This window comes from Sminthopsis crassicaudata, chromosome 3, assembly GCF_048593235.1.
Source record: "Sminthopsis crassicaudata isolate SCR6 chromosome 3, ASM4859323v1, whole genome shotgun sequence".
Taxonomy (NCBI): Eukaryota; Metazoa; Chordata; class Mammalia; order Dasyuromorphia; family Dasyuridae; genus Sminthopsis; species Sminthopsis crassicaudata.
The window spans coordinates 434,543,617-434,615,705 of NC_133619.1; the positions used below are offsets into that span (position 1 = coordinate 434,543,617).

Sequence of the window (72,089 nt, forward strand, 5' to 3'; positions counted from 1 at the left end):
GAGAGAGAAAAAATTATAGTCATTCTAGCCTTTTCTGGATTATCTACTTGTCCTTAAATGAATCCTTGATTTTAGTCTTTTCTGTTAACTGTTAGCATGCTTTAAATTAAACAAAAAGCTTAGTCCGTTAGTAATGAACATTGGTAAACACTTAATTTTATACTAATGAAAGGTACAGAGAGATACTGATATAAAAATTGACCTGGGCTTGAGGTCCAATTCTGCCATTTAATAATAGTGATATGTTCTTCTTCTCATGTATCTTAATTGCCAAATCTAATGACCTTTTCCTTAGTGACCTCTGTGTAGTATTTGATACAGTTGAATAACTTGTTCTCCTGGAGTCTCTCTCCTCTCTAGCTTTTTACACCTCTCCTCTCTCCTACACAGCATAATGAACAGAGACCTGGATAGAATCAGGAAGACCTGAGTTCAGATCTAGCCTTAGATATTTACTTAACCTTTGTGACTCTGGTCAAGTAACTTCCATCTCTCTCAGTTTCCTCAACTGAATAATGGGGATGATAATAGTACCTCCTTTAAAGAGCCCTTGTGAAGATCAAATATTTGTAAAGAAGCTACAGAAATAAGTAGCTAGGTAGTATAGTGGATGGAGCACCTGCCGGCAAGTCAAGGAGACTTCTATTCAAATCTGATTTCAAGTACTTACTAGCAGTGTGACCCTGGACAAGTGACATAACCCTAACCACCTCCCCAAAACACCAATCAAAAAAGAAGCTAAGTAAATGCTTATATCCTTCCCTGCCCTTCCACTTTTACTACTTCCCTTCTCTCTGATCTATGCTTCTAATTAGTTTCTTTTGCTAGTTCTTCATTTATACCATATTCACTTACCCTAATTGTTTCCCAAAGCTCTATTTTTGGCCTGCTTCTTTTTTTCTATTTTCTCTCACTTGACAAACTTATCAGTTCCCATGAATTTAAATAGTATTTGTAGAAAGATGATTCCCAGATCTATATATCCTGTCCTAGTCTCTCTCTTGAGCTATAGTCTCACATTACATCCTTTTATACATCTCAAACTTAATATGTCCAACACAGAACTCATTATCTTTTCTCTCAAACCCTCCCCTCTTTTTAACTCTTTTACTGACAGTAGTCCTACCATTTTCCCCATTATGGAAGCTTGAAATCTTGATTTCATCCTTTCCTGTTCATTCTTACTCACTCATATATTCAATCCATTACCAAACTGTCATTCCTACCTTCATAACATCTCTTATATCTCTCTCTCCATATGAGAGAGATAAATAAATAATATAGATTAAATATATAGGAATATTATCTTTATTTCATCCTCACAAAAAAACTTAAGGTTGGTATTATTATCTACATATATGTGTATATTGTATAAGTATATATAATATACATATATATATATATATCACCTCTCCTTACTTTATACCATCCTTCACTCAGCTGCAAAAGTGATTTTCCTTTTATTTATTTATTTTTTTTACAGTTTGAAATATACTTTATTTTTTACTTTATTATTCTTGGTTTCTTTGTCTTTTGCAACATAGCTGATGTTTTGCATTACTGCACATGTATAAATCTATTTCAAACTGCTTTCTTTTTCTTTTTTAATTTTATTTATATATGCATAAGTAATTTTTTAAATAACATTATCCCTTGTATTCATTTTTCCAAATTATCCCCTCCCTCTCTCTACTCCCAACCCTAGATGACAGGCAATCCCATACATTTTACATGTGTTACAATATAACCTAGATACAATATATGTGTGTAAATACCATTTTCTTGTTGCACATTAAGTATTAGATTCTGAAGGTATAAGTAACCTGGGTAGATAGACAGTAGTGCTAACAATTTACATTCACTTCCCAGTGTTCCTTCTCTGGGTGTAGTTGTTTCTGTCCATCATTGATCAACTGGAAGTGAGTTGGATCTTCTTTATGTTGAAGATATCCAAAAGTGATTTTCCTAAAGCCTGTATCTGACCATATCTCAATTACCCTATGTTCCATAAATGCCCATGGTTTCCTTACACACACACACAAACACACAAATATACACACATGCTCTCTTTGGCATGTATAATTTTTCGTAATCTCTTTTTCACCTATCCTTTCTTTTACACCACTCCTTTCCAATCATGCTATAATTAGCCATACAGACTGTCTTGCTTTTGATACATGACACTCTATCTCTATCTCCCCACCTTTAGATTGACTGTCCTTCAAGCCTGGGATGTTCCCTGTCCCCACATCCATCTCTTAACCTCCTCAGTTTCATTTAAGACACAGCTCAAACTGACCTGCTATAGAAGGCCTTTTTCATTCCCTCCTAGCTGCTAGTACCCTCCCCTCTGAGACCTTCTCTATTTTGTACTGAGTAGTCAATTACACATTGTCTTCCCCCTCAGAATTTGAGGTCTTTAAGAGCAGGAGGTTTTTTTTGTTTTTTCCCCCTTTTTTGTATTTTAGTTCTTAGGCTTAGCCCACAATGACCTCTTAATAAATGCTTGTTGACTGATGGACTGACTAAATGGATCCCATCCATTTAATAGAGTTATTGTAGTATGTGGTAATCATATTTCTATAGGCTTTGAAAATTATAAAATATCATAAAATATATATATCTTTTGTTGGAATGCCAAAGTTCATAATCCAGGGAGGAGAAGTATTTTGCAGTTTTTTTAAGAGTTAATCGTTGCTTCAAACATTTGCTCCATCTCTTACCTCTCATTCCCTGGATTTAATTAGTTGCCAATTCCTATTATAATACTGAATCTATCCCTCTTTTCCATTCTCACTGCCACTGCCTTCATTTAGTCTCATTATCTCACAATTCATTAATGAAACTTTTTAAAATGTGCTTCCTCTTTTAGGTTCTCACCTCTCCATTTCATCATGCATGTTACTATCAGCTTAATCTTCCTGATTCAGAGAGCTAAACATATCTCCTTCCTTAGTTAAAAATTAAAAAAAAATACTATCAAGTATGAGGTTAGTGAGTCACATGAATTAAGGAGATTTCTAAATTGTAGTATGTCCAAAATTGGTATCAATTTAGTAAACCACAGTCACTACATTGCTTAAAGAAGGGGCAAACTGACTCAGGTTGGGAATAGGAAAGGCTGAAGCTTTTATACCTATCAGCATCAGTGTTGGGCTCAGGTAAGGTTGCTGAACTTCCAGCCTTAGAAAAATTAGGAAATACAATCACACACACACAAAAAAAGAAGAAACAAAACAATAAAAGATGATAAATCTTCCACAATTCTCCATCACCTGTCAAAAAAAAAATACTAGTTTTTAGTTTGAGATTCAAATAAAGCCTTCCAAAATTGAGGTCCAACCGGACTTTCATAGAATCACACTTTCAGAGCTGGAAAGCCAGATTTCAGAAAGGTCATTTAGTCAGACTTCCTCATTTTCTACCCTTCCTGTCTTACCCAGACACTATACTGTTGTAAAACTGGATTACTCAAAACTTCTTAAGTATCTCACTTTTACTAGAAGAATCAGGTCTAGTTTCCAAATCTCACCTTTCATGACCCTAGGCAAATAATTTAATATCTAACCTCAGTTTCTTAATCTCTAAAGACGAAGGATTTATCATTTCTAAGGTCTGTCTATGAATCCCATGTCCCATGCTTTCCTATTTCTATCTCTTTTCTAGTCCTTTTTGTTTCTTTTTAAACATCTGAAATAGCCTTACCTTGATCTAATCTGTTGAAATGCTTCCATTTTTTCCAAGGCCTGGATCAAATAACAATATCCTTTCCATGAAGCCTTTCATTTTCCTGATGGTAGAAATCATTTTCTCCTCTTCTGCATCATCATAATAGTAGCTCTGTCATTCCCTTCTTATGATCACTTTTTATTTTGCATTATAGTCACTGGCATATTGGGCCAAAATCAGTGCCACCTAGGAGCCAGCTGGTATTAGCAATGAGAGGCAAATGTTAAATTTTCAGTGTGAACATTTATACTTTGGAAATTGGCAAACACTACAAATCAGAGCTTGTGTTTTATTGATTTTCTAGACAAGAAAATTATGAAGAAAATGTTAATAATGTAGATTAAATATACATTCTGTTGTGGGCATATATTTTAATAGTATTTCATTTTTTCTAATCATATGTAATGAATGTATTTTTTTTTCAGTCACTTGTTAAACAATTATTAGAATGCCTGTACAAAATTCTTTACTAACAGTAGTTTATAAGCCCTCAGTAATGTTTTACTTTTTAACCAATCTGCCACAGTAATTAGTAATAAAAGTATTTAATTCAATGATAGTATAAATAAATTTAATCATGTGACAATCTGATTCTGAAGGTTATTTGGAATTTATTAAGGGAAGAGATGGGGCAGGAGGAGGGAAAGGGAGGGAGATAGAGTCAAACCTGTCCTTTAGGGAGATCATATTGATAGCTGGTATTTAAAGAAAGCCAGAGAAGCCAGGAGACAAAAATGAGGCAGGATACACATTCCAGATACAGCAGAGATAATTACTGAAAATGCCCTGAGTTGGGAGATGGAAAATCTTGTTAGAGTAATAGCAGAGGCCAGTATCATGGATCATAGAATTATAAGGGGTGGGGGTGGTATAAAATGTAAGAAAATTAGAGACATGGGAGTAGCAGGTTTATGAAGGGCTTTGAATGATAAACAAAGCATTTTATAATTGATCTTGGAGTTGACAATGAGCCACTGTCAAACCCAATAGCTATATGAAGGGATGTGCAGGTAGAAAATAGATGTAACTATGAAGGGATAACTAATGACTTTCACACTGAATAGCTGCTGATATCTCCAACTGATGTCATCAGGCTTCTTTGTCAGACCTGTTGCCTACTAGTTTTCCTTTGCTTGCTCAAAAGGCACTTTTCTCTGATCCAGGTAATGTCAACTGATTATTTTCAGGTTCACTTAATAATAGCTAGCATATCTATTGGTCTAACTATTTATCTATATAGTGCTTTATGGCTTGCAGAGCACTTAGTATATGTTATCTTATTTGATTCTCACTACAATCTGGGAGGTATGTGCTATTATCATCATGTAAAGGTAAGGAAACTGAGGTATAGTTTAAATGATTTCCCTGAGGTCATCTAGTGTCTCAGGTGGTATTTGAACTCAGGTTGTCCTGCCCCCAAGTCTAGCACTCTACTGTATCTTCTATCTGTGTACCATCTATTCTGTACACTATCTTTACGGGATGTTGTTATAGTTCTTTCATTGAATCTTTTAGTTCCCTTCACCATGGGAGGGTACCATGATTAATTAATAAACCCCTCTCCTGAAAAAGATATTTCCTATTCCTTCAATTTTATCTAGGAGCTTACTACTGTTTCAGCTTCCTTCTGTGCATAAATTGAGGCAGCTGGATCTGGAGTCAGGCAGTCCTTGGCTACTTATTATTTGTGTAAACTTGAGCAAGTCATTTAATCTGTTTACCTGTTTCCTCAGTTTCCTCAATTGTAATATAGGGAAAATAATTGCACCTATTCTTAGTGTTGTCATGAAGATCAAATGAGATAATATTTGTAAAGTGCCTGACACATTGTAGGTACCATATAAATGCTATTTTTATCTATCATTATTTCTAGGTACAGCATTCAGCTTAAGTGCTATCCTCAAATCTATATACATAGTTCAGGTCTTTATTTACTGAAAGGTGTTGAGATTAGAAATATTTTCCTTAGCAGAAAGGACTAAACCTCATTCTCCTAGTCAACCTCATTTGCCAATAGCTATGAAATTTGTTTTGCTTTTGTTTTCAGCTAGGATCTTCAGTGGATAGTTAGGATACTCTTCTTGTTACTCAAAGTGCCACATAAGAGGCAAGTGCCCAGGCTAATATGAAGTTTGCCTTCAAACTAAATGGTTTTTTTCTCTTCTCTGAACTTTAATTCTATCTTCTATAATCCAGCTTTCCTGGATCTTTCCATTCAATTGTCACCCAACTTGGTCAAAAACCCATTTCAGTTCTTAAGTTGAATCATATCTTCCCAGGGGTCTAGCTCTACAAAGAGACAAAGGAAACACTTTGGAAGAGAAAATACTTTACCCCACCAGCTCTTCTGTCCTATGTAAAGTAGAAATGGCTAGATTAGCTAGAGAAATCTAAGACTATTGACTTATCTCTTTTACCAGAAACACATCATAGCCTGTTCTCTTTCTCCAGCTTTTTTATACTTGTATGTAGAATTTTTCTCTCTCTTGCTAGATTATACTTTTATTTTTTATCTGCCATAGTACCTAGTACAGAAATTCATAGGTTCATAAAATCTTATATTTAGTCCATTGACTACTGACACTTTTTAGTATGGATATACTTACCAACATAAAAAAGTTTTTTTTTTTTTTTTTTTTTTTTCCTGGACCTATAAGTGATTGTTATACTGTTTAGTATCCAGTGAGAAATTACATGACAAAAAGGTATTATGAATTCAAAAGATAAACAAAGTAAACTTTTATTAATCCTATCTATATTTGAAAAATAGGAATACATCTGTGACAGAGTTCAATCTATAGAAAGTATTCTTATTTATTTTACTGAGGAGTCATTTAATGAGATGGATCCCAAGTAATAGCATTTCACAGGTTGGAAACTACCATATCAAGTCCACCTTTCACATAGGGCACCTTAAATGTTTGTCAGACATAAATAGAGCAAAGGATTCTTCATCTGTGTAGCAGTCTTTAAAATAAAAGCCAGAAGAATGTTTGTGGCAGCCCTCTTTGTAGTGGCCAGAAACTGGAAACTACATAGATGCCCATCAATTGGAGAATGGCTGAATAAATTATGGTATATGAATGTTATGGAATATTATTGTTCTGTAAGAAATGACCAACAGGATGATTTCAGAGAGGCCTAGAGAGACTTACATGAACTGATGCTGAGTGAAATGAGCAGGACCAGGAAATCGTTGTATACTTCAGCAACAACACTATATGATGATCAATTCTGATGGACGCGGGTCTCTTCAACAATGAGATGGACCAAATCAATTCCAATAGTAATGAACTAAACCAGCTACACCCAGCAAAAGAACTTTCGGAGATGTCTATGGACCATTACATAGAATTCTCAATCTCTCTAATTTTATCCACCTGCATTTTGGATTTCCTTCACAGGATAATTGTACACTATTTCAAAGTCTGATTCTTTTTGCACAGCAAAATAACTGTTTGGTCATGTATATATATATATATTGTATTTAATTTCTATTCTAAAATATTTAACATGTATTGGTCAACCTGCCATGGGAGGAGGAGGGGAGAAGGAGGGGAAAAGTTGGAACAAAAGGTTTGGCAATTGTCAATGTTGTAAAATTACCCATGCATATATCTGGTAAATAAAAACTATTAAAATATAAATAAAATAAAATAAAAGCCAGAAACCAAAAGATGAGCTTATCAAAGAGATCAAGGTTCTTAGATGCAGAGAGAAAGCTAGGGCACAAATTCTTTGGGCCTCATCTTTCTCACATTTAACCTCTAGTTTTTAAGGCCTTTGGGACCTATCCAGTTCTAGAAAATTACCTGATAGTCATGCACACAAAAATTCTCTTTCTCTTAAAAATATCCAATTTTCTTTAAATAGTATGTCCAGCCTCTCTTCCCCTCTGAGACTGTTGCCACTTTCAAGAAGTTAATTTTATTTTTAAGGATTATATATGCTACAACAGCTCGAGCTACATAATGAGACAGATGGGGAGAGAAGGCTTCATTTTTTGTAAAGCCTAAGATAAACAATATCTGCTTCATTCTTGAGGACTTTTTTTTTTTTTTTCCAAGAGGACTATTTTAATCGACCTTGGAGCTCTAGCCCTTGCAATGTTGCTAAAGAGCAAGAGAAAGTAAATAGGAGGGGATCAGGGGCAGAAGCAAACACAGGAGGGGGGGTGCATAATTCCAAAGTCCCAGAGTGGTTCCAGAACTTCCAGCCGCAATTACACTTTCACTGAATTAAGAGTTCACGGGGAGCAGAGGGTGGGAAAGTGAGGATAAGGTGTGGGTACCACCTGCCTGCGGCTTTTGTCCTGGTTCTCCTTTGCTGGCGCCTGACCTTGGGCTAGGTGCGGTAGGTCGAGATAAAATTGTGCACGGCCCTCCAACTTCTATCAGGGAGCCAGCCTCTCGTAGGGCACCTACTCTTTGCTAGATCGGTGAGATAGCGTGCAGTGTGCTTCCAAGTGCCCGGCTTTGAACACCAGGCAATCTCGTAGGGAGATAAGAAAGAAAAGGGGTTTCGTTTGAAAGGATACTCCCTCCTCTCCGTACTCATAAGGAGAAGCGGTTCTGTCTTAGAATATGCACACGCAGGAAGAAGTGGCTGTTTTAAACATGCACACAGCTAGGAGAGACGGGTTCCACTCCTGGTTTTGGCATCGGGTCCCAGAGTTCAAGTCCTTCCTCTGCACTTTACACCATGAGTGACCTTGGACAAATCACTTACATATCCTTAGGCCTCAGTTTCCTCCTCTATAAAATGATGAAGTTGAACGAGATAACCTCTAAATTAATTTCCAACTTTAAACCTACCGTTTTTATGGTCAGACCAGTACTTTAGGACGGGGAAAGAACCTCTCCGTCTCCCCCTCCCCCCAAACAGGAATGGAGAGGAGGGATAAAGATTCCCAACAAGCCATTTCCCACTCCCTTTTCCCCCAGTACTCACTCGCGTGGACACCCACGCAAACCTGGACCCATTCCATCCTCCCCCCCAAGTCAGCTAGGCGGGGGCGGGGGGTTTTAGGAGGAGGAGGAGCCTGGAGGAAGCGGCCAGCCTTAATGGGCGTAGTCTCTGGCTACCCCACCCTCTGGGCGGACGGGGGCGGGGCGTTACCGGGGCTGTGTCGGGGAGTCCCGGCCCTTGGGTGGAATAGAGTGAAGTACTAGAGAGATTCAAGGAGCAACTTCCACGCTCCCCCGCCACCATCGCTGCCACTGCGTTTTCCTTCTCCGCACCGTCTCGGAAGCAGAGAGAAAGGAGTCCGACCGGGGAGCCCCAGTGTAGGGGTCGGAAGCCCGACATGATGGACTTGGAACTACCCCCGTCGCAACAGGTGCTGCTGCCGGCACCTCCGGGACCGGCGAAGGGGGGGGAGGGACATAGACGTCACACACACCAGACCGAGGCTGGGGGGGGGGGGAGACGTCACGCCTTCGGGAGGTAGGGGGCACAGACGTCACGTCTACGGGAACTGGGACAGGGAGGGGGAGCGGAGAGAGACGACCCTTCTCTTTTCTCTGGACGGTCCACCGGAGAGAGGGGACAGCGGGTAGGGCCGGAGTCGGGGAGGAGTCTGACATTAAAGGAAAAATAACTCAACCCCCCCTCATTTTCAGGGGAGAATGGAGGGGGAGGGGTGAAGGATGGCGCCCTTGGGGGACGAAGATGGGAAGTCCCTGGGATTCAGGGGATGCAGAGTAGGAGAGGGGGGCAGCTCCCCCCGCCTCACTTTGTCACGCGCGTGTAACTAGCTCCGGCGCGCCAAGTCGTCTTTCCTTTGGGAGGAGGGAAGGAGACGTGTGGGAGGGGGCGGGGATTCCCAGCTCTGGGTGGGAGGGGGAGGCGCGAGAGGGGGGCAACAGCTGTTCCCGCCCCCGCGACCTCTTCCGGGTGCCCCTCCTTCCCCCAGGTCGCCGCACTGCGGCTGCGCGGGTGCGGGTGTGGGGTGAGGAGGCGTCTCTGATCCTTTCCATCTGCCCCGAGGGAGGGGGTGGGATGAAGCCTGCGCCGTCCCGCCCCTACGCTGCTCCCCTGGGTCTGGTTGTCAAGGGAGGAGAAGCTCCCTGGGCGCCTGCCGGGCCTGCTCGGGCTTCTTTCGTCCCTTCACCCGTCCATTCCTGAGCAGCTCTCCCTGGCCTTGAAGCCTGCGTGCTCAGTCGCCAGGGGGAGGATGAGGTATGGGCTGGACTTGGACCCCTGGGGTCTGCGAGGAGTGGACGAGCCTCCGTGGTGCGGGGCGCTTGTCTGGGATGGAAGCCTAGGCTTCTCTGGAGAGTTATCTTCTGTAGCCCACTCCCCCAATTACTGCATCATGGGGGCCGGGCGGGGAAAGGGTTGTTTTTTCTCATGCTCCCCCCTCCCGCTAGCCATTTTTGGGTTACAGAGAAAAACAAATGCTTTAAAGACTCGTTAGCTGCGGGCTTCTAAAGTGACCTAAATCGCCCTCAGAGACTGTATGAAGCCGTCAAAAAACTTAATGATGTGTCCCTAGCTGACTGGTACCCCGGGCACGGACCGTGGTAGAAGAGAGCACGGCTCGGATTGTGCATCGGATGAAGTTCCCAAGAGCCATTTGCCGCCTGTCTCCGGGAAGAAAATTGAGAATTCTGAGTTCCGTTTACCTTGCCTCCTACTCCTCCCTCCCCCTCCTCCCTTTATTACAAAACTTGGGAATTTTGGAAATGTCTATTCTAAAAGTCACAGGCATCCGACAACCCAGACACCCCAGCTCCATTATTCCTAAATTTGTGCTTTTTTCTTGCCGTGGTGGAGCTGGTGTGAATGCATTTTTCTAGCTTCAGTGAAAGTTATATGTTGTTGCTCACAGCTGCCCTAGATTGGCCCCTTTATGCTTTATAGCGTGCCAGCCTTTAAAGTGCTGAAGGCCAGGGACAAGTTGGAGCTGTTGATCTGTTGCGCAATTGTTATTTTCCCCAGGGCTGCTTTGTCTTTGGATTTGGTTTTTCCGGATTGTAGCTCTAAAATGTGTAAGGCAGAATAGGTTCAGTTTGTGTGTGTGTGTGTGTGTGTGTGTGTGTGTGTGTGTGTGTGTGTGTGTGTGTGTGTGTGTTTGCAGCGGTGGGCAAGTGTAGAATAGAATTTGATGAGAGTTTTTGTTTTCTTTAAAATGAGGTTTGTTTATGCTCGAACATTAAACATTTTACTTAAAACGACTTTTCTAGGTTTTTTGTTGTTGTTTTTTTTTTTTTGCCTTGGGTGGATGGCTTTTCCCACAATCTCGCTTCCTTCCTTACCCAGTTATAACATTTCTCTATTTCTTTTCATGCTGCCTTTTTATGTAAGGACAGATGGTGGGATACTTGTTTCATAATGATCTTTTGCTAGTAAGTTCTATAGTCTGAGTTGGAAGGATTTGGAAGTAAGTTCTTTTTTTATTACAAATCATGGTACATTTTAAAAATCTGACAAAAGTAAATAGATTATTAAAATTTTTCTGTTTCATTTGAATTTTTTAAAAGATCGTTTCATGGAAATTTTTAATTTGATCTTGATCATCAGGTTTTGGAATGCCTTCTTTTTTGAAAGCTGTTATCAATACTTGGTATGACTAAAGAGTTCATTTTTTTCACCTTGTTTTTTGGATACCAAATCAGGGCATCATAGGACCCAATGAAATTGTATAATCTTGGACTATCCCTAAGAATGATTTTGATTTTGTGCTTTATTAGCTTACTTTATAAAGATAAATGTACTGTTGGATTCAAAACTGAGACTCTAGATGCTGCTTTGAAAATATACAACATACTATTCAAGATTCATTTTTGGAGATGGAAAATGTTTTGGAAAATAATATTCAAATGAATCCTAAAATTCATGCTTGAGAAAACAAAATATGGGGAATAGAATTATAACAAAATGGCAAAATTTTATCACTAAGGAATCAGTTTGAAAGTCAGTAAAAAAAAATACAAGGAGGCTTTAGAGCTGATAGTAAAAAAAAAATAAAGACAATGATGTTTTGTAATCTTTGCTAGATATCGTTAAAGGAATAAAAAGTAGGTTCTTGGCCTTCTGAAGCCTCTTCTTTAAAATCTGTTAATTTATTAAGATCCAGTGAGATAATATTTGTAAAAAGTGCTTAGCACAATACCTCACACATAAAAGATTATTATTCCCTTCTCATCTTATTCCTTTCCCTTCCCTGTTTCCCTTATGATACTGTACTGGAACATATTGTCGCCATCTTTACACAGGAGAAAAAGGAGAGCAGTTTAGTTTAACTTGAAGTTCTCCATACCCCTCAAAGAAACTTTACATTTATTTTCTTGTACACTGTGCTACAGATGAGAGATTCAGTTACTTTTAAACTGCAGTGATAAAAGTGTCAAGTATAAAGAGAATAGAGGAAAAATCAGACATCTCTTAATAGAGCAACTTGACATTTTAGTTATTTGAAGCTTGTTGAGATATTTTGAAAACACCATGTAAGAGGATGTATACAACATCCCTCTCCCCCTCAGGATTTTCACAGCAAAAAATAACTGCTTTTTGCCGGATAAATTTGAATTTTCTTTGACAATGAGGACAAGCTTTCATTCTCTGAATAACAAGGTTAAATCGAGATTAATTATAATATATTTTCCTTAATATTTTTCTATTTCTTTCAAGATAATTTATGAACAGACCTTCAGTATGCTTATAGAAGAGCAAAAGGCATTTCTTTAGCTAATGCCTGAATGAAATCCAATGAGATTTGGGGAAAATCTCAGGGTTTGTTTTTTTTTCCCCCTTTTTTTTCTTTGTTCTGAACTCTCTTAAAACATTACCATTATTCACACTTTTGGGTACCAAGAAAAGAGCTGCTTTTATACTAAAAATTTATTTTAAAGGGAAATGGCACATTTTCATAAAAAGTAGGTAAACTGAGGAAAACTGAAGAAGTTAATGGTTTTAGGATTTTTAATATTTACTATTTTCTAGTCTCTAATATATTTATACTGTAGTGTGTGTGTGTGTGTGTGTGTGTTGACTGAATTTGAGTTGAATATCAATCATGGGGGGAAATTCGATTAGCATAAATAAAACATAATTGCCTGTTTAGTACTTTTGAACTAAAGAAAACACAAAGTTTAAGAAGTCTTCAGATTAATTAAGTAGCTGAAGTTTTTATCTTTTTTTTTTTTCCCCCCTAAGCAATCTGGGGTTAAGTGATTTATCCAGGGTCACACATCTAGTAAGTGTAACTTGTCAGGGTCCTACTTGACTTCAGGGCTGTAGCTCTGTCTGCTGCACCTTCTAGCTGCCTCAAAGTTTACATTGTTTTTAGCAATGTCACATTCAAAATAAAATAACTATCTGCTTTTGTTTTCAATGAAAAATTGTTGTATTCTAAGTTGTTAATTCAATTGTTGGATTTCATAGTATAGTCAACTTAATCGAACTAAATGGATATGTCTAGTCAGAAGATTTCAAAAATTTGTGTTTAGTTCAAGCAGATTATGGAAATATTTAAACATCAAATATAAAAGAAAATGTTATAGATTTTATCAGATACTGAATAATTGAACTGATATGTTTTAAATTTTTTTAAAGCAGGGGGAAACAATGGAAGTGTTCTCAGAAATATAGCATTTGTATTTTAAAATTTACATGACTCTCAAGAGCAAAAAGCCAAAAAACCTATCATAAAAAACTTATTGAATTAATTCATCCTCATTTCAGTTAGTGCATTTTTCTGTTTAAGAGCCATAAATATACTTTAATATTAGAATTAAGTCTGAGAATGAAGTAACAAATTATCACAAAAGACATTTTTTACTCTTTGGCAGAACCTAGATGTATGAAGAGAAATACTAACTTTTGAATGTAGTTCCTCTTATGGTTTGCTTTTGATCTGATACTATTAAATACAAAGGCTAAACATAAAATTGATTTAGGAGCCAAGTCCATCTTTTATTGGTTAGTGTTAATAAGTGACTCTTGAAAACCATTATACTTTAGCATATCAACACAGTCTAAAGGATTTTTTTTAAAGTTTGTAAATACTTAGCTTTTTTTTTTTTTTTTTTTTTTTTTTTTTTCCTTCTTTCACAAGCTTTACAAACTATGACTTTTGGACTGTGATATCAGTAACACATTGATGTTTAGCCTTTTTTTTTTTTTTTTTTCTTAAGCTCAGATAAGGGAAATCATCCAACTAGATGGGAGAAATACTTGCTCTGCCTAATTCATAGTTATTTCTCTCTTTATTCATGATATTTATTACTCATTTGATAGCTAGCTGTGTCATATTTGACTATTTTTCATGTATTTATTTGTGTATTTATCTATTTATCCTTTATTTCCCTAGCTAGATTATAAACTTATTGAGCTATTCTCATTCCTTCTGTCCCATGCACTACCTATTGTATAATGCGTATTTGTTGAAGGTAGATCTAAACCTTTGGTTAGGTAGCTTTCATCCTATCATTTTAGGTGATGTGTTTTATCTGTGCACACTTGACTGACACCAAGCACTTTTTAACATTTTTTTCAAAGTGAAATTTCTGAAATTCAATAAATGATGATTCATGAACTCTTCCCAGAGGTTTGAGCAACATCTGTGTCATCAAAGTCCTTTTCTTCATTTGAGTTAGGAAAAGGTTCTTTTACTCATTTGAAATGTGGACTTTACATTGGTAGTACCTGAGAGGTTGAGATACTTAGGGCCAACTCAGAGAAAGTCAGTTAGGACAGACTATTTGGAGAGGATTCCATAATGACCCACATCTGAGAGGCAGTGTTGGAACTTAGTAGAAAGGCAAGGCACCAGGAAATCCCATTATTGCAGCTCTGCCCTTGACCAGTTGTGTGATTTTGGGCAAGTCATCCAGCCTTTCTGAGCCTGCCTACGTGACTGTTTTGTAGAGATCTGCTTGACAATTGAAATAGTATTTTGTATTTATGGGTTTCTCATATAAGGGAACTAGTGACAGGACCTGGATATCATAATTGTTTGCTGAATACTGATTTTGTGGAATGGCTTCACTGTATAGACTTTTGAGGTGTGGGATTAGGCCTATTTTTTAAAAAATTAGCTTACATAATAGTAAATTATTGCAACACTGCTAATAGATTAGGGAGTGGGCATGTTCCCTGTACCTCCCATCTCTCACAGGCTCCCCACCCTATATACTTATGCTAGTTCAGAGTTTGTACTGTATATACAAATGGTATATACAATTGTTCCTTGACTGCATATTTGGTATTGCCACTTCCTTTTGGATGTATGTAAATGTTTTAGTGTTCAATAGAAGCAATTATCAAAATTTTTTTCCTTAGGAAGTTGTGTTTTGTAATTTTAGTTAGCCTTCAGTAATTTGATGTTGGCTTTTAGTACATTTTTCCTAATACTGAGTTGTTTTTTAAAATCACTCTTTGGCTGGAAAATAAATATACTACTACTGAGTAAAGTATGTGTTTTTAAAAATTAAGGAATCTAAAATAGGAGAATTAGAATTTAGGAGAATGTAGAATTCTCCTACATTCAGAGAAATTGAATTTTAATCATGTTTTTCAGATAGGAATCCTTTACTTCCTAATAGGAATATACCCAAATTCATGTTTTTGTCTAAAAATATAAATTCAGAGAATTTGTGAGGAAAGAAATGATATGGATATGATGATTAACTCATCTTTATATTGGATATACAGTTCACTTTTTAAATTTGAATTCAAATTTATTGCCTACTATGCATAAGACTCTGCTGATATAGCGACAAAAGTAATAATAATGATTAAAAAAAACTTGTCTCTACTCTTATTCTATATAATATAACATATAGACGTAAAAGCATTTATGTGCTAGCACATAGTAGGAACTTAATAAATGTTTAAGTGATTCATTGAAAAGCAAATACAAAATAATTTGAGGAAAGGAGTGAAACACTAACGATTGTGGGATGGGGAAGACATTGAATCTTGGAGGAAACAAAGGGTTCTAAGAGGCAGAGGTAAGTACTTTTTAATGACATAAGATTAAAGTGTTTGAAGAAATTAACTAGGAAAAAAAAAAAAAGAAAGAAACCGAGCTGGCTTGCCTTTCTTCTTTGTTTCCAAGGTCTTTCTCTTTAGGCTTGTGGGACCCTCTACCAAACTGACTAGATCATCCTACAGCTAAGGTTGTTCTTGCTTTGCTATGTTGATTTTCAGAATATCTAGATGGTCTTTGAAACTGAACACAGAAAGGAACTAAGGGATAATCTCTAATTGCCAAATCTGCAGCCTTTTTTTTTTTTTTTTAATTTGTCTTTTCTAACCTTTTTATAGCATTTGATACTATTGATCACCTTCTATTCTTTTTCTTCACGAAGTTTTAAAGACACTGATTTTTCTTCATTTTTCTCTTATCTTTCTGCCCTCCCCCTTTGCTGGATATTTATTGGCATTCTTCTCCCCCATCTCCCCCCAGGTTCTGTTCTTAGATAAAGAATTTATTCTTTTGGCAATCTCATCAGTTTCCATGGGTTCATGAAACAATCTCTACACAAATAACTCCCAGATTTTTATCCAGCTGTAGTCTTTCTCCTGAGTTGCAGGACAGAATCACCAATTATTGTCCGAACATCTTGAACTGAATATTCTATAGATTTCTCAAACTCAGCATAATCAAAATAATTCATTTTCTGAACTCTTCTTTCTTTTTGACTTGCCTGTTTCTTTTTGTTCACCTAGATTCATCATTTAGGAGTTATTCTCATCTTTTCTTTTCCCTCCCAACCATCCAAATGTTACTAAGTCTCATTGGTTCTACTTCCACAATATTTAAAAAGTATTGTGTCTTTGGCCATTCCTCTGTCATTACCTCTTGCCAGGACTATTTCAATATCCTCCTAATTGCTCTCTTTGCCTCAAAGTTCTCCCCTCTTTACATCACTTTCCATAAAACTACCAAAATGATACTTCTAAAGTATCAAACATGTCATTTTCTTAGTCAAAAAGTTCCAGAGACTCTTCACCAGATTGACCTACTTGCTGCTTGTCCTATGAGACATGCAATCTCTTAAACTTTCACAAAGATTGTCCCCCTTTTTTAGAATTTACTTCTCATTTCTACTTCTTATTTTTCCTCTTTAAAGCTCAGGCAAAATGCTAGTTCCTCAATCAGACATTTACTTATTTCCATAGTTGTTGCATGATCCCTTTCCCATTACTTTGTACGTATGTCATATTTTAGCTACTTTGTAAATACCATTTTTCCTAATAGAAAATAAGCTTTTGGAATGGTGTCTACATCCTTAGGGCATTGAATCCTTAGTGGAGAATCACAATTGGCCATCATTGAGACCAGGTATCTGGTTCAATAGCAGTTGAAGTTCACATCTCTTTAAAATCTCCAATTGTTGTTTTTAGACTTATTTTATGTGAAACCCTCAGAACTCAAAATTTACAAATTTGAAGTTTTTACTATTAGAGGTACAGAGATTTACTTCCTAGTAGCCCCAGTGAAAGGTAGAGCCAGAAAAAAAATCCTCACATCTGGGAATAGAAAGAAATGGAGGTGGAGACATCTAAAATTCTTGGTCTAAGACTGACTTGAATAGGGGCAGCTAGGTGGCGCAGTAGATAGAGCACCAGCCCTGAATTCGGGAGGACAGGAGTTCAAATTTGGTCTCAGACACTTAATACTTCCTAGCTGTGTGACCCTGGGCAAGTCACTTAACCACAGCCTCAGGGGGAAAAAAAAAAAAAAAAGAAAAGATTGACTTGAATAGCTATGGAGAATCTTCTTCCCTCCCAATCACTACATACTTGTAGACATTGGATAGAAGAGAAAAGTCAATGCAAGTTATAATTAGCATCTAAAAACAATTGAGAATACTGCTCTAGAATTTGAGGGATTTCCATATCTTATGATTTTCGGTTTTGGCCCCTGTCATTCCTACTTAAATAAGAATATGATGGAACATAGAATTCACCTTTTTCCTGAATTGTGGCAATATCTGGACTATATATTCCCTAGATAAGGAAGTATGTCCTAGGGAGAGTACTGTAGTTATATGACTCTTGATTAAGGATAATTGAAAATATTGTAACTTTGAGTGTTAGGACCCAAGTATTCTCTCAAGTCATTAGATAAAAATTGAGCTTATCTTTTGAAAGCGCTGATATATTACTAAACTAATAGTGTGACTTTGGGTGACTCTGCTAGATCTATTTGTTTGTTTGTTTTTTAATCCGCAAAATGAGGATTAAACTAGCTTGGATCTAATGATCCTTCCAAACTCTCAACATTTGGTTGTAAATAAGTAGTTCCTTTAGCAAATACATTCTGTGATCTTTTCATGGTATAACACTGGGTGCTAAACTGTCATGATAAGATGAATGTTGCACAGGGTTATTCATTCTAAGCCTGAAGGAAGAATGTCTTCACGTTGATATGACCAGAGAAGGAAGGCAGGGTCTCTCTTCTTAATTACTTTGCATATATTAGATATTTATCCAATGCAATAAACATAAATGCCTGCTACATGGCTGGACAATGTACTAGGTGCTGGTTCCTGCCCACAAGGAGCTTAACAATCTATTGAGTGGAAGATGATATATAAAAGGAGGGATAGAGACCAAAGGGGACATCTTTTTTCCCTGGATTTGAAACCAGGCAAAACAAGCAATTGAAATGGAGTGAGCAAATTTCTGCTCTTTATAAAGGTAGGCAGTAGGAGGAGTTTGCTAGGGAGGTAGTATCAGTCAAATATCTACATATTTATTTATCTATAGTAGATAGAACATAAGTTCCTTGAGCAGGGATGCTAATCTTTTTTAAGTATCTTCAGAGCTTTAGCATAATAGTTATTTAATAAGTGCTTATTGAATTGAAGGCATGCTTTCTAGGACCTCTTTTTGGGAAACTTTCAGCTTATACATGTGTCCAGAAGTCTTAGTAGTCAGGAGAGAAATGGGGAGAAGTAACAGCAATAGTGAGTACTAATTCCCCTTCACCCCATTATCATCATCATTTATTATTGTAGGATTCTTTGATTTGATATGTTTCCTACCCCAGATCACATATCTGCAGCTTTAAAAGGATAGGTTAGGAACTAGGCCCAAGATTTCACTGGCATAGAGAACTGGTGAGGAAGCTTTCTTTGTCTTCACCTTCTGGATACTCTTAGAAATACCATTAAGAATTCATTTTATTTTTACATGTTCTTATACTTTTCGGTGAGATACTTTAGCTATTTGGATAGGTTTTTTCCTTTCCTCCCTTTCTCCCCAAAGACTTATTTGTATTTCTATCAGGAATTTTTAGGTGAATCCTGTGAGTTGGAATGGAGATGGAAGTAGGAAGGAGATTTATTTAACAAATCCTTGAGATATCTTTGTGGATTTGAACTCTAGCATAATAGGGACTTTGATTCCTTTAAGAAATGACCAGCAAGGGAATAATTATGAAAGGTAGATAAGAGTGCTGCTGTGAATAATCACTAAAGAAAATATAAATGGAAATAATTTTGTCAACAGTGAGTTTGTGTTTTCCTTCCTTCCTTCCTCTCTCCCTCCCTCCTTCCCTCCCTCCCTCCTTCTTTCCTTCCTTCTCTCCCTCCCTCCCTCCTTCCCTCCCTCCCTCCTTCCCTCCTTCCTTCCCTCCCTCCCCCCTCCTTCCCTCCCTCCCTCCCTCCCTCCCTCCCTCCTTCCCTCCCTCCCTCCCTCCCTCCCTCCCTCCCTCCCTCCCTCCCTCCCTCCCTCCCTCCCTTCCTTCCTTCCTTCCTTCCTTCCTTCCTTCCTTCCTTCCTTCTTTCCTTCCTTCTTTCCTTCCTTCCTTCCTTCCTTCCTTCCTTCCTTCCTTCCTTCCTTCCTTCCTTCCTTCCTTCCTTCCTTCTACCTTTTTTTGCAAAATGATCAGTGATCTTATTCTATATTTTAGAGAAATTACAGATAATCTAAGAAATGCAGAAATTTTAAAAATAATCTTTGTGGGATCATGATGCAATATAGTTGGAAATATGATTTTTAAAAATGCAGGCCTAAATAGTGATAAAAATAACTTTAGTAAGGTTAAAAACCAAGTTATAGGAAAAAATTTACATTTAAAATTAACTATAAATATAACATATTAACATTTTAGAGTAGGATCCCAACAAAGCTAGAAATTTAAATCATTGAAAACTTATAGGTGGAAAACAAAATGAATTCAAGGTTAAGGAACCCAGAAAATTACAAATTAATATACCAAAATCGAGCATAAGGAAATAAATTATTCAACTAAGTTAATTTCAATAAGATAATAAAAGAAAAATTGAAATGCTAAACAAGGCCCAATATGATGTAGTGAATAGAGTACTGGATTTGGAATTAGGAAAAGCTGGGTTCTTATCTCCAGCCTCAGGTGACCCTGGGAAAGGGGCCCAGTAGCTTCTCTATGCTACAGGGAAGTGAAGAAAATGAAATAGTTGGATTATATGGACCATTAAAGTTTTTCAGCTTTAAAACTATGACCTGAACTAAACAGTTATTTTAAAGAACAAAACTCATAAAATTGGCAGTTGTACTTAGGAAGAAAAAACAAAATCAGAAATTAGGAGAAATCACAATGAATGCAAAAAAAAGAAATTTATCAGAAATTGTACATCATAATATATCGGTAACACTTTCAGTATAAATGGAAAGGCACTTATAAAATAGCCAGGCAGTGGAGGGCTGGAGAGTCAGAGCATCTGAGTTCAGGTTCTGTTTTCTGACAGATACTGGCCTTGTGACCCTGGGTAAATCCCTTAACCTCTCTGCTCAGAATTTTAAGACTCTAAGGTGCAGAACAATTGGCTGACATGCATGGGTAAAAGGAGTTTCCTAACTAGTAATTCCTAATATCCTTATAGTTACAGATCTGGATCTTCTCCACTCCATCCCAAAGCCTAATGGACAAAAGAGGAAATAGTTGATGATGATATTTATAATACTAGCTAGTATTTATTCTAGCACTTTAAGGTTTGCGCAATCCTCTAGATATATTACTTTATTTAAACTTTACAACAACTCTGTTAGATGGTATTCTCCGCATTTTACAGATAAGAAATCTGTGACTGGCAAAGATTACAGAGGTTGCTCAGAGTCACACAACTAATGGATTTGAATGTAGGTCTTCCTAATTCTTAAGACCAGTACTTTGTTCACTGGGACATCTAGCTGCCTTCAGATAATAAAATAAGAAGAAAATAAATGAGGTGCAATTTTTATTTTTATTTTTTTTTTGAGGTGCAATTTTTAGAAGCATCAAATGAACAAGTAATATGTATACTGCACAAACTATTTTCCAAAATAAAGACTTCATTAAAGCATTCTTTATCAATATTTAATCAATGTTATTAGAGTAGTGATATAAAATATTAAAATTTGAATATTTTTATTCAGACGTGAATAAAGTTACATTGTGTCCTCTCCTCCATCTCTCATTTTGATCAAGTGGAATTTATAGCAAGAATATAGCAGTAGTTTTTAATTACAATACAACTAATACAATATGAAATAATCAGTATTTGTAGTATCATTGTAAATTATTCAGCTTCTTACACTTTGGTCTAACTAACTGGTCTTTTTTCTCTCATACATGACATTCCACCTCCCATCCCAGCTCTTTTGCATTCCCAGATTATGTGTTGCATGTGTGCACGTCCACGTGCACGTGCACACACACACACACACACACACACACACACACACACAATTTGTTAAAATGTCAACCAATAGGACTAAAGAGAATGTAAGCACATAGGTTCGAATTTGAATTTATTTGGAGAGAGGGACAAGAAAATTATATTTTAGAGATAAGGAAGAGCAGAGTTTTGGGGAGGAGTACATAGCATTTCTGTCCTTGTCTGGGTAGACAGCGTTTTTCTTTCTAAGGTAGGAAAACTGGGAGAGCATCCTGGTACAATGTAAAGATTTCAAAATCAGAAGACCAGGGTTCACATCTCAACTTTGCTGTTAGTTACATGTGTGACTTGGGACAGTCATTTAACATACCTGGGCCTCAGTTTCTTTATCTGTAAATGCCAATAGACTAAGTGATATACCTTTCAGTAATAAATTTCTGAATCTGTCTCTAACATTTATTAGCATTGAGACACATAGACATATCACTTCATATCCCTAACCTTTAATTTTTTCATTTAAAAAAAGCAGGTATTATTTGTCCTATTTAGCTTTCAGAATTGGGAAGAAAATGTTTATAAAATTTATTATTTAAACATGAATAGTAATTGTTATAAATGCCATATAAGTAGCATTGCCTAATGCTAAGAATGTAGGGGAAGGAAGGTTGACTTGGGGATCAGGAAGAGCATTTTGGAGGATATGCTATTTGAAATGGGGTTTCAAATATGGATAAGATTTTGATAAGTGAAGATTAACATTTCAGTAGAAGGAACAAGTGTGAACAATGGTAGGAAAGCTCCGTGAGTGTTTGGACATGGCAGTTAGCTCATATTGGCTGGACCTTCTGTGACTAAATTCCTTACCTAGAATGTAATCAGGTGGTGGTGTGAAGGATGGTATCAAGGAAAAAAAAAGGCTGGAGATAGGAAAACTAATTAAAAAGTAGTTGTCATAGTTCAGGCATGAAGTGGTGTTGCCAGATTTCATGTCACAATAACTTAAAATTGGAAGTAAATAAAAGCTTACATTTAAAGAAGCATTCTGCTTCTGATAGGTCTGCTATGCAACCCAATGTTGTTTTGAAATCTCTGTGGTTCTAATAGGTGAGAAAAACTACTTTCAGTTGCATCATAGACTTAGAGCCAGTCACCTGCTTTTATTTTATTATTGGTCTTTCCTTCTTAAGATAGGAAAGGATTTTTTCCCTTGAAAAATTCTCTAGGGTGTATTGCTTTGGATGTTTAGTTTGTAGTAGTGATCCCAAAGTGGGGAAAGTAAAAGAAGATAGCCCTCTAAACAATTTCTTTCTTGTAGTTTAACCAGAAACATGGCTTGTAAGATCAAACTTTTGGAACCGAATGAGGTTTATAGGTTTTGTATTACAAAACTTCCTTATTATCTTTTTCAAGTCTCAGTTGAGGATCTGGAATTTTCATAGCTTTAAGTCCTTAACCTAGAAATCTTACTGACCTTTGGTGGTTCACCTTGTTTAGCCTTTCATTCTACATACTTTAAAAAATAAAAATAAAAACAAAACCTTGAACAGTTAAGTGGGTGTGCAGGTTTGGTATCCTTCTCTGTTAGTGGTGGAAGTACATCTGTGTCCTAGAAGTGAGACTGAAGTTTCTTTTACTCATAAAAATATTCCATAAAAATACATTGAAAGTATTATTAGAGGTAAAGAAAAAAGTCTTGGTGGCCAAAAGCATCTATTCATTGAACCTCTGAGATTTTTATTCTAAGTTCCCTTTAAGTGAAGAGATGCTTCCTGAGGTTATTTTATAAAAGAGCATTTTATGTATATGTGTTCTCTAGGTAGAGATTGGTATGAAAGATAAGAGAGGGAAGACCAGAGGCAAATACAGTAAGGGAGAGCACTGCAGAGCCATGCTAAATGATAGCTTCTGTTAAGTTAGCTAGTCTTCAACCCTTTCCTCTTCCCTATAATCTTTCTCTTTAAATTTAATATCCCAGAATTTGAGAACTGGAAGGGCCTTTAATGGCTAGCTACTCCATACACACAACATGCTGTGTCTGACAAAGTAGCCATCTCTGCTTGAAGACCTCTAAGTAGGGAAAAACTACTACCTCTCTTTTGAAACTTCTATCCATTTCTCTCCTGATTCTGTTCCTTGCAACCAAACAGAACAAATCATATCCCTCCTACACATGACAAACCTTCAAATACCTGAAGATAGTTGCTATGTCCTTCCTTCTCCCTATCTTCCAGACTAAACTTGGCTCCTTCAGCCATATTCACATAACCTGAATTCAAGGCTCTTCACCATCCCTGTTTTCTTTCCTCTGAAACATTACAGTTCATTAATGTCCTTTTGAACCATGTCATAAGGCTACTAGATGAGATTTAATAAAATCATAGTACAGTGAGTCTATTCCTGAAAGTTAAAACCAAGATTGCATTAGCTTTTTTTTCCATTATAGTTTTTTTTGGCCTACTACACTTCACATTACTGACTCATTGAATTTGTTGTCTCCTAGCTTCCTCCTCCATCTTCTTCAGAACAGCTGTTGTCTAGCCCATGCCTTCCTCATATTATAATTATGAAATTTCATTTTTACCTAAGTACAAAACTTTACATTTATCTCTATTGAATTTTACCTTATTAGATTTAGACCAATGCCATTGCCTGCCATGATCATTTTGGATACTGACTTTCATGTGTTAGCTATCTCTATCAGTTATGCGTCATCTGCATGTTTGATGAATATATCATCAATACTTTTATTCAGGTCAAAATATCTACTGGTGAACAGAACTCAGGGCTTTAAACAATTGTTTTATAGGAACTTTTCCAGTTAGATCGAAGTCCTCCAGGGATGTTACAGTGTTACAGAAAAATTTAAGAATCAGTGCCATTTTATTGATACCATTTATGTAAGTTCTGGTCAATATATATTATTATTAGATCCCCTTTTTTATATAGAGGTAGAACCAAAAGCCTAGAAGTTAGATGCTTCTTGGGAATTCATTTTACGCATATAAAAAGAAAAGTCATTGTTATCTTATGTATTATCTTATATTTAGCATAGCATGATTTTAACATAAAATACTTTTACATAACATCTCTTTTGGCTTTCAAAACAACTCTGTGAAGTAAGGTAAGACAAGTATTATAAACTCCACTTTCAGGTGAAGAAACTGAGGTATTTAGAGATGGAAGTAACTTGTCCCAACTCCCAATGCTAGTTTGTAGTAGACTAGTGAGACTAGCGCAGGTTTCCTGACTCCTAATCCTGTGCCATTTCTGATACCATTTATTCTCCCAGGAGAAAAAGTTCTAAATCTTGTGGGGTTTTGTGATTCTTCTAATCCCTGGACTTAGACATTTTTCTTTTTTTTTTTCTTTACTAACATGTAATCTTCCATTCTTAGATCTTTTGCATCAGAACTCATTTATAAAAATGAGATGTTTAAAGTAAATTAATTCCACTATTCCTTCTAGGGTTGAAATTCTGAATCAATTTATTGAGATATAATTAATAAGAACGGAGAGATGAACTTTTAATCTGTTTCAGTTACATATTTTTCGTTTTCTATAGAGTAGCCAGACACTGTTTTAACTGATAAATTAGAAAAGTGGACATTAAGTATCTCTCTCTTTCCCTCCTCCCATCATAACAAAATAGGATCTTAGTTTGAAATTGGGAAATGAATGAAGTTTAATATGTATATCTTTAGATGGGAATTGTTATGTTCTTTTTATTTATTATATATATCTATATATCTATATATATCTATATGTAGATATATATATATATACACACACACACACACATGCTGTATATGTACATGTATATAAAAAATATAACAATTCCCGTGTGTATGTATGTGTGTGTGTTGACTATAAAGACATAAAGGTGTTTTGGGTATTGCAAAGTGTTATACAAACATAAAGTATATATGCAAGCATGCATATGTGTAATGTATGTATGTATATATTTTCACATATATACTCATACACATAGATAGGTATTGTAAAATTACTGAAATGTCCGTCTTGATCCCTCTGTTACTAATGTATTATTCAATGTCAAGGGAGAAATTACTTCTAATAATAACCAACTCCTTTTTTAAAATCCTTAGACTAAATTAGTACTGAGAATTGTTTACAAACCAAACTCTAATTCTAGTAGTGTTCTCCTTTGACTAATCAGTCAGTCAGCAAGCATTTAATAAGTCTTTACCATATGCCAGGTATTGGGATAGTGCTAACTTTCTAAGTTGTTTTTCTCTTTAAAGGCCACTTAACCCAATATTTCTCCTTATCTTTTATGTGTCCTTTATAACTAGGATCATATTGTAGGATTGTGAACTCTTAGTAAGAAATAATACTGAGAAATAACCAAATACTTCATATTTTTAGTTATTAATACTCATTAAGATTCAAGATTGTAGTAACTAACATTAACTCTTTTCAAGAAGAGAATTATTTGAAAATTCAGCCTTCTTAGCATTAATATTCCCAATATGTTTGATTTATGTTCAAGGAGTCATTTACTAAGTGTAAGAAGAACTCTCTGTTTAATGTAATTCAGCCTTGTTAAAGATTTGCTCTCTTTGGAAAGAGAAACTCAATATAGTAAAAATTGTGATTCCCAATTTGTTAACTTTACTTAAGATCCTCTAGCCAGTTTTATAAATGAAGATGCTGAGACTCAGAGAGACAGAACCTCTTGCCTAGAATCTGAATTGCCATTTCCCAGTTCCAGTCCTCTTTGCTCCTGTGGACATTTGGATAGTGTTTTGTTGATATCAGAAATATAATTGGTGTCAGTAAAAATTTTTTTATTTCCTTAAAACACTAGAGAAAAAAAATGCAGTTTTAAGGCCAATAAGAAAACAGTTTTGTGCAGGACGTAATATAAATCAACTTGAATATTTAGGTATGTAATGCTTTTTTTGATGGAAAATGTAAATTATATTTTATACAGAATATTGATATTATTTGCATCAAGTTTTACATTATTGGGACCAGACATTAGTTACTCAATGAAATCTAACTGCAATATGGTTTAGGTAGGGAATTTCCAACTTTTTTGAAAATGTGAACCATTTTAACATCAAATTTTGTAGATAATTTTTGCATTATTATTAACTATTGATTGTTAAAATATGTGATACAATTTCAGTTTCATAGTTTTTTATTTCATATATCACAAAAATTACATAAATTTGCAAAGTAGTGTGTGTTCAGTCTTCAAATGATTGATTATATTGAGTCACACTGCATATTTTGATAAAACAAAATCAAAATAAAAATGGCAATTTACTTGTATCCTCAGCACTTAGTACCATTCCTTACACATTGTAAGTTCTTAATAAATGTTTATTGACTTGCAGAATTGATGTATACCCTGATTTTTTTTTTGAGCCACCATTGCTCTTAATAATGGTATTGGCTGGAAAGTTGACCAGAAATGGAAGATACCCTTTTCCCCTAAAACCCTTACCTATAATCCTATTTGAGGGTGGTAGAAACAAGAAAATTTAGTATATTAAATACAAGTATAATAGATAGAAAATCAAATAACACACTGCACTCACTATGTATCACTTACACAGTAACGTGTGTGCTGATTTTATTCTTATAGTAACTGGATTTTAGATCATTACCCTATATTTCTGTGAATCAGCAATTTAGATTTAGAAGTTAACCTCAGAAAACAGGCCTAATCAAACTGTGACCTTTTTTTCCCTCCTCAAGGATTTAGAAAGTAATCTCTTTTCTTTTTCTTTTCAAGTTTTCTATAACAGTTAATTTCTTAAGGAACAGTATATGTTGGGAACCACATCAGCATGATTATTAAATAAAATTAAAGGTTAAATATTTTCTGCCTGAGAAATGTTCTTAAAAAGAATGTTAAAACTATCATAAGGAAGAAGGCACGTTAGAGGATCCCACCTGTTGGGACCTTCTTATCCTAGAGCAGTTAAGAAACTTATCTGGTACTATATGGTTAATGGCATAGTGACAAGAGTCAGAACCCTTCATATATCTCCTGATGTCTGACTTAGGATTCTTCTATTATTTTGTCCTCTTTTTCATGTTCTATGAGGAGCTATTAAGTGGGTCAACCTTTTTAATTTGGCCTTCCTCTTAAGAAAAGATATTGCATTAAAGAGTGAGGTTTTCCATATTTTATGAAAATATTTTATGCTCATTTTAGTGAATATTGTGTTTTGAGATTTTTCACTTTAAAATTAAAACTAATATTATTTATCTTTACAGTTTTTGTGCAGGAATCTCCATTGCATGCTGTTATGTATATATTTTGGTGCTAGTTCATTTTCAAAGTAGAGTACAGTGAGATGTCTGATCCAGAACAGTTACACATTTCGGTGATTAAGTAAATACTGTTTAGTTGTTGGTTTTCTTTGCTCTTCATTTTAAACTTGAATGATAATGTTGTAGACCCAATTTGAAATGATGCTAGTACTTTATAAGTAAGTACTTTTATTTAATTAAACCTAATAGTCCATCAACCATTTGATATGCCTACATATGTCTTGAACTGTGCTAGAGATACTTCTGAAAAATGCAAAAGAAAATTATATGTCATACCTCCAAAGGAACATTTAATTATCCTATTGAGAAATTTTAGGAAAGTCAAAATGAAAAGTCATTGAGGGCTATTATTTGCTTTATGAAAAGGTTATTTACTTTACAAAGAATTCACTATAAAAAGATTTTTAAAAACTGAGCATTCTTAGCATAGCCTTTTAAGAACATTACTATTAAGTAATGTATGTGCACACATACCTGAGAATAACTGAATCTATATATTTATGTCTGTCTGTCTATCTATTGGTATGTATATATTTACTATTGATGAAAAAACTACTCTTTGAAGGTAATAGATTAGGACTTGGGTGAGATTTTGTTTTCTTCATGTTGGAAGGGTTGTCAGATGCATATGACAACCACTTTGGGTTGTTCAGTTCCCTCACTTTTACAGATGAGGAGCCTGAGGCCCAGAGAGGGACCAAGACTGCCCAGGCTGTAAGTAAAAGAGATGGAGCTTGAACCCAAGCCCCTTTCCTGCCCAATACAAGGGTCTTTCAGTCACTATACTGTTGCTTCAGGAATATGTGGTCTCCTAGCTGATGGATTAACTTCCTTTCTGACAAGTGGTCATCTGTTTATTACATAGAGGTAGTTATAACATTTTAAATTGTTAGTAGTCTTTAGTGAAATACACAAATGATAGAAGTAAGTTTGCTTTTCATAATTTTATCTCATCAGTATTGGGATAACAGAATGGAAAATGGTCATGAGAACTGAAAATGGGAGACAAAAGAATGAGGCTTGATAGATTATAGCTTTTTTTTTTTTTTAAATCTTTGTCTCCTTATCTTCTTTTTCTTCCAGAGTTTTACTTAGAATCAGATCATTAGAAACCATAGTTGTGTAATTTGTACAGTGGACACACTATAAATATAACAAATGAGTAATATACCTTATGTTTGTCACCCATTGGTGATTTCCTCAGTATTAAAGCCACATTAATTCTCTTTTGATCTTATCCCATTATAAACAATCTCATTACCAAGAAACTAAAAAGCTTCAGTCAATGGCCCACTATTACAGTCTGGTACAACAGAGAATTTGAACAAACTCTAGGTTTCACTATATTCTTGGGTAACACACAATAAAGATTTTGTGTTTGGATAGTTCACAGAGATGGATTTCATCATCCTAAAAACAAACATTAAAATTCTTTACTTGTCAGCGCTGCACCCAGATTACTGTGTATGTGTGTGGTGTAGGTATTCCATTCAGGCATTAGGATATTGGTCAACTGGAAAAATAACTTTTCTATTATAAAATTTTAGAGCTAAATGAGATAATCTAGTTTGATGATCTCAAAAAAGTACCATGTTTGTTTCTAAGATCACTAATCTATTTGTGCTGTTATCTAAATATTCATATTTTTCCACAAAAAAATTATATTTTTCATTAGGGCAAAGGTCTTCATGCCATGTCTTGGAGTAGCTATAAACAATCTAGTGTTGCCATGATCTATGACATGATTAATTTTGGTTATCTACAGGGCTGACTTTAGACCTTGAGTCTACTGCATTCTTAGTCTAGCATATTTACCATTAGCCCAAACTGCATCTTTAATTTTTTTTTTAATCTGGTAAGGAAAGTGTCAACTCACGTTGTCATCTGTTCTCCCCTTTATGTAGTCCTAATGAGTTAACTTGGGGCCCTCAGAGGCCCAGTGAAAGAGGTGGAGATACACAGGGTCTCAGTAGAGAAAGACAGTCTTGTGCAAGTCACTTCACATGTGTGGAGAATAGATTAGGTGATCCAAAGACCCTCCTAACTTCAGTTATCTGACTCTCACCAAATCAGTGGCCTGTGATTAGGATTGCTGAGAGGCAGCAACACTGGCACTGTGGTATCATGGTCAGTATCAATGCAACTCACAGTCAGTGGTAAACTGATACAGAGTCCGTGTCTTAAGAAGTTCTTGGCACGTGCCCAGTAGGGCCCAGAGAGCTTGGTTCTGTGAGCATGTATAGTGACATTTATTAGATTCTTTAAGGTTTAAAAAGCCTGTTTGTGTGTTAACTCACCTAATTCTCACAACAATCCTGTGAAGTAAGGTAAATGCTGTTATTTTCCCCATATTGTTGTTCAGTGGTTTCAGTAGTATCTGACTCTTTGTGACCCCATTTGGGGTTTTCTTGGCAGAGATACTACAGTAGTTTATCATTTCCTTCTCCAGATCATTTTACAGAGGAAGAAATTGAGGCAAACAGGGTTAATTAAGTTAGTTGCTCAGGGTCACATAGTAAGTGCCTGAGATCAGATGTCTTTCTAACTCCAGGCCTGACACTATCCACTGTATCCATCTAACAGCCCAACAGTTAAGCAGTTAAGTGATTTGCTTAGAGACACACATCTAGTAATTATCAGATGCTGGATTTGAACTCAGATCTTAATGATTCCATGTCCAGCACTCTGACCCATCAAACTACCTGCCGGCTATTTGTTATTAGTTGGATGGCTGACAGCCAAGTCATACTATAGCTTTTCATTAGTGGTGATGGATTTAACCAGGAAATATGATCTACTTAATAGGTTGGTAATTACCTTTATAGAGAGAAGGTAATTCAAAATTGTCCTTTTCAAGAATGAGAAAGTAGTTTGCTTTCATTGAGCTAAGATCTTACTAGGTAATCACAACCCATCCACCCCCACATACATCTTTTTCATCATGAGTAGTGACAGGAGTACTTTGTTCAAATACAGAAACCTTTTTTAGAATGCTAGGTGTATAACCTTCAAAGCATAAATAAGAATGATATACTTGTAGCAAATGGCACTAATCCACTGTTTCAAAAATGAGCTGCCAACTACAATTACTTTTCTGGTCAGGATACATATTTTCATCCTGAAAATGATTTGTGTTGGATGTTTGGATCACTGTCTAGTTATAACTTTAGCTTTGTATTGTGCTGCAGTAATTTACTATACAGCATGTGTTATAAATTGACAGTCATATTTCATAGATCATTGAGTCATTATTAGGGAAATGTCTTTGTAAACTTAGGAAGCAGCATGTGAAAATACCTGTATATAATAAATGTCAAGTTAAATACAGCTAGAGTGCTTTATAACTAAAGAACAGAGTAATTACCCATCTCAAGAAAGAAAAGGGTAGATTGGGAAAATTATATTTCAGTTTACAAATAGTTACTGATTTGGTTTAAAAATTACTTTGAATTTATGATCCTATAGAATCTCAGGTTTTGTTGTTGTTAACCCATGTGGGGAAAATTATAAAAACAAAGGAAAAATTGAATAAGCCATCATTGTCTGCAAAGTTTTCTTTCTCCTGAGATTATTGCCATGTTGGTTACACACTTTTTGAAAATAGCTTTATCATTAGCTTGCAACAGATATACAATGGAAAGAACATTTGGCCTAAGATTAAGAAGTTAATAGAGACCTAAAGTTCTTCCACCTCTGACATTCTTTCATTCTCTAAGATTCCATGTGTAATTTATTATTTTAGGCCATGGAGGAAATATAAAATAAATAAATAAATAAATAATGCTGAAACATAGTCATGGAGGATTATAAGGTTCTCAGAAATATCTAGTCCAACCCCATCTTTGACAAATGAACCCTGGATACACAAATTGTAAATGCCAGAGTCAGGATTTGAATTTTGGCCCTCTTCAATGTCAAATTCCACTTTACCATGCTCCCTTTTGTCTCTCAAGAAACTTACTCTAGAAGGTTTTTCCCTTGTGATTATATTAATTTTTGAAATCATTATCACTTTTTAAATAATCTCCTATTGCATCTGTATAGAGGACTTTTCAAAACAAAACAAATTGAGCCAAAATATCTCTGTAATTTTACCCTTTGATTAATATAATAATTTTGTTTTATTTGCCAAAAAGTCTTCAGTATGTGAGAAGGCTTTAATAGTGCTCACATACTTATTCCTTTTTGTTAATTTAATTTAGGATATAAGTGTTTTTGGAAGCCAAAGAATTATTTATTTAAATATAAGTCATTTTCTCTCTTTACCCTCCTCCATTTTCCCCTCTATTTCTGATCATTTTCTAGTGTGTTTATTTGTATGTGTATTATATGTATGTCTTATAAATATGTATATAATTTACAGAAATTGTTTGTTTCTTGATGCCATGTTTGTCCTGTTATTAAAAATTTAAGGTTAAATTATGGAGGGAGTAGAGGAAGAACTTATCAATGGCCTCCTAAAAAAAAGCTTTCACAAGAGTTAAAAGTAAGGTTATATGACTCAACTCAACACTTTATTCATATAAATCTTTGAAAGGAATAGGAAATAAAAAGATTTTTAAAAATCAGCCAGTTGAAAGTAATTCAATAACTGGTATAGTTACATCCTGTATAGTAATTAAGTGTAGTTTTAAATAGCGATCACTCCAGGTAATGTTTTGCAAAGCCAATTGGCCAAGAAGGCATGAAACAGAAGGACAAAACCCATGAAATTGGTTTTTAAGGACCTGCCTAACTTATAATTTTAGAGGAAATTAAGTCTATTTATTTTTAATTATCAATTATTTTTGTTCCATAACTTTACATACAATTTTGGGAAAAGACATATTGTTATCATCACTTTTTCAAATGGCCCCTTTGTCATATCAAAAGGAATATGACACAAATTGTATAAAATACAGTTTGGGAAACACTGCCCCAGGGAGGAAAAAAAAAAGGCTTAAAAATAAAATGCATTAGTAACTCTTGAGAAAAATGTCAGTTTGGAATCAGATATAAACTGAGGTTCCTAAGTGTTACACTGCAGAAATGGAGAGGGCAGTTTGCCATGTACCCTTGAGTAGACTAAGCTTTTGAGTTGTACTCCTTGCCTCAGGTCTCTACTTCATCCTCTTAAGCTCAGGTCTTCATCTTTCAATTTCCCTCTTCTCCACTCCCCAAACCTCATGGTATCTTGTTACCTCCTGGATCAAATATAGTCCATTGACTTTTAAAGGTCATCATAACCTAGCCTTTTAACCTTCCTCGTCTTCTTATATACCCCTCCTCTTTATACATTCTACTTCTACTAGTCTGCTTGTTGTTCCTCAGTCTTCACAACAGACTTCCTTATGTTCTCTCTCCCAGCATCTTAACTCTTAGAATCCCTAGCTTCTGTTAATACTCTCCTTCTTCACCAGATGGAAATGTTCAGTAAATAAATATTTTTTTTCTACTGTGTGTGCTTTGTCTCCCACAAAGCTGAGCTAAAGACTTCAAAAGTAAGAATGATTTGATTACAGTGAAAAATGCCCAAAAGTAGTTTTGTTGGATAGCTCTTATGAACTTAAATATGTTTGTTTCTTCCTTCTCCTCCCCTCCGTTGTAGTTTATAATACTTTGTGAAATACAGTATCCTCAAAAGTGGTCAATTTGAGAGATTAGGTAGTGCAGGTCATCTTTGCATTCAATCCCTTCTCTCTACTTACTAATAGTTAACCACCTTAAGTCGTTTCATCACCTCTCACTTAGTTGCTGTTAATAGCTCCTTTATTGGCCTCTTCACCAGTCAATCAAACATTTATTATAATGCTAGATCTAGTGCTAACTTGTAACAAAAATAAAATACTCTCTGCCCTCTATGGGGGAATTAAATGTACATATATAAATAGATACAAAATAGATATAAAATAATTAAGTGGAATTTGGGAGATACCAGCTCTACTATGTGGGGTGAGTCAGGCCTCATGTAGGAGGTACACTGACTTTTGAAAGATTCAAGAGGCAAAAGTGAGGTAAGGTAGCTTAGGTAGTCCAAGTAGATAGAATACCAGGCTTGGAGAGTCAGTAAGACTCATCTTTCTGAGTTCAAATTTGACCTCAGACATTAGATTTGTGACCCTGGACAAGTGACTTAACCTTGTTTGCCTGTTTTCTTATCTGTCAAATGAGCTAGAAAAGGAAATGTTAAACCACTTCCCATATGGGATCATGAAGAGTCAGACTTGAGTGAATAAGGATGAGGTAGAAAAGTATTTTCAAGCATGAGAAAAAGCTTGGATTTTCAAAGGGAAATAGAAGGCTTTCCTCATTTTTGGAGTCAGAAGAGCAGTGAAGTCCTTCCTGATGTAAAAACAAAACACCAAATGAAACCTGTTTGTAATTCATTTTAAAATTATTTTTCATGGGATTAACTCATAAAAAAGTTTAATTAGACTCCCTACTTTAATTCTCTTCCTTCCATCTTTTAGAACCATCTGCCTTGAACCTGTCCACAGTAAAGTGGGGACAGGGGAATTAAAAGGCATGCAAAGGACATGTGTAATGGGCATTTATGTATTCAGGGCCTTTCTCTATCTTTGTTTATCCTATTGCAAAGATGTTTGTTTAAAAGCAGTTAAGAGTTAATTGTCCATCTTCACAACACAAGCAGTTTCCTCATAAAATGTGTAACAGATTACACAGATGGCAAGTGCTGATATATAAAATTTAAATGAATATTTCCAATGGAGCCAGATGGAGGTTTAACATGAATTGTTGAACATTTATGCTTATCTTATTTAAATTATCTTCTTTTGTCTAAACCAAACTAGCAATGTGATTTGGAACAGTTCTGTAACAACATACCACCAAAAGAACAAAAAAAAAAAAAAAAAAAAAAAATCAGGACTGAATGCCAGACAACATTTACTCCATATGCCATCTGAAAAGAAAGGAGTCCTAAGCTTGATTGTACTTAACATGTCCATCATTGATTTTCCAAATCAAGGAAATATATATTAGAATTCTTAGAAAACTCTCTTCATTCTTTTCTGTCTTCAAAACTTAGTTAACATAGTATTTGATATCCATTTATCTTCCTGATTCCATAGAATACATTCCTGAAATCTCCTGATACTGTGAACAAGCAAAATAAAAAGCTTGACTACTTCATTTTCACAAATTTATATACTGATGGTAGGGTGGTTTTAGTTCTTCCTTGGGAAGTCCCCTCCCTAACCTCTAGTTAGCTTGAGTGTTTTGCAGTGATTATTTCCTCCTGGATGATGCAAGAATTTTTAAAAGAGCTTAGTCATGTTCTCAGCCCACACTGCCTCTTGCAGGAAACACTTCCTATTCAGAAGAGCATCAAATCTAGTAGCTGATGTATGAGAGAGTATTTAAGTACATAAAACAAAATGTGGAAATAAGTTTAAGAAACACTTAAAGGGGGAGCATCAAAAGAAAATATCTTTCTCATATTGTATAGGAGATTTTTTTTTTTTAAGTATGGATTAGATTAAAGGGCTTCCATACAATTCTGACATTTATTAAAACTGGAGTCCTGGAATCCAGGTTTTCTTGTAGTGATTTTCCAAAATACGCAGAGCATTTTAAATCTATAAGTATCATTCCTATTTTTTACATTGAGAGACACTAAAGTATGATGAGATTTTGAGTGTTTACATTCATTCCTTTGATTCTTTCTGTGATGGCACATAGTGATTCTTAAGACATGGAATGTCTCCTTAATCAAAATTAACAATGGTAGGATTTCTACTTCTAGAATAAGTAAGGTTGATTAACCAGTGGTAGACTTGGAACTAAAGCAGGTCTCTTGACATTTAGTCCAGTACAGTGTACTGTGTTAGGAACCTTATTACTTCAGAAAAACTAAATTTGGGGTTTGGAAGGTACAATGATAACAAAACCCCAGCTGTTTAGAATGTGAAAATAGAAGTCTTTCTCTTATCTTTTAGAAATCTTCTTTTCTCCCCTTTCTCTTACTTTCTTCTCTTATCAATTGCCTTTCTTGTTCCATCTCCACACCCATGAATATATACACACAGAGTACATATATGGGAGAGATGATGTTTATGCCCTTAGATATATTTTATATCAAGAATAGATTAACTGTGAAATTATATTAACCTGTAATTCTAAATTCAACAAATTCTAAAGCTGGGAGATTTGGTTTTTTTAACTGTATCAGATTTTAAATGCTTACCTATATATTATAAAAGTCAAGTCTGGGATTGTATTGATGCCAGAAATTGCTCTTAATATGGATAGGATTTATTTCAATACAATTTAAGACCGTGTGGAGCTGGATATGTGTTCCCATCATCCAACAAGCTGGGATGCCTGTAGGTTTGGTGGCTTGGCTCCACTTCTGAAACTAAAAATAGCTTTACTGCTTGCTGAAATAATAGTTAATTTTAGCCTTGAAAAGATTGGGAATGGGCCTGGGATTGAACACAGTTATTAAGGCAGTTAAGCAAAATCAAAAGTTGGTGAACTTGGTCATCAGTCCTTATTTACTTTACTTCTCCTGGTGTTTCCATACCCTAAAAAAAGTGAATTCTTCATGCTCTTACTTTTTCCACACTACCCCTTCACCCTCTCTACACTGAATCAAAGCTGTTTAGCTGTCAATGCATTAACCTCAGAAAGTTAATAGGAAAGTGTCTGATTCATATTATTATTATACAGATATAGTACTTTGATTTGCAAAATGCTTTACTTTATCTCAGTTGATTCTGAGACAAACTTATGAGGTAGGGTTTTTTATTATCTCCATTTTAGATGGTAGAACTGAGGCTCAGTGTCTTGTCCAGCATCATATAGCTAATAAATGATTGGGGAAAGATTTGTATCTTCCTGACTCTAAGTTATTCATCATGCTACGTAGCAGCATGAAGCTATTTTTGAATGAGAAATCTTATTAGTATTACTTAAATCAACATGTAAGCCACAAGTTATTTTAGCACAGAATTCCAGACTTGAACATTATTTGATCCCGAAGTTGAATCAAATGCTTTTTTTTCATTATCTCTGTACTCATGATTCTCAAGTCTATATATATCTAGCCCTGATCTCACTTGCAAATGCTCATCCTATATGTTTAGTTGCTTCTGTCACTTCAAACTCAGCATATGTAAAACTGAATTTAGCACCCTTTCCCTACCTCTGAAAGAACAATAAAATACACATTACTTTCCCAAACTTCTTACTTCTATAATGTTATTATTTTGCGAATCACTGGATTTTGAAATCTTAAGAGTGTTCTTCAACTCGTGTCCAACCACTTACCAAGGCAGTTGATATTTATTTGCATTTGTCTACTTTATCCATAATTACTTCCACGATCTAATTCAGACCCCAAAGTGAGTGATTTATTTATCCAACAAATATTTATTAAGTACTAAATGGGGCAGCTAGGTGGCAGAGTGAGTATAGCACACTGAACCTGGAGTTAGAAAGACTCATCAAATGTGGCCTCAGACTCTCATTAGCTATGTAACCCTGGGGAAGTCTCTTAATCCTGTTTGGTTCAGTTTCCTCATCTATAAAATGAATTGGAGAAGAAATGACAAACCATTCTACTGTCTTTGCCAAGAAAACCCCAAATAGGGTCACAAAGAGTTGGACAAAGGGGGAAGGGGGAACAGTGAACTACAACAGCAGGTGCAAGGCATTGTTGGATCATAAATTTAAAAAAAACAAAACCACCACCACCACCACCAAGTTAAGGCCATAGCCTCAAAGAGTTCAGTCTTTTTTCCCTTTACATTGTATGTAGTACTGGATTTTGGTGTGGTGAGTTTTATTTTGTTTTTGAACATACTGTAAAACAGAGCAAATTATTTTTTCATGTGTAGGACTTATCCTCATCTAGACTATAAATTGATTGATGGTGAGAACAGGAATTCCTCTTAAACTTATTTACATTTCAGTGCTTCATATTGCCTGTGCATTTAATTGTTGAATAATTACTCTTCATTTTGAGACTTTTCAAAAAGCTTGCTGCCTAATTAAATTTTTGCTTAGAAGAATACTATTAAAAATAGTCACATTCTCTAAGCATGAACTGTCATTTAAGAGGAAAAATTCAGAAAGGTGAAATCATTGTTGGCTTCTATACTTATTGTAAGCAATTCACATATGAATAATGAATTGACTTTATCTTGCCTTTAGTAAGTATTTTAAATGTACCTGTTCTAAGCAAAATTAATTTAAAATTCAAGTAGTCATATAGTATCCTTTGTAAATGTTAAATATTCTGTAAGTGTGTACATATGTATATACATACATGTATGTATAAACACAAACATGTTTATAGAAGGCAACATTTTCATATTCCACAAAGTGTGCTTAAAGCTAAGAAGGAAGCTGCATCTAGGAATCCTCTTGACCTGGACTTCCTTTTCTTTTTTTATTATAGGATATGAATTTGATTGATATCCTCTGGAGACAAGATATAGATCTTGGGGCAGGGCGTGAAGTGTTTGATTTCAGTCAAAGACGAAAAGAGCATGAGCTGGAAAAACAAAAGAAACTTGAAAAGGAAAGACAAGAACAACTCCAGAAGGAACAAGAGAAGGCCTTTCTGGCCCAACTGCAGCTAGACGAAGAAACAGGTGAATTTCTCCCAATTCAGCCAGCCCAACCCGTTGAGCCTAGCACTTCTGCCAACTACTCCCAGGTAAGTAATCTGTTTCTTTGTGAAGTAACTTTTAAATATGATGTAAAGAAATATCAGTTACTTTGGGAATAGAGAGTCACTAGGCACATAGTAAGTGTTCAGTAAATATCTTTTGGTTAATGTTATCAACACTCTCCCCCCATTTACTTCTGTTTCTTTCATATAGGTTGCTGACATCCCCAAAGCAGATGGTCTTTTTTTTGACGACTGCATGCAGCTTTTGGCAGAAACATTCCCTTTTGTAGAAGATGATGAGGTAAAACTTTAGGCTAATATACAACAAAAATTCTAGAACTCATACAATCAGTTCTATATACATGAGTATGTGTTCTTACTGCACTTTTCTTTAAGTATCTTTTATTTTACATCATCATGCTTTTTCCCATTATCCCTCCTCCTCTCCCTCCTAATAGAGCTGTTTCTTATAACAAATCATCGTTTAGATTCCACCCCACCCTACAAAAATAGGAAAAGAGAAAAAAATCAGCATAACCCATCAATACACTGAAACACTGTGAAAATATGTGGCATGTGCAATACTCGTAGACATCCCATTTTCACATAGGAGTAGATTGGGGATGTCCTTTCATCCTTCTTCCTCCAAGTGTTACTGGTTCTTTAGAATTTTGTTAGATTTACTTTTGATTTTTTGGTGTGTGTGGTTGTTCTTTATTTATTCCATTATTTATATTTATTTATTTATTATTTATATTTATTTATTATATTTATTCCATTATTGTAGTTACTCTGTATATTGTTTTCTTGGCTTCACTTCACATAGATTTTTCCAAGCTTCTCTGTCTTCGTCACATATATTGTTCTTTACAGCAGTCATATTCTATCACATTCATGGATAATAGTTTGTTTAGGCAGAATGGCTGTTCTACTTTGATGGTTATCTACTTTGTCTTTAGTCATTTGCTATCACATAAATGGTCTTTATTTGAAAATTAAAAAAACTTTTGGGAAGAAATTCTGTGCAGAAAAAGCATATTGTTGAGGTGTGCACAAAACATTTTCTTTGTAGCCATTGTTATTGACTTTTTAATAAAATAATTCAGCCAAATTAAAAAAAACTATCTGAGTCATATTGTTACTCTTAACATGTTAAAATAGTCATGGAATAGTTCTATAAAAATAAATAGTCATGGAATAGTTCTATAAAAATAAAACCTACATGAGTAGGCCAGTATCTGACTTGGTACATGATTAAGTATAGAGTACTATGGCTAATAACTCATGCACCTGCATAAAGATATTTGCAAGAGAAATATATAATAGTCCTTGCTTGAAGTTTATCTTATAATGAAAAATATAGTAAACGGGAGGGTTCTAGGGCCAATTAAGTCAGAAACAACAAATTTGTATCCCTCACAGAAAAGAAATTAGAAACAGATATGGAGTAGATTGGAGAAGGGAGACACAGGAATTTAAAGTTATAATCATACCTTGAGGCAGTAAGAGTTTCCTTAAAGAACTTTGATTTTATGTATTATTGGTAAGAACTTCATATTTTAAATAAATTATTTGTCAATTTTAGGTTTCTTCAGCTACATTTCAGTCACTTGTTCCGGATCACATTGACAGCAATCCAGTTTTTGTTACTTCCAGTCAAGCTCAACTCCCTGGATCAACTGTCCTTCAGTCAATAGAGGACAGCAGTATGCAAGATATAGAGCAGGTGTGGGAGGAGCTGTTGTCCATTCCAGAGTTGCAGGTAACCAAAAGGCTTGGTTTTATGAAGTCTTCATAGCTCATACTAACATAACTCATATTAATATACGGAAGAGCTAATTATTGTGAGTAATAGCTCTCTAGGAAAAAAGAAAAGGAAATAAGCATTTGCATAGGCCCTACTATGCTAGGTTCTGTAATGAGCACTATACAGATATCTCATTCCTCATCTCCTTTCATCTTCACAACCCTGGGAAGTAAGTAGCCTATTATGCCATTTATGATCCCATTTTGCAGTTGAGGAAACTGAGGCAGACAGAGGTTAAATAACTAGTAAGTGAGGTTGGCTTTGACCTTAGGTCTTTCTGCCTCCAGGCCCAATGCTCAGGATATCCTCTGTGTCACCTCAGTGTCTTGGAGAACAGGCCTCCCAGTCAGGAAAATTTGGATTCAGGTGCCATCGATGACACATACTGATTTTGTGACATTGGCAAGTCACTTGATCCCACATTACCCCATGCAACTCTCTTAAGACCATACAGGATAGAGTGGTTTTTAATCTATATTGATAAAGCAAATGCCCTCCTTCAGTAAAATAACAGGTCCTGTTCCATTTAATATCTAAACACAAGATTATAATGCATCACTATGATGATTAGGACAGCTGGCAAACATTCTGTGATCTAGAAATTCTGAAAATTGTGTGGTTATGCTTAGAAAATGCAAATCATTTATGAATGTCTGCTTGAAATTAGACTATACTTTAGTATGTAGATGACCACTTAATTTCTATGTCTATATAAAATAATTAGATGATTATAAAGTCTCTTTCAGCTCATATAAGTTATATAATTCTCTAAGAACAACTTGAAGACTTTGGCAGGTGTGTGCATATGCATGCTTACATACATGCCCACCACCTAAAACCAACTTCAGATATGGATGTCATCTACCATTAATGAACATATTTGGCGTTGTTTACATAAAATCTTATTTTAACATTTCTTCATGCAGTGTCTTAACATTCAAAATGACAAGCTGACTGAGGCTACTATAGTTCCTAGTCCTGAAGTTAAACCAACAGAAATTGAAAACAGTTACAATTTCTACACTTCACTCTCAACAATGGAAAAAGAAGTACCTTCCTGCAGTCCAGGTTTCCTCCATGCATTTGAGGACTCCTTTGGCAACATGCTCCCTGCTGAAGATCCTATCCAATTGAGAATGAACTCTTTAAATTCAAATACTGATTTTTGTGAGGAATTTTATTCAACTTTCATAGCAGAAACAAATATAAACAACAGTATGCCTTCCCCCACCCACATCAGCCAGTCCCTCTCGGAACTTTTAAATGAGCCTATTGATATTTCTGACCTTTCACTTTGTAAGGCTTTTAACAGCAACCATCCTGAAAACATACCAGAATGTAATGATTCTGACTCGGGTATTTCTTTGAACACAAGCTCCAACATGGCATCTCCAGAACACTCAGTAGAGTCTTCCATCTATGGAGACACGCCACTTGGCCTCAGTGATTCTGAAATGGAAGATGTTGACAATGTTCCTGGAAGCATTCACCAGAGCAGCACCAGGACACAACCAGTGCCATTTCAAGAGGACGTGACCTATCCAATGTCTCCTGCTCAGGCACCGACCATTCCAGTGCCTGATATGCTGCAGAGTGTAAATACACCAAAGAAAGAATTGCCTATCAGTCCTGGTCACCAGAAAACCCCATTCACAAAAGACAAGCATTCAAGCCGCCTCGAATCCCATTTCACAAGAGATGAGATGAGAGCAAAAGCTCTTCATATCCCTTTCCCTGTAGAAAAAATTATTAATCTTCCTGTGGATGACTTCAATGAAATGATGTCAAAAGAGCAATTTAACGAGGCTCAGCTCGCACTTATTCGAGATATACGAAGAAGGGGCAAAAATAAGGTGGCTGCTCAGAACTGCCGGAAAAGAAAACTGGAAAATATAGTGGAACTGGAACAAGATTTGGATCACTTAAAAGATGAAAAGGAAAAACTGCTCAAAGAAAAAGGGGAAAATGACAAAAGCCTTCATCTACTGAAAAAACAGCTTAGCACCTTATATCTTGAGGTCTTTAGCATGCTACGAGATGAAAATGGAGAGCCCTATTCCCCTAGTGAGTATTCCCTGCAGCAGACAAGGGATGGAAATGTATTCCTTGTTCCCAAGAGCAAGAAACCTGACATTAAGAGAAATTAGAATTGGGAGGATTTGCCCTTTACTGAGGTAGTGTTTTTGTACTGTTTTACTAAAAGCTCCTACTGTGATGTGAAATGCATAATTAAATGATGTTTTATAAAAAAAAAAAAAATCTATGCAAGTATATATCCAAAATAGTATAGAAATTGCATACAATGTAAAAGCATTAAAATACACACACACACATACACACACACACACACATATATACATACATATATCTATGTGTATGCAGAATTTATAATCTCACTTTTAACAACAAATATTTCTTGCACCATTTGGGCTAGTTTCTGTATACATGTAAATAGTGCAAACTTCTTATTTATACTGTTCCTATCTCATTTGTTATATTCATAGATTTATATGAAAATATGATTTAGCTTGCCCTAAGTACAGTTTGTTGCAAGACTAACCACAAGTGCCTTTTTATAAATACTGTATGATCTTAAAGTGTCATTTTCTTATGTAGTTATTTTGCTTTACATAAAAATTTAATTTAGCAAAAAAGCTAATACTAATAAAGATGTAACTTAATATTGAGTATTCATTAAATGATTACTTTGTGATTCATTTATTTGTATTTGCATTGTGCTATTTTCTACATAATAACATTGATTATAAATATCTCATTTTGGTGCTTTATGTTTATAAAATATACTTTTTTTTTTTTTTTTACAAGCATAAAAATTTTTTATCAGGCAAAGCTTTAGGTACACTTATCTCAGCAGGTCATTGATATATATCAGTATACAACTCTTCACTTTTGTAAGTTTATTTTAATTAAGAAAAACATTTATTTCATATCAGTTAACATGTATAAAAAGTTTTAGATCTTTTTCTCCTGGAAAGCATTCTATGTAATTTTTAAAATTGAAAAAAAATTTTATCAGGCAAATTATTATTGCATTTTGTGCACTTAATTTGCAAAATGCAGCAGGTTCAGTAAAGAACTTTTATAACATAATTCCCTTAATCTGTTAGGACTCTCTTCCTCTTTCCCTAGGTAAGTGATTTTTAATAAAGTTCTGTCTGTATACATATATTTTTACACATATATACACATCTATATTCTATATGTATACGTGCATATATACACATATATATTTGCATTCAGTGTTGCAGTAGCTAATTTTGGCTTTATGACGACTTTTTCCCATTTAGATTCAATGGTTTCTAAAGTATTGTACCAGAAATAGCAAGCATTCTACAGTGTTTTCTTGTCTTTTAACCATCTCTTCTCTATTGTACTCTGAGTTCCTTTTTTAAATATGTGGGACCTACTAGTAAAGGAAAGATGCAGAAAATTATTAACAGGGATGAGATTCTAATCTCTGAAAGGATCTTGACAAAATACTCAAGTATATTTGTGTAATACTCATTTTTCTTTTAAACTTAAAAAGTTTGCATATTCAATTCAACAAACATGTATTAAGCATATACTATATGCCAGGCACTGTGCTGGATGCTAGAGCAACAAAAGACAAAAATCAAACTCAAGGAACTTTTTTTTTTGGGGGGGGGGGGGGAGGACGGGAGTAGGATATATACATAGTAGTAGCTTTTATAAAGTTTTTGATAAGTAAAACTGGAAATCTAGTTTTACTTATCTTAGCTTTTAATACCTTTAATAACAGCCTTACAGTAAAATAATTTTCCTTTCTCTCCCTTTCCCCCTCCAACTTTCTAAGAAATACTGTTCCTGGTCAACTATCCTTCTCTCTTAGAATACAAGCTCTAAACTAAAATTGCCCTTGGCTTCTATGTCTTTCCAAATGTCAAGGAGATCAAGTAGGTGTTTGCTGGTTGAGGATGGATTGGGGCCCCTCATGGCTAAATTATGGTTACTGTTTTACATGAATTAAAACTTCTTTAAGAAACAGAGATAATGTTTCAGTGTCTTATCCATTTTTCAAAGTCAACATCTTGATTAAATAACTTGATTTAAAGATAGAGGATTTGTATGGAGTACCTAATTTGGTATTTTAACCAAAGAACTAAATATACAAAAACAGATGATTCTGAAATAACTTTAATATTGGACATCAGTTATTTCTTGCCTGCTAAGATAGTTTCATTTTTTATCATTCTCAGTGCTTGCCATATTCAGGACCTTCTGACTTGAAAAATGATAGATAGGTGCGAAACTTTTATCACAGTCCATTATAATAGTTTCCATTTATATGGTACTTCAAGGTTTACAGAGTGCTTTATGTAGGCACTGATGGTATTAGTAATTCCCTTTTATAGATGAATAAAATGAGACTCAAACAAATTACTAGTCTCTGGCCTTAGTACTCATGTCAAGTTGAGCCCAGGTTTTTCCCGATTCTTCTATAGTACAAAACACTACATCAGAAGTGCCTTTTTTTAAATGGGCATAAGGGAACATCTTAATTTTAAACCATGTTTTCCAACATATTCTTCACTATCTTGTATGCCCACTTTCACATTGTACTATTAAAACATATATCTGTACTTGGTTTTTTTAAGTTATTTAAGTTCTTTAAAGAACCTCTCTACTTTATCTTCTCAAAGAAATAAATGCAACTTATGCCTCATTATCTAAGTGATCATCATTTTGTTTATGCATATTATGAGTACAATAAGATGAAGATAAGTGATATTTGATGCATTTGGGCACATGAAATCATCTCTTTTTGCTTCTCTAAAGAGAATCTGTGAGCCATTCTTACATTTAATGTCAACATCATCCTGTCCTCTGGCTTCATTTATAGCAAGAATGTCAACACGGATATAGTTCAGTTCTTCTAATAGGACATGGATATAGTTCAGTTCTTCCAATAGGATCACTGGGCAGATGTCACATTAAATAATACTTTTTCTTTTTTCTACCACGATTTCTTCAGGAGGTTCACATAGGATTGAAGGCTGTTTTGTATTTTTATCTGATTTGTGGTTCACTGTGGCCAAAGAATTTATCCCTTAGTAGTCCACTTCTGTTGATTAATTCCTTTGCAGGTTAAGCAACGGAAAGCAAGTATACAATCTGATAGGATGATGTCAGAGTTTGAATTTAACTGGCATAGCTTTTGAGAATTCAAATGTAGTTGGTTTTGTGCCACACTAAGATTTGGAGGACTTCATGATCTCAGCACATTAGGCTGAGCCTTCAACTCATACCTAGGAGAACCAGCATTGCTGGTGAAGTGACAGGGATAAGGAGACCAGTGTATCTCTCCATAAAGAGGTCAAATGAGTTACTCAGCTTCCCTAGCACAGTTTGGTAAGCTCTTTCTAGAAAACAGACAAATTTGCCATTAGCAGAACATAAGTTTTTAGTATGGATGAATTTTAACAGAATACTAAAGAGAACAATGCTGGAAAAAGTTGAAGCACATCTTAGACTTGAAAGAGAAGGTGCATAGATTTTAGCCTACTCTTGAAATTGGGAACATTGCCCTACTGTGATGATCTTAGCTCATAAAGCAACTTAAAATAGCATCTACAAATGAGGTTTTATTTATATACTAAGTGAATGTAAAATTAGCTCTTGAGATCCTTGAACAAAATTTGATCTCCAACCAAGCTTCCTGTCAGTAATAGTGGACTTTATTTTGATTTTCTTCAGTCCACAAACAATGACAGATTGGCAGAAATGATAGTTTTCTATGGAGACTCAAATTGTATCTAACATTTTCCCACAGCTTATTGACTATTATCATTCTTTCACCTTATTTCTCAATGGTCAATAGCAGGAGCCTCCTAGTCATAGGTTATGCTTCTTTCTCTTGGTTGAGGTGAGGGTTGGGGTTGGAGAAAGAGATAGCATAGGAGAGGTGGGGAAGCAGAAGATTGTTGATTTTACAAATGTATGATTGGAAACCGCAGTTTTCCATCAGCTCTAGAAGAGTGGTGTTTCCTTGAACTCAGGTTATGTGTGTGTGTGTTCTGCTCAGGAATTAAAGTCAGAATTAGGCTTTTGGAGGTGTGAATATGCATCTTAAGACTGCTTTAGATTCAATCAGCTGGGTTAACAGTTAATTATACTTAGTGAAATTCCTCTCATTGGGTGGAAATATTACTAGACTTCTTTGTTATAATTCCAGCTCTGCCACTTGCCAATTGTGGGCATGTCATCTTCAAATTCACAAATTCCTTAATTATAAAATGTTATCATATATCTTCCTTAGATGGTTACTGTGAGAAAAGTGCTTTGTACCCTTACATTACTGTGATCATAGTGTAAATTGTTATAGTTCTGCCCACTTTGCATGAGTGTATACAAATCCTTGTTTTCTGAATATACATGTTTGTTCTTACAGCATAATATTCTGCCATATTCATATGCTTTACCATAATTTGTTCATCTACTCTCTAGTTGATGGTTATCCTAAAAGTATTGCAATAAATATTTAATGACTTTTCTAGTAAAATTCTGATGTTCCAGAATGGTTGGACCAATTCACAGCTTCAACAGTGAATCATTAATGTACCTGCCACCATATTTGATTTCATTTTATGTTATTTTATGAAACAACTTAGAAAATCTGAGTTTGATGAGGTCAGTGGTAATTGTGATGAGGTGTGAGAATTGGGTGGGAAATCCCCTCTGCTCAAAGGGACAGGTTCTGTAGGAAAGAATTCATAAACCTGAAATCTTTGTGGCATAAGGGATTTATTGGCTCCAAGAAGCCAGCTTGCTAGGAAGACAGACTTCTTAGTGGGCAAGTCCTGTTAGGGAGATAGCAAGGGTTAACACTGAGAAGAGATTTTCACCAGTGGGCAAAAAGTCCTGGCAGGACAGCTTGCTAAGAAGACAGCTTTCTTGGCAAGCATAATCCTATTTAGGATTTGTGCAAAGATTTGGGGTTCAGAATTGTTTTTTATTAGTCATCTGAGGCTTAGGCTTCCATTCAAAATTGAATGAGATTCATTGGTTGAGATCTCCAATTGAAAAGAGATTACTTATTTTAGGAGTTTGAGCTACTGGGAGTGGTTCCAGAATAATTTTCAAGTCAATAGAGGATTCGACCAGATATCCCTGGCCTCTGTCTCCAAGTGAATTAGACCACCCAACTGGGCTCTCTGAGGGTGGGTCTCTTTCAGAGGAGAGTTTGAGACTCAGGAACTTCCCCCCAAAAAAAGGGGGACAAAGCCTCAGGGCTCCCCAAAAGTCAAAGGAGACAAGTTTATCTGTATAATGGTGAAGTGGAAAGTGGCAAAAGCTGCCAATTACTTAGGGACAGCTAAGTCCCTTAACTTCTCTGGGCTTCAGTTTGACCATTTGTAAAGATGACATCAGAGGTTCCTTCTACTTCAGAGTGTTAAGATGCTATTTTTCTAGTAACTTCTAAACTTGTTGCCTTGGGTAGGCCTGGAGTGGGGTGGAAATCAAATCTTTATCAATATATAATGAATACCACTTGCAAGAAAAAAATTTTATGGCTTTATTGAGAAAGATGAATATAGAGTATCCTAAGAGTCTTACTGTAGTTTTATGTTTTAATAACTTAAAACTGGAATAAGACTTTGAGGACACTATGATTCTTATTCAATCTTTGACTTTTTTATCTTATGTTTTCTATGAACAGAATGCCATTCTGTGTTAGTATGAACTTAAACTATGACAAGTGGCACAGTGGGATAGAGCAGCAGGTCTGGAGTCAGGAAGACCTGAGCTTAAATGTAGCTTCAGATACTTACTGTATGATTCTGAGCAAGCCACTTAATCCTCTTTGCCTCAGTTTCTCTAACTGTAAAATGAAGATAATAGCACCTGTCTTCCAGAGTTGTGAAGATCGAATGTGATATGGGGAAAGTGCTTAGCAAAGTGTCTAGGCTGTTGTCGCTGTCACAAAGCAATTTTGTGTGTGGATTGTGATTGTTATTCTCTTTTTAATAAGTATTTAGATACATTTTCTTTATAGGGCAGGAATTTTTACTCATGTCATGGATCTTTATGTGAGTCTGGTGAAGCCTATGGATCTCTTAATAGAAAAAAAAAAAGTAAATGCATAATATGAAGTATGTTGGATTAGAAATCATTTGAAATAGCTATTAAAATATTTTCAAAAACAAGGTCCTCAAAATCAGGTTAAGATACTTGTAGCTAGTGCCATCCTTTGTAAAATAAATATTTTTTTACTCATTACAGAATTTATACATCCATACACATTTACATGCAGCTATTTTGATAAACTGGGTGGGGGGTTCCATTTATCTATGAGGACTCTGAAGTATTTTCTCCCTTAAAATCTAGGGTAGCATTTTCTCTAAGAACCTTCTTAAGAAAAAAGTTCTAAATCCTTAAAGCAAAAGATCTGTTAACCTTTCATCAAAGAACATGTATCAAGGCAATTCTCTGGATAGTGGTCAGTCAATAAGTATTTGTTCAGTGCTTATTTTTTTGTCAGACACAATGTTAAACTCTGGAAATACAAAGAAAGAAGAAAACATGGCCCTTGCCTTTCATAGAGCTATCCTAATTGGGGAAGAGGGAAGGAACCAGCAGTGTGGGGTACTGTAGAAAATAGGATACTTGAAGTGAGAAGGCAAAGCATTTCAGTCAAATGAGACAGAATTGTCATGTTCAAGTTGTAGATAAAAGAATTTAGAATTACATATGCAATTTGAAGTCTAATTATTTTTGCTTATAGCAATTTATCTGCTTAGATTAATTTTTCTTTAAAATTATAATATTCATATCAACACAAATTAAGTAGTTTTTTTTTAAAGAATATTGCTTTCTATAGATTTCTACATGCTGATGAGATAATAAAGAGGGAATAGTCTGTTTGCCATTTCATCTAGCCAATCATTTCCTTAGGATCCTTAGGTATTGGAAAAATAAGCACCACTGTTAATGCATCATTTGAGATCTTTTTATATAGAAAAAAGGAAAATTGGTAGACCACCTTTGAGCCATTCAACTTCCCTCCTCACCCCACCCTCCCATGCTCTTTTAGGAACTGATGTCTTTGAACCTAAAGGTCTCTAGTGAAGGTCCTTTTGGATGTTGACTTCATTTCTCAGTTAGTTTTCTGGGGAGCTATTCATCCCCACTGATCTGAGACTAAAACTTTTGCTGATACAGCTGGCAAAGACATAACTCAAGGTATAAAAGGACCACAGTATTCTTCTGTCTTGAGATCTCTAATGGCTGCAAAGAATATAATTAGGGCAATAAATTCTGTTTGTGGGATTTAGCAGTAAAATCACAAAATTGTAGTCAACTGGTTTACTTCCATTTGACAAAAGTCATGGCTTCATGGATAGATGATCTGATTAGTGGCCATAAGACTGGACTTGAATTGCAATTCTGTTGCTTTCTACTTGTGATCTTGGAGTACATTTATTAACCAAGCATTTAGTAAGCATTTGTCAGACATCATGCCAGATATTGGAGATACAGAAGACAAAAACAACCTTCCCTAATCACCCCATACTTAACTTTACATGGGGGGGAGAGGTGGGGATGATGGGAAGAGGTAAGGTTAATTATCTGTACACAGAAAAGGCATTTAAAAATAATTGCTAAATATTTTCTTGGAGGGAGGGCATAAACTGGAGAAAAGAGGCTGTTCCAAGCATAAAGGACAATCTACATAGAAACTGGAAATGTAGTATCTTTTGTGAGGAATAGCAAGGTGATCAGTTTGGAAATGGAAACTGAAAAATAGCAATGTGCACCAAAATTAGGAAAGAAGATTTTGACTAGATGACACTGCATTTTATCTTAAAGCCAAGAAAAAACTTTACATTGGACTTTTTTGACCAGGTGAATGGTATGGACACATATTTAAAAATACAGTTGTATGGAGGATGGATGAGGGTAGAAGGAATGAGAATTGGATAAAATAGCAAATTATTGGCAATAGTCAAACTTAGAGGAGATAATAGGCTCATATAAGATGGTTGGCATTTGTGGTTGGAGAGATGTATTGTAGAGGTAAGTTTGATATTATCGGTTCCTCCACCCCACCTCCAAGCAAAGATGGTCATACCCTTGATCTTATCACCCACAATTGCACCACTTCCATGTTTATGAAAGCTGAAATTCCCTTATTTGATCAAAATCTATTGTCATTCCACCTCTTTCCTTGGAAAAGGCCAAACCCTGTTTTTCATTCTCGCAATGACCTACATCCCTTGATCCCTCAATTCTTTCCCAAGCAATGACATTTGTATTAGCTACAATACTTTTTTCTCATTTTGACCCTTTGGTGAAACAGTTCAATTCTGCATTATCTATTGGTCTTCCCCTCTTACATTGCTGATCTTGTCCTGACCAGCTTTAGCCTTGGGATCACTCCCACCTCTCAGTTGTCTTTGTTCTTATAAACATACTGCTCAAAGAAACTGGAAGAAAATCACAGAATTTTCCATTACAAATATATATTTTATAATCTCAACTGGGCTTTCATTGCTGCAAGGCAATGCTTTTAAATTTATTTCTCTAACCCTGTGGCTCTTTATCATGGAGACTCTTCTAAATCTTTTTATCCTACCTCAAACTTCCCATGGCACCCTCTGCCCTGCATCATATTCTCACAGCTGAGAACTTTGCTTCAAATTGCACTGAAAAAAAAAAAAAGAGGCCATTTCACTGAAAGCTCCCATTTCACTCAAATGCCTTCTGCCATTCTATCTTCTTCACTCCTCTCACAGAAAGGGAACCTTCTTGCCAAGGCAAACCACTTTCCTGCTGCACCACTTGATCCCATCCCAATGCATCTTCTTCAGCAGATTTCCCCCTCTATCACTCCCACTCTCTCACTTAGCTCCTAGCTTTTCTTATTGATTGGTTGCTTTCCTACATTCTATAAAAAATACTGGAGTTCATGGGATGTTTTGCTGATTTGAACAACAGAACTGGGGAGCAGGGAACTCAAGAATGAGCTCAAGTTTTTTGGAGTTTAAAGGTAGGTGCTCTGTTGAGTGTAATATAGGTGGTCTTAGAAGTTTGGAAGCCACTTAGCTGTATTGAGCCATTAATCTATAAAATAAGACTAAATTCTTTTCTAAGGTAAAATTTCAGTTAGGAATTTTAGGCAAGACTTCATAAGACCATTCATTTCTAAACTATTAAGTATACTTTTCACCAAAGATATTTTATTACCTTAAATATTTCTCAGTACAATATGACATTCTATTGGGCTGGGAATATTGTAGCCATTTAGTTTGAGATTTAAGAAGTGCTTTACAGAGCCAGCCTGCAGAATTTCTACTATATCATCTAGGTGTTGGGGATACAAATACAATTGTGAGACTGACCCTAGCTTTAAGTATATCCTCTTTATAAGCTCCATTCTGATGGAGACAGTACTGGGAATGGAGCCATAGGGCAATTGTTCCAGCGGAAGAATTAGAAATTGGAAGTGTACAAAACAAACACATATATGTGTAGCATGGGGTGGGATACCCCTAGATAAAACAGGTTGTGATAACACACACTCACCTCAGAGGACATTTCAGCCCCGGGATGGATTTCCAATGTTGAATACATTCATTGGCCTGGGGAGGAGGATATTCTCTGGAGGTCTGATCCAAATGTTTCAGTTGGAAGGATAAATGGCAATTAGTTCAAGATGGATGATCTGAGTGATTTAATAACTGCCTCTGATATACCAGTTTGTGTGACCTTGAGAAAATCTCAATGTCCCAGGCAACCCCAAGATTGGTTTCCAATGTCTAGATTAGTAGAGAAAGTTCCTCATTAGGAAGTGACTTCCCTTATTTTGTTGTGTCCACCTCATGGTGAGTTTGAATGGGGTTTTCTCGGCAAAGATAGTGGAATGATTTGTCATTTCTTTGTCCAGTGGATTAAGACAAACAGGTTAAGTGACTTGCCCAAGGCTCACACAGCTAGTATCTGAGGCTGGATTTAATCTGGAGTCTTTCTGACTCCAGATCCAATGCCACCTCATTATTTCCTGCTTCCCTCATATCAAAAAAAGTTCTAGGCAAAAATATAATTTAGTAGCAGAACCTTTTTATAGCAAGCAATGATTTTTATAATAATCTAAATCTTTGGGAATGCTATTTTTGAATGGACTAAATTGTAGCACACACTATTAAAGATAAAACAAAAAAACTGACAAACTCAATCCCCTTTAGAGATGAGAAAACTGAAACAAGAGGTTAATGACTTATCCTGGGTCACACAATTCATTTTTGAAGGATTGGCTTCTAAGACTCATGCCCTACTTACCATGTCAAAACACTCTCCCACCTGTATCCAAGCAATCTTTGGGCCAGCTTTAAAAAATTTATCCTCCCTAATCTCTAGGACACTGACTTGACCAAATATTATGGAAGTCACATTTCAAATATGGAAAAATCCAAGCCACTTTAAATTTCTTAATACATTTATAAAAAACCAGCCAGCTTCAAACCTTCTAACAATTTTGAAGATAACCACTAAATTGAGGCATTGTGGCCTTCAGGTACTAGTTGGGTATCCTCTTCATAAGCTTTGCTCTTCTTTCCTCAGGTACAAATTAGGAGTAATATTTGCAACATAAAAATATTTTACAACCTTTATGCCACTACATAAATGTAGTTTATCACTGTTATTAAATTGTTGATGTAGATGTCAGACTTTTCTCTTTAAAACTCAAAGGCAACTCACTTCCCAAGGAATATGTATACTTAATGTCATTCTAAAGATCAAAGCCCTGAATATTTTTTCTTTTCCCAAATGCTTAAAATACTTGCAAAATGATTAGCACAGTGAAGCTATTCAGACAGTTAAGACATAACCCTCTTTAAAGTACTAAACACAAATTTAATATCTCAAGCAATAAAGACAATGTAATTTTCATTTCATCTCCTTTAATATTTTAATAACTATGATGCCATGAGGCCTTGAATAGCAAATATGATGTCTTTAATCAGATTACCATCTAACCTGATCTTCAATCAGTTTGTCTAATTGTGATTACACTGAATTTCTTGGCAAAATCTCATTTTCAATGTATTGATCAGACTTACAGGATAGGTATCCATGGTAACTTAAGAAAATTTACCTGAAATTCAAAGAATTTCTTCTCCATGAAATAGGTATATACTTCACATTTCCACCAAAACTGTTACTTCCTTTTATTGACTTAAATCAAGTAACAATATAATTTGCTACTTATTTTAGAACTCTGATTCTCAAGTTGAGTGTTGTTTTTTTCTTATACCATATTACCTTTATGTTCTATGGAAATGTACAAAACTGAAATCTAGATTTCAATCTTGTTACATTAATGATCATATGCAAATCATCACCATTCAGAGACAGGGATATCAATATACCCACACTTGACAGGCATGGAACTTTCATGTTAAGCCCAACCGTACTGATGCTTTATTTTAAATCTATCAAAGCCACATTAAAATTCCAAGTTTAGTATTGGATGCAACACTTTAAATTAAGCCAGCAATAAATGATCAAACACTCAGTATCTAAAAATCATTCAATATAAAAGCACCTAAAAACAAACAAAAAATCTATCATGGACAGTTCTGAAGGGGAATTTGAACTTTTCATTTCTATGCTTCGATATTGTTTTCAAGTTGGAAGTTGGATTTTATATTACCCACCTCCATACCATACCTAGGGGATCCTCTTCATCCTTGTTAACCTAGTTGCCTAAAAACAAAAGGATGAATTTGGTATCATGAGGAAATAGTCATTTAATTATTAGGAGTCCTGCCAAATGTATTACCTTGGATTCTTTAAGTGCAGTTATCACTTGGCCCTTACATGTGTACCTAAACTAGATTAATAAATCTGTGAAATGTGCAATTTGATGGTAGTTCACAGGGATTCTTACATTTGAGTTCAAGACCACTGCTTTAGGAGCTTGGGTCAGTTTTTGAAACAAAAAGTTAAATGTATCAACTCATTTTCTTATATACAATGCCAATCAACAACAGCTGCATTAATTGTACAATGACACAAATTTTAGTATGCTCCTAATCCCAGTCAGAACTGCCTAAATTCCTATGTGAGCATAACTTCTGTAATCTGACAAGACCTAAAAACCTGAATTTACTAACTTTGCATGTATGTTGCATATATTATGTTGTCTAATTTAAAAATTTTCCTTCAACAACCAAAAAAAACACCTTGTAGACCACATGTTAAGGCTATCTAATCCAATCTTTTATAGGTTAAAGGTAAAATGACCTAAATTCTAATGTCCAACTTAAAGCTCTCTTTCACCATCACCCAGTTCTTGTGTCCATTGTCTTAAGATTGCCTAGTCTTAAGAGTGAGGTCAACTTTAAGTCATAATTGTATCCCTGCAGTTAAATACATACGTGGCCCTATCAATCTGGAAGCAATGCTTAATAGTACTTTTTTCATGACATTGGTGGCTGTTATGGTTGAAGTTCATTTATGTTAAACACTATCAAAAAATACAGTAATATTATGCATGGTACATCAAATTGGTTAGACTTAGAGCACAGCTCTCCAAACTGCTTTGTATCCATTTTAAATTTTCAATGGTGCCTTTTCAATGGCACCAATTACAGTTATTGACCAACTTGCTCATCATTCAACTCAATTTTACCGGTTATTTTTATATTACACAAATGATTCTCTCAATTTTCCCCTTGAGCTTGGAGAAATAGATAAGATGGTTCTTTTATCAGCCATCTATTAGTATTTAAATTTCCACTGAATATGACAATGTAACATCATTATTGCTCTGAAAACATTTGATACATTTGACAACTAAGTGAATTTGTTACCACAGAACACACTGCACACATTTTACAAAAAGATTTTAATGAAAAAGTGGTTCCATATACATTGTTACAAGCATTTCAATGCATTATAAGCAATCCCTTTAAAATTATTAACAGATTATCAAGTTTCTAAAGTATTTGTATAAAATTTCACCTATACAATTGTCCTTATCACAAGTAAATAAGTGTAGTGTCATGACAAAAACCCTTGCCATTTTAGGTGTCTCCTGCTGCTATCCTTATCATAAGTAAATGTGGTGTAGTGTCATGACAAAAACCCTGCCATTTTAGAAATGTCACCTGCTACAACAGCAGCACTTAATTGCCATCTTTGAAAACAAAAGTTGTCTGCACCATTCAGTTTGTATTTACCCCTGCAATAGTTCGAACTATTTGTTAGTTTGGCATCAAATAGCCAAATTAGGAGCTTCCTTAGTAGGAAATTGTTTTACAAGACGGTTTTTTGTTTTAGGATCGTAGAGATTTGTATAGGAATAAATTAAGATTTCTTGGTTGTTACCCTGGAGGTACTACAGATCCCACCAAACACCTTAATTAAGTCCCAGTGCCCCACTCCTTCCAGTGAAACACATGCAAGTTTTGAATCCAGTTTTTCAATGTGCATATTTACTTGTTAAATTTGTGTTCTGTTATAATTAGAAATAGGCCCAGAAGATAAAACAAAAATTTGCTTGAAAACATCCGTTATTCTTTACCATGCTATTTAGCAAACCAAAATTCCTAATGACATGAAACCACTAAACCAAGTGAAAAAATCATTGATCATTGTAAGAGCTTTCTTTGCTCCTCTGTTTATGTTGCTATTAATATAGACCTCCCCAAAAAATGTGTTTTGAATTTTCAGTGCATTCATTATAAATTCAGGTAAATTTTTGGAAAATTACTCACCTGTTGGAGGTTAGTAAAACTTTTATGACCAGTTCACTTGTACATGAATAATAATTGGCTATTAGCTCACACCTTCAAAAAGTATTCCCTAACTTCTGTACAGCTCTTTATTTTTAGGAAGAAACCTTAAGATGAAGTTCTAAAGTAAAATCTCAATCATGAAAATCTAAGTACTTTAGGAAACAATATTGTTACCTTTTACTAAAAACATCAAACTTTCACTTTAGGAAAAATGTTATTTTGTTCAACTCTTAAAAAGGGAAGGATCAGGTTATTCTCTGGAAAAGAGGGCAGGTAAAGTGTAACATTTTCCACAAAAGGAATATTTGACTTTTAGTAAAAATTATTTTAAACAGTCTGGGGAAGTAGGAGTAGGCAGAATAAAATCTGAATAAGAACCAGTTGCTGGTTAAGAATTCTATGTTTACAAATGTGTAAAATTTACTCATACCAGCATAACTTCATTTAATGCAAACATGATTTATAACTAAAAATTAGCGAAGCTATTTATGGTTAAAAACATGATTGGGAATTGGCCTCTATCATGAGGGGGGAAAAAAACCCTTTGTGGGGAGTGGTAGGAACAAGAAATGTTTCAAAGTATAAAAAGGCAAAACAAGCTTATTTCTGAACAAAAGACTGGCTGAATTGTTTTTCGTAATTATTTTAAGAGATGGTGAATTGAAGAAACAAAGAAGAGGTTAAATTTTAAACTCTTAATGACAGTTATTAAGACATTCCCTTGAGTTTAGATTTCATTGACATAAATATAAAAAAAATTTCTTTATAGAAAATGCTTAGCAAGCACAAGTATACTGATATAAATATTTCTATCAAATGTATACCAAATATACTTGGCACAGAAAAGTATGCCTGTGCTTGAAAAACTGCTTCTAGAAGAAATAGCTTTTATAAAAGGCCCTAGAAACAAACTAAATTGTTAAAAGACTGGCAACTGTGTTTCACTTTAATTATATAGAGCAAAGTTAACTACTTTTAACTCCAGAGAACTTAATGAGAAGACATTGGTTTGGCAGATTTAAATACCAGCTTTTAGCCTCAGTTCTCTCATCTGTAAAAAAGGGAGATAATGATCTCCACAACACTACTGTGAAGCCTTGAATACCTTCCAAAATGTGAGTTTCCTGGTCAGTAATTTTTATATAAGATTGTCATAAAAGACTGATGCTAATAAGACTATTTCAAAGGGCTCAAACTGCCTTGTGATAGAAAAATAAAGGTAATGCTTGGTTCCCTATTAAAATGGCTCCTGAATCAAGAAAATGGCTAGTTTGATGGATGCATATATGGGAGAGGAAGAAAATCACTCATAAGTGGGCTAGGGATGAAATACTTAAAAATGTGCATGGGATATGTAGAGGGCAACTAAACGACATATGCAGGTGTTTTTTCTGTACACTGTTAAGTCTTACCCAGCCAGAAACCTTCGAATTTAAGATGATATGCAAGGCATTCCTCATATAGGCAAGTAGTTTTCATTCAACCTGTAAATCAAAAAGATTACTCTTACCTTGCTTTACAAAAAAATACCCTTTAATTAGTGAAAAAATTCAAAGACAAACCTTACCTAAATGCTTATTGCCCTTCCTTGCAGGTCTAAATGCTAGACCTATCGACTCTGCCAACTCAAGTAGCTATCACTCAAGGATGTTCCAAAAAGGCGAAGAACTCTTGCTAGACTTTCTTCGATATTTCAGCTGTATATTGCAGATTTTTAACTAGCTTTGGAAAGCAGCTCACTATCAGCACAGTATCTTATTCCTTCACCTTCTCTGAAGTTGAAGCTCTTGCTGCTGCCTTGTCATTCTTTAAATATGCTGACTTGTCCACTCAATAGGCTGCAGAAGTCCTGTCTTATTGAGTTGCCTTTGATCCATAATGTGCTAGAATGCACATCTTAGGTCCTTTAATGCAGGTTAAACCGCCTTCCTCATGGCTTACTTTTTCCACACTGTACACAAAAACTAAGCTAATAGAACTTATAAACAGGTCACAATCCCCTGCTTATAGGTTGCAAACATTTTTTTCATCATAGTTGACATTCTCATAATTAAACTAATTCCATAGTTAACACAAGGGTACAATTAGCCTCATGGCTTATTAAAAAATACTGTCACCATTATTTAAGATACAAATTCAGACTTTAAAAAGAGAATGTGGTTCCTCTCCCTTCCCCTTCTATCTTTATCACTAATGTTGGGGAATAATTTGCAAGTTTTTTTTTTTTTTTGAACCAAGTATCCAGGATTAAATTATGAACATTGAATATGTTCTTGTGTAAGTCTTTGCACTTAAAACTGGCAAGGACTGTTTTCAGTATTTACCTATTTTTTTCTGCCCTGCTTTATTGACATATGCTCATTAACAATCAGTGTTGTCTGCTTATGACATTTATTGGTTTGAGTTTTGACTTCTGGAAAATCGCCACATCTGCAACCCATTTCCATGCTTGCAAAGCATGCATCCACATATTAATACTGAACAATGGCACAAGTTAAAGCAACAAAAGTAAATCCATTGAAAACCAGTTCCACCCTCCATTTATTGCTTGTTTTGCCCAGTGCTTAATTGAACAGAAAATAAAGAGATTTCTGGATTAAAATATTCAACGGCCAAAGAAAGGACAACAGTGGGACACACATATATATATATTTACTACTTAAAAGAAACATTAAGCATCATCTGGCGCAAAACAGTAGACTTTATGTGGGGGATATTACCCCACATGGTGCTGGCAAGGTATCTAGATCATGAAACTCCTTCACAATCAGTGTTTTTCAAACAAACTGTTAACTCATATCAATATTGTGTTGAAGTAGATATATATGATGATGGTGATGACATGTCTAGGCACTGAAGTGCAAATGAACTCTCACTTAGATCAAACTTGAACTCAAGGTCTTCAAAAGCGAAAAGCTTGTGTACCAAACAATTGTGCTACATTGCTGCTGCAAGAAGGTAGTTTTAGAGGGTTATACACCTAGGCTATCCTTGGTTTCATCCAGAAAAATGCATATGGTGTAAGCAGGAAAGCATGCCAGCCATTTAAGTGTTTCACAATGCGTGCTTTTTATTCTCTTGCTCTGACAGCTTGTATAAATTAAAAAGACATTAAATCAAGGTAAGTATTTGAAGGTCTTTGGGCCTCTCCCCACCTCCCACCCGTAAACCAATTAACACAAAATAAAAACCAAAGTAAAAACCCCAGGTTTCCACTGTTTGCTTGGATACAGCAGAGTGGTTGGCTATTTTTTAAAATTCATTAAGAAAAATTTTTCAAAAGGGAGGGGAAAAAACCCTACTGCCCCCACTTCCCACCCTTCCATCATCCAGATCTTAATAAGGAGACTAAAGACATCTCCTATACCAACATCATGTTATGGCAGCAGTTTCAAAGGTGGCCAATGTAACTCTAGAATGGATTTTTAAACCTTTTTTAATAAACACAACTAGGACTTGGCAGAGCTAACACACTAAATCATAGAGAATTACAATTAAAAAAAATATATATGCACAACCCAAAAGGTAATTTGAAATTTTCATTTGAAAGGTAAAGCTTAATGCTATTAATTCACAAATATACTAATTTAAATACCCAATCCTAGTTGTTATCTAAAACACACATTGCAAACATACAAATACCTATTCTCTCCACTTATCAATTCCCATTCATATCAATGGGTATTATGGTTTGGTTTGGGGAGAATAGATTCCCCTTAGACTGCAAGTCAGCAGGTGTTTCTTTACAGTTAACTTTAGCAAAATTCATACAAAATAGTAATTAACAATGATCTTCTCTACTTGTTAACTAACAAGGAAACACCTTCAAAACCGCATTTCATTAAAGTTTTCTGTACTAAAATGTAGAAAAACTGAACTACACAAATATTGAAAAGTTAAAAATTCCTTAATTTTTTATTCCTGGTACCACTACCACAATTTACAGGGCAATATACCTGATGTAATGAAAAGAAAAAGAAAAGACAAAGCTACAACAGATAAAAGACCTCAGGAATGTACATCTAATTGACACTACATTGCATTAATCAATAGCTGCACTTTTTGCAAACTGTGGCTATGACAGTCCTGAACAAGAAGGGTTTCCTGTTTAAGCTGCAGTAACTTTTCTGACTATGGATCATCGTTCCTTCTGTGGCAGATTTTTACAGTTCCTCTAATGCATTTGGGACGACTGTCTCAAAGTAACCTGCAGCTTTCCTGACAACTCCTCGCTCTCTCTCCTGCTAAGAACTGTAGCCTGTTGAATAATATAGGATAAAAAAATTATTACACTCAGTGAATAGTTCCATTTATTCTTTATCATTATGATCAATATATAAGAATACCTACCCTCTTCTGTTGAGTTTTTAGAACCTTCTGCTACCATATCCACCACTTCCACCACCAGATCCATAACCACCTGAAAATAAAACAATATATGTCCATTCTTTTTTACAATTGAAATCTTAAATTTTAAGTTAGAAAATAATGATATTTACCACCATAAGGACTGCCTGAGCTCCTTCCACCAAAACTGCCTCCTTTCATGGGTCCATAATTTGATTGCTGCTGCCCACTATAATTCCCAAAATCATTATAGTTCCCACTGCCACCGTAGTTACCTGAAATTACAAAGATTAAGTCATTTTTTTACTGTACATTTCCCTGTAAAACTACTGTATGCATATGTTCTCCTGTCAACCATAATAATATTCTCCATAGAGGCTAACAACCCTTTAAATCTGTCTCTAATGGGACTATGCCAATACCCATGGATGCCAGCTGACAGGCCTAAGGCATTGGTAGGGGAATAGGAAAGGGATGGGGCAAGAGGAGAAATGACAAAACAATAAAAGAGGCAAGAGTCAAGGTGACATATACATGTATATATGAATATCACAAAACTTCGAAAACATTTAGAAGAACCCTATACTATGGTAGAACTTGCCTATCCCTGTTTTCTATTGTCTACGCAGAAAGTGAATAACCTAAAAGTTAATGCAACTGTTTGATTTGCTATTATTTCTTACTCAGCCAAACTTCTAAACTCATTGATACAGCACTGCACACAGAAGGCGCTCAAATGCTGTTGACTGTCAGGCTCATGCAGGTACTGTAACTGTAATAAAATGGAATAAACTCATACAAATAGTTATACACCTAAATAATGTTCAAGATTACATTAACATGGGTAACAAAATCTCTATTAGAAGTTTTTTACATACCACCCCCAGGTACTGTCAAAGTGCTTAGCTATTTGCTATTTTACCTAGGGTTTTCAAGTCTGCCCCTTTACTTTAGATCTACTGACATGAACATTAATCCAATCAAGTTTTTTAAAAAACCCACAAAAACCCTAAAGTTAAAAAGTGGTATTTGATTTTATCTAAATGTGGCAGACAACTACTATTAAAGGGGTAAAAAACCCCATACAGAAGTAAAAAGACAACTTTCAATTTAGCATCAATTAACATTAAATTTTTTACTAATCTAAAACATGAAAAGCTTTCTAAGGTTGATCACATCCTAAAATGTTTAATTGAATGCTAATTAGATACTGTTTTTCAACACCATCCATATGGATGGAACTACACATACTTCTAAATATATTTAAACCTACCCAAATTATTGAAATAAGAAATGTGCATAGCTTACCACCACCAAAATTTCCTCCTTCATTGTAACCATCATATCCTCCTCCACCACCACCATATCCACCACCTTGGTTTCCGTATCCAGGTCCACCACCACCACCATAACCCCCTCTACTACTGTAGCCAGGACCACCTCCATAGTTGCCACCTAAAAAAGGTGAATAAACCAAGAACATTAAAGCTAAACTAGATGTAAATGTATAAGGAATACATGTCAATTTTAAGAAAAACTTCAATTCTTTAAGACTAAATAATAGAATAACTATCATACAGAGTATTAAATTTATATCCTTAAAAAGCACATTATAGTAAAACTATCACATTGCAATAAAACTTCCTAATAATTTTATTAGTCTGAATTGTACTCCAAAACAACAATCTGTCCCTTGTTAAGAATGTGAGGCATAGTTCTTGCAGTCATTAAACTGTAAGTACTCTTGTGACTTAATACTTTAGAATATTTTCCAGAAAAAAAATTATGCTTAACTAGTTGAGTTATTTAATCCTATTTTTTTAATTTAAAAAAAAAAAAAAAATCACATAAACCAGAAGAACAATATTAAGTGAAGACACAAAAAAGATTTAGGCAAAATTATTGGTACATTAAACTTTTCACAAAGTTTAAAGGGGTGATAAAATCTCAGAACAACAAAACCCCTCCCCCAACTATTAATACTATTTATATACTTGAATTGGTGGTTTTAAAATAGCAGTAAATAGTGGTAATATAACTATCTGGTCAAGATCATATAGTTATATAATAAGCAAGGTTAACAGTAAGATGCATATGCATATAAATATTGCAAGATCCGCTTTCCCTCCCAGCTCTAAATGTATGATGCTATGAAATCCCATTTGAAAGAGTAGCCAATAAATCCTTCAACAACCCTAAAAATTTATATATTTTATCTGCAAAATAAAAGGCTTCATTATTTCTATAAGTCTATAAACTAGATTTATAATCTAAAATAAATTTAGATTTAGTGTTCTAAATCACACAATTGAAATTGTATAACAGAAAACCTAACCACCTTCTTACTTTAATGGATAACATAGCAAAAAAGTGAAATATGGAAAAAAAAGTTTAAAAATCTTACCATCTCCACCAAATCCATTATAGCCACCATCTCCACCTCCATAGCTGCCTCTGCTACCACCACCACCACCACCATATCCACCTGGGGAAAAGATCAAAATAATATAAAAGTGGATATAAACTCCATAAGAATTAGCCAGACATATTAAGAAACAGTCAAAATTATTCTACCTCTTCCACCAAAGTTTCCTCCACGGCCAAAGTTTCCTCCACCACCTCCAAAGTTTCCTCCTCGACCCATAAAATTGCCTGAGCCACCTCCACGACCTTAAAATAATTTAGGAGGGTTAGAAATGCCAAGACTAAATATATTTATAAACCCTCTATGAATATATCCAATTTACCTCTTTGTGAGCCAGCAGACTGCATCTCTTGCTTCGAAAGGGCCTTTTTCACTTCACAGTTATGCCCATTTATAGTATGATATTTCTGAACTAAAGGAAATTTTAATAAGAAAAGGTTACAATTTTATCTTTGGAAAAGGAGTTTAAACAAGCTATAAACTTGAGATTATTACACATGATTAAAAGTATGTACTTTCAATTATGTGAATGTAGTACCACAAGTATTAACAAATTCAGTTCAGAATTCAAGCTAGAATGTTTCTTTTTGCCTTTTCCAGATTTGTGAAACTGTTACATACCAACAATTTTGTCAACTGTATCATGATCATCAAAAGTTACAAAAGCAAATCCTCTCTTCTTTCCACTCTGTCGATCTTCCATAACTTCTATAGTTTCAATCTTGCCATACTTTTCAAAGTAGTCTCTTAAATTATATTCTTCTGTATCTTCTTTTATACCACCAACAAAAATTTTCTTCACGGTTAGATGTGCACCAGGTTTTACAGAATCCTGTTTAAAAAAAAAAAAAAAAAAAAAAAAAGTAAAATTGCAAATTTCCTGCAACAATTTCATATTAGCTTTACAACATATGAATCCTTGGCATACCTCTCTAGAAACAGCTCTCTTTGGTTCCACTACACGCCCATCAACCTTATGTGGCCGAGCACACATTGCTGCATCTACCTCTTCTACACAAGAATAAGTCACGAAGCCAAAGCCTCTGGAACGTTTTGTTTGAGGATCTCTCATCACCTATAAAACATAATTTACAGGTTACAATTTGTTGCCCATGGCTATGTAAGTAACTTTTAAAATACCACCTTATGTATCTTTAGTTCAGATTTCAACAACTTACCACACAATCTGTGAGAGTGCCCCATTTTTCAAAGTGTTCTCTTAAACTATCATCCGTAGTTTCAAAGCTCAAGCCACCAATAAACAGTTTTCTCAACTGCTCTGGTTCCTTTGGATCATGACCCTTAGAAAAATAAACAAACTTAGCGGTTCATAATTCTCACATTCATCAAAATTTTTGGATAATAGATCTTTAGAGTTAATTATTGTTGCTACCATTCTGAGTGAGTGAAGAGTAGCAAAATAAACTATCGAATTTCTTAGCAATTTCTTTCTGTACAATTAATGCAGTGTAGCAACATATTAGAAAACAAACTTGTGCAGTCTTTCCATGTGATTTGTTAGGTGATAACTGGGTGAGAATGAGTGTAATGGAGTTGTATCCAAGAAATAGTCATTTTTCAAGAAACTTATAGCCTATCTTTCAAATGTTAGTCTAGAATTACCACTATTCTTCAACTGAAATAACATTTTGGACAACAAAACTAAGATATCCATATACCTACAGACCTCCATTCCCATAACAAGTGTTTTAGAAATACTTGTTACTAGGCAAAGTACATAAGATTCAACTGGAATAATAACAGAGCAAGACCTTGCCCTCCCATAATCCTCTTTACAGGTAATAGAGTCAGCTGCAGTTGTGTAGAAATCAGAATATTTTCTTCGAGATTCTATTGCTTTAAAACAATTTCAAACTACTGATACATGAGTATATTTTATATAACAATTCTAAGAAAATGAAGTTTTGGAAAATATGATTTAGCAACTTTGTACTTGTATACCATGCCAATTCTACTTTTAAAATTCTGTACATTTCCAGAAAATTAGAATGATCTTGATATCAAACTTCCTTCAGTATTTCATAAAAGGCTATACATTTTACATCCTGTTTTAAGTATTTCTTCACATACACATTTCAGTTTATTGATGTATTGTTAGATTCCAAACTGGTACTGCATAATGGTACAAGTTTCCCTCCAAAAAACTCAATATGATGGGATAGGAACTGTTAAACAACACCCCACTATAGTGTTTTAAAAGTCACTTCCCATATTTACAATCTATAGAATTAGTTTTGATTATTTTGCCTAATAAGGATGGTCAAATCTACACTATTAATTTATCATTTTAATTCAAACGTCCAAAATTTTTTAAAGACAAGACTGCCTTTACAAGAAAACCAGTATTATGTTAACTTTAAAGTTCACTAAAAAAGCTTAAATTTCAATTAACTTTCATATCGCATAACATCCAATCTACTTTTAGAATCAGGGCCTTAGAACCATGATTCAAAGCCTTGGAAATAAAACCAACTAATAACTTTCGATTTTACTCTGATACAAAGCCTGTCCTCTCAAATTCAATCTGATGATTTATTGGAGGGAAGTGAAATCTACCTTATAAAAGGAATCGTGTTAACAAAATTTCTTTTAAAAAAAACTGGCTGTGTAGTTTTAGCAAGGGTTTCTGACATGTCAGACTTTCCTAGCTGACACCATGATCCTTAAATCCTCCCTTTTAAATTATGGGAGGGAAAATTTCCTTCATCTCTAAAAGTGGCTCGTGAAAAGGCTTAAGTCATACTTTCATTACTTTTAGGGCCATGAAAAATACTTTGAGTAAACCGAAGGAAAAAAAAAAAGTTTCAATCCCTGCCCGGACATCTAAGGAACCACCACCACCCCTCGGAGAAGAAAGGAGCAGGGAGCAGACTGAAGCATTCTCCCAGCGGTTGAAGAATGGTTCTTTCAGGCCTAGAAACGTGGTGGCGGAGACGCTGTGATTGCAAAAAGCAGCAAGCGTTTAGATTATTTGCAGCAGCGCCTCCCCTCGCCGCCTTCGAGTCCCTCCTCCCTCCCTTCTTCCCGTTCCCGCCAGCACCCTCCCCGCTGCCCCCACCCCCCACCCCAGCCCAATCCCGCGCTCTCGCTAGGCAGCAGCAGCAGCGAAGCGGCGGCCATTGCGGGCCAATGCGCCATTTCATAGAGCTAAGGATCAATGTCAATGTGGCGGCGGCCGCCGCCCGTCCGCTCTCCCGGATGTGGTTGCCCGCCCCCTCCCCTCTCTTACTCTCCCTCCCTTCTTCCTTCTCCATCCCCGCTCGGCTCGGCTCTCCCCTCCCCCACCATCTCTTCCCAACCGCTCGCTCGCTCTCTCTCTCTCCCTCCCGCCCGCCTGCCATGCCGCACTCCGCCTAAAAATCAGGAGCCATCGCGGTCAGGCCCGCTCCGCCCCCGGATGGCGCCCCCACCGAGCCGCGGCTTTACGGGGCAGCCTTCGAGGCGGAGGGAGGCGGGAGGCGGCTCAGGAGACGGGGGGGAGGAGGAGGCTGAGGGGGCGGCGGCGGTAGCCGAGGGCCCGGCAGCTCCACCGCGGCCCGCTCCCTTCCCCTCCCCCCACCGCCTCAGCGCAGAGCGCGGGACCGACCGACCGACCGAGCCCCCTCTGTACTCCCCCCGCCAAAGCCGGGGCACCCGCGCCGGCCACAGCCCAGCAACCCCCCGCTCTCCCCCTAATACCTCCTCCCCCCGGCGGCGGCGACGGCGGCCGGAGTCGGGCTGGGGGCGGCCGGGCGGCTGTTTTACCTCCATTTTGAGACCGGACTCGCCGCCTCCAACTCGGGTTCAATATGGGACCGAGAGGAAGAGGCGGGGCCGGCCGTCACGTGACGCACTTACCGCGCGCCGCCGGCGGCTGGTGGGAAGGAGGACGTGAGGGGGAGGGGCCAGGCGTGGGCGCTGAGGGAAACTGAGAGCGAGACGGGCTGGGAGGAGAAGTGGGGGTGGGGCAGAAGGCGCCGCGCTGGCCGCGGGAGCGCGCGCCTTTCGTCCTTAGTCGGCTTTCTTCTCCTCCTCCCTTCTTCCCCATAGTCCTTCGGGACTAGGGCCTTTCCCGCCCTTTGCGCCCGGCTGCTAGAATGGAGGAGGAGCTCTCGGCTTCCTTTAATGGTAGATCCGTGTGCAAAGAAATCATCCAGCCTAGCCTGGGCTAGAATGGAGCTTCTGGCCACGTTCTCCAGCCTCCCACCCTATCCTTTTGCTAATCTCTTTCGCCGACTCTTAAAGCAATTAATTAAAATCCTCCCTTGTCCCCCCGTCCGCCCTGCACCCAAACCAAGAGTAAGGCTTTCTTTTCTAATACAAACATTAGGAAAGCCCTTCATGCAATTTATACAGAAATATTGATGCTTAAGCTTTTACTCCTTCCAAAGAATTCACGATTTGTTTTTTTATTTTTTTTACAAATCAAGTAGAAGCAGGGCCAATCAGCTGGTATTGAATATCTGCAGATGTCAAAGAATCTGCCGTGCTGGCGATGGAAACATTATTTTCTGATCTATTTTCAAATTAAGTGTAGAAACAGTTGTTCTGGACCCCAATTTCTGCAGCTTGAAGAATTCAGTGATTTGGCAAATAGATTGGGGGCATTGGGATTGCCAGATATACTGCCCGTGGAGAGAGTGACTCCTTTATTCCAGGGCCTCCTGTTTCCAATTGTGGCTTTATGTTTCAGTGGAGGTAGTGAAGAGTTGTGTGACTACAATTAGGCACAGTCCTCTATTTGCCATCTCAGAAGATGCTTGAATTCTCCAAGCTAAAAATCTAGGAATCCTGTATAAACTCTCACCCTTGATGCTTCCTTATTCTGAACTCCTTTAGTAATTGCTTTTTGTAGGACTCATGTGGTACAAATCAATATAATAACATTGAGGCAGAATGTGAGATAGGTGAGTAGTACAAACTGATGTTTAGAGCAGGATTCTTAACCAAAGGTTCCTGAGCTTGTTTTAAATATATATATTTTTAAACATTTCAATGTTATTAGTTTTCTTTGTAATTAACTATTTCAATATAATTAGTTTTCTTTTTTATCCTATGTCTTGTTTTATTCATTTAAAAATATTCTGAGAAAGTATCCCTATGTTTCATCAGGATGCCAAAGGGATTCATGACACAAAAATAGGTTGAAGAATTCCTGGTTTAGAAGATCATCAATTCTAGCTCAAGGTATCAAGAAAAGAATACTGGATTATTAACTTCCCAGATTATTATACACAGTTGGATGGAAAGCCTATTGGGTTAATCTATAATATATGTTAGAAAGATGCTGTAGATAGACAATGAATTTTGCTCATAATTAAATGAGATAGAGAGCTGGCAGGATTACATTTGAGAATTTCTGTTCAGTCGTTTTCAGTTGTGTGTTACTTTTCCTGACTCCAATTTGGGGTTTTGTTGGCAAACATAAGTAGAGTGATTTGCTATTTCTTTCTCCAGCTCATTTTACATATGAGGAAACCGAACCAAATAGGGTAAAGTGACTTATCCAGGGTCATAACACTAATTTGTATCTGAAAACAAATTTGAATTTAGGAAGAGTAGCTTTCCTGACTACTGGCTTGGTATTCTAATCCTACCTGAGAATTTGCACAATTCAGCCTCATTTTTCTTATGGGTAAGAAGGGGATAATAAGAGCACTTCACAAAATTGTTTTGAGAAGCAAATCAGATAATGTATGTGAGATAATTTGAAAATTTAAAAACACTATGTAAATGCAGGCTATTATTATTGCTTTTGTAATAAAGACTAGTCTACTGGTAATAATCTTTCCCATATTTAGATTAATTGGTTCAGGGATAGCCCATTCAGTTCTTCATACTTCATCTAGTATAGTAAAATCCGACAGGTTGTACTCCATAAGCATAAATTTTAGGAAGAGTTCTTTTTATACATGATGAGACAATAGACTTTTTCCAAGTCTTTATTTTTAAAGGCAATAATAAATTTGAAAATGTAAAATGAATGCACCTTTAAAAACAAAACCAAAAAAAAATGTTTCAATGACAAACATTAAACATTGAATAATCTTGTTTATTTATTGTTCTTTTTATCAAATACAAACAAGAATGAAAAGCAATAAAAAAAAATTAGTCTTCACATGCATCCTGTAAGAAAGCTTTCTTCTTAAAGAAGTGAATCATTGAAATGAACATCTTTGTACTTTTACATATTGGCTTCAGGTTCCAAAAGAAAATTAAGTAACAAAATATAAATTTTCCAACATCAGCTCTAAAATAGGTGGATACTTGGAAGTTAAGATTAAACTTTATCAGAAACAAAATATCCATATGAAAAGACAAACACTCCTGGTAACTAATATTTCAAATTTACCCTAATACTATTGTATACTTAAAGATTCTAAATGCAACAACCTTAAAAACAAAACAAAACAAAAAAAAAGTGTAATTCCACTGAATGAAATTTACTACATTATTTTCCAATAGCAGTTATAATTTATTCTATTTTGCTAAAAGACCATGAAATCTATATTCCCTCAGAGATACAAAATACAGACCTTTTAGGAAGTTATCTTTTAAGTATCCTTAAGACACTCTTAATTTATACAAGTGATACTAGTGAAGTAAGCAAGTGAAACTTAAAATACTCAACACAGTTAATGTTAGATTTTTATATACAGCAGTTAAATTTGTATATTTATGTGGTACTATTAATGTTTGAATCTTCATAAGCAGACAATAAGCCTGTTATACCATGTTCATACTGGCTAGTTTCAGGTATGACTTTGGCAGATTATAGATAGATAAAGCATTTTTTAAGGATTGTAGACCTTAGCTTAAAAAGAATAAGGTCTCATGTATACATATACTGTATTTAATTTACACTTTAACATAAGTAACATGTATTGGTCAACCTGCCATCTGGAGGAGAAGGATGGGGGGGAAGGAGGGGAAAAGTTGGAACAAAAGGCTTGGCAATTGTCAGTGTTGTAAAATTATCCATGCATATATTTTAAAATAAAAAGCTATAATAATTTTTTAAAAAAGAAAAAAAAAAAAAAGATAAGATCTCCCATTTCATCCAGGGCCACCTCCAATTGTCTTGATCTATATATTGCCACTAGACCCAGAGGGCTTTGGAGGGGAAAGTGAGACAGGTGACTTTGCACAGCCTTCCCTCACTTCAATCCACACTTGCATGTCCCTAATGTCATGGTCTTCTTGGAGAACTAAGGACAAACAATAACAGCAACAGTTACTGAGCCAAGTTCTGGGAATACAAATATAGGAAAACAAGATCCCAAATCTCAAGAACCTTACATTCTAACAATGGAGAACAACGCATAAAGGAGAACTGGAAAGTGTGAGAGAGGGGGAGAGGAGAAAGAAAGGAAAAGCGTCATGCCAGAGCAAGGCTACTGGTAAGGAATAGTCTGGGCCGTGAATTGAGCCTGAAGGTAAGTGAGCATGGCTTCATGAAATGCATTCTATTCTACTGTTGTAAAATATAACTTATGTTTTAACTTTATTAGCATTACTTGAGTAAGTGATAAAAGTTGTAATTGGTATAACATGCTATGTAGGATTTTAAATTGGGGCATTTAGGCTGTGAAGTGGATAGAGTGCCAGTCCTGAATTTAAGTCTGGACTCAAACACTTATTGTGTGACCATGAGCAAGTCACTTAACCCTGTTTGCCTCAGTTTCCTTATATGTCAAATGAATTGGAGAAGGAAATGGCAAACTACTCCAGTATCTTTGCCAAAAAACCCCAAATGGAATCATGACAACTCAGACTGGACCGCACAACAACAAAATTTGGAGTCTGATTTAATTTCAGTGTGACCCAGGATGTTACTTAATCTTTTTCAGCTAGTTTCTTCACTTATAAAAGACAAATTATAGTATTTGTATTATTATCCAATCTCTATTGAATAGAGATTGCTCTGAGTGGCAAAAGTGAATTAGGATTATGGCCTGGTGTACTTGTTGAATCATTTACATGTCCTCAAACAGATTTAATCAAAGTCACAATCAAAGGCTCACTCAGGTAATAAAGACATTCTTGTTAAACTTTCTCCTTGTGAAGAGTACTTTGCAAGCTTGAAAGCACTATTCAAATGAATTATTTTTCTTTATTTGCTTGTTAGTCTCCTCTGGAATTTACAGCTCAATAGGAGGTCTTTTAGGACTCACATTTGCTTTACCTTTTAACTTATAAAAGCAGTGAACCAAGAAATATAATCTTGAATTGTAGTTTTGGTATTTAGAGATAATTTAGTTGAATCCCTCTGCTATTTCCAAGACAAATGGTCATCCAGTCTCATGTTGAATCCTTCTCTTGTCCAGAAATTTACTGTTTCACAAGTCAGAGCATTGGATGTCTTTTTGCTATAAAATTCTTAGTGTCTTTTGGTTTATCATACTAGGTGCTTAATTAAATGTTCATTGATTAACTAGGACAGAATAAAACTGAATTAACTTGTCTTTATTTCTTGAAGCCGTATCTTTCTTAATATAGGCCAAATTCACATTAACTTTTAGAGATGCAAATTAGAGGTGAGCTGTTAGTCCATTAAAACCTCCAATCTCCTCCCCTTTCCTAAACTTCTGAAGTTGATTTTTTGAGGCCAAGTTTAAGACTTTATATTCTTTATGTTTTCCATTATTCAATATGATCTTACTAGTGTCAGCCTGATAGTCAAGCCTGTCAAGATCTTTTTAAACCTCTGCTCTGTACATCAGAGTGTTAACTATCCTTCCCAAAATTTTATCAATCAAGTTGATAATATAATCATTTATCCAATCATTGATAAAAATAATAAATAGCACAGGGTCAGACTCAAATCTTTGGAGATGCCCTTCCAAACTGACATTGAACTATTAATGACAATTCTTTTGGTTTCTCCTTTTTACCAGTTCCAAATTTACCAAATTGTATGTACTATTGTCTAGTTCATTGGTGTCAACACATGCAACCCACTAAAATCTTGAGCGAGGCCAGCCTCACATGCATCATTATAATCATCAGCATCATCATTACTATTATTTAAAATGTAGTTGGGAAATATTATTTTAAAATAAAAATACAACAAAACATATTAACATGTGGTGTCTGTCTTTCTTTTTTAAAGTTAATATATGGCCTGCAGGGATGCTTATGTACAGTTTAGTGGCCCCCAGTTTATATTTGACTTTAGATAGACTTTCTAGCTTAGGAAGGAGTGGCTTTCAATTATGGAGCTAAAAAATTAGTTGGAAGGTAAAAATGCAAAAATCGAAAGGAGCCCTGCAGATTTTTTATTAATTTTGATGGTGTGTACCAGATGTATTGAACTAACTAGTGCTAGTTTATCTGCAATTTGAATTGGCATAGTTGGAGCAATCTTCTGAAAAACAGATTTCTCTAGAACTAATGGTATCTCTTCGGGAAACTTCATCTATCATATTAGTAACGTCAAAAAAAGAAAATAATGTTAGTATGAATGATCTTGATC

The 72,089-nt window shown here is 35.6% G+C and overlaps 2 protein-coding genes across 6 annotated transcripts; one reads left to right on the forward strand and one right to left on the reverse strand.

Moving 5' to 3' along the window:
* The first annotated feature begins 8,837 nt into the window (after window positions 1–8,837).
* Window positions 8,838–42,319, forward strand: NFE2L2 (NFE2 like bZIP transcription factor 2). 3 transcript variants are annotated; one of them, XM_074303021.1, is made up of 5 exons: window positions 8,838–9,067; window positions 38,038–38,298; window positions 38,465–38,554; window positions 39,839–40,015; window positions 40,987–42,319. In XM_074303021.1, the coding sequence occupies exons 1-5, from the start codon at window positions 9,035–9,037 to the stop codon at window positions 42,205–42,207; spliced, it is 1,782 nt and encodes a 593-aa protein (XP_074159122.1). In that variant the 5' UTR covers window positions 8,838–9,034; the 3' UTR covers window positions 42,208–42,319. The 3 variants fall into 3 exon arrangements, with proteins under 3 accessions (XP_074159122.1, XP_074159125.1, XP_074159123.1); XM_074303024.1 differs by lacking the exon at window positions 8,838–9,067 and adding an exon at window positions 9,192–9,283; XM_074303022.1 differs by lacking the exon at window positions 8,838–9,067 and adding an exon at window positions 9,763–9,909.
* Window positions 42,320–57,218: 14,899 nt separating this feature from the next.
* On the reverse strand, window positions 57,219–66,483 carry HNRNPA3 (heterogeneous nuclear ribonucleoprotein A3). Of its 3 annotated transcripts, none has more exons than XM_074303026.1 (11): window positions 66,314–66,470; window positions 63,793–63,915; window positions 63,543–63,689; window positions 63,236–63,446; window positions 62,937–63,026; window positions 62,764–62,859; window positions 62,594–62,674; window positions 61,498–61,644; window positions 60,342–60,464; window positions 60,193–60,262; window positions 57,219–57,326 (listed from the first exon to the last, which is right to left on the reverse strand). In XM_074303026.1, exons 1-10 carry the CDS (start codon window positions 66,383–66,385, stop codon window positions 60,210–60,212), a joined length of 1,143 nt encoding a protein of 380 aa, XP_074159127.1. In that variant the 5' UTR covers window positions 66,386–66,470; the 3' UTR covers window positions 57,219–57,326; window positions 60,193–60,209. The 3 variants fall into 3 exon arrangements, with proteins under 3 accessions (XP_074159127.1, XP_074159126.1, XP_074159128.1); XM_074303025.1 differs by lacking the exon at window positions 57,219–57,326 and adding an exon at window positions 58,887–60,100 and having other exon boundaries at window positions 66,314–66,483; XM_074303027.1 differs by lacking the exon at window positions 57,219–57,326 and adding an exon at window positions 58,887–60,100 and having other exon boundaries at window positions 66,380–66,458.
* Between the last annotated feature and the right edge of the window lie 5,606 nt (window positions 66,484–72,089).

Excerpts from the sequence above, each read along its gene's own strand:
- NFE2L2 (XM_074303021.1), top strand. The coding sequence starts at position 9,035 with ATGATGGACTTGGAACTACCCCCGTCGCAACAG. Across the intron at positions 38,299-38,464 it reads CTTCTGCCAACTACTCCCAG|GTTGCTGACATCCCCAAAGC; the intron begins GTAAGTAATCTG and ends TCTTTCATATAG. Across the intron at positions 40,016-40,986 it reads TGTCCATTCCAGAGTTGCAG|TGTCTTAACATTCAAAATGA; the intron begins GTAACCAAAAGG and ends TTCTTCATGCAG.
- HNRNPA3 (XM_074303026.1), bottom strand. The coding sequence starts at position 66,385 with ATGGAGGTAAAACAGCCGCCCGGCCGCCCCCAGCCCGACTCCGGCCGC. Across the intron at positions 63,447-63,542 it reads AGAGAGCTGTTTCTAGAGAG|GATTCTGTAAAACCTGGTGC; the intron begins GTATGCCAAGGA and ends TTTTTTAAACAG. Across the intron at positions 63,027-63,235 it reads TACAGTTGACAAAATTGTTG|TTCAGAAATATCATACTATA; the intron begins GTATGTAACAGT and ends AATTTCCTTTAG.